This window comes from Phaseolus vulgaris, unplaced genomic scaffold (genome assembly GCF_000499845.2).
Source record: "Phaseolus vulgaris cultivar G19833 unplaced genomic scaffold, P. vulgaris v2.0 scaffold_13, whole genome shotgun sequence".
Taxonomy (NCBI): Eukaryota; Viridiplantae; Streptophyta; class Magnoliopsida; order Fabales; family Fabaceae; genus Phaseolus; species Phaseolus vulgaris.
Genome location: NW_027174082.1, coordinates 965,641 through 1,037,729, shown reverse-complemented (window position 1 = coordinate 1,037,729; position 72,089 = coordinate 965,641). Strand labels below are relative to the sequence as shown.

Genomic DNA, 72,089 nt, shown 5'->3' with positions numbered 1-72,089 from the left:
AGATTTATTTGTCTACTGATTTAAAACCTTTAAAACCATTTGAAAAAGCTTTTCAAAAAACCATTTAACCACATCATGTGCTTGATCTAGACTTGGTTAGGCATCTAGGATAGGTTATACAGTAAAAGGCAATCATACACAGTTGCATGCCTAATTACAAATGAATCTAAAAACCTATTACAATCTTCAAAGCACTCAAGCCATTTTCTTCATCAAACACACATCAAGCCTTGGTAGGGAAGAAGCTTCCTCCAGCTTCAACAGTAACAACCGGTTGTTTCGACTTAACAATCGGTTGTTTTACTGGCTTTCTTGAAAAACTTTTTGAAAACTTATCTTGCTTGTTTTGTAGATTAAAACCTAATCCAGCTCTTCCAAAAACATAGTTTTGAGATGCCAAGACATTCTCAAAGTTGGATTTTCCCTTTGAAAGCTTATCCACAGTACTTACAAGATAATGCACTTTCCTTTCAAGATTTTCATAATTTTCACAAATGAGAGTGTCACACTTGCAAGAAGAGTTTTTGCAAGGAGTTTTCAGATTTTCAAAATCCCTTTTTGATTTTTCCAGCTCTTCTTCAAGTGCCTTAACTCTCTTTTCAAGCCACATGTTAAGCTCTTTCAATCGGTTGTTTGAAAGAACCAATCGATTAGCTTCATCATGTGTTTCTTGAAAAGCTTAAAGCAATTCACTATAATTTTCAACATTTAGAGAAGCACATGAACCAACATCACTTGAGCTGCTTGACTCATCATCTCCTTCAGCAATCAAGCATAAGTTTGCCTTTTCTTCTTTACTTGATGATGGGCTTGATGAGTTATCATTATAAGCTCTTCTTGATTTTCCTTTCTTCTCATGTTTCTTGAAGTTTCTCTTCCTTCTGTTGGGACATTTAGTTTTAACATGACCCTTCTTTTTGGATTCTGAAGTAAAAGATTCAGCAGAAGATTCTTCTTTTTCCATCAATGCACTCCTTGGATTCTTGTGATACTCTTCAAGGGTATTCCACATTTCTTTGGTAGAACTACATTCTGAAACCTTGAGCAATTCATTAGAATCAAGTGCAGATACAATGATGTTCATAGCTATACAATCAAGATGTTCTCTTTCAGAAGAATCATTTTCAGATATAGGCATGAGATAGTTATTTGTAATAACATTCCAGATTTTTCTATCTATAGATTCAACAAAGAATTTCATTCTTATGCACCATAATTCATATTTCATACCACAGAACAAAGGAGGTTTGTTTAAACATGCACCTTCCCCAAAAGAAAACTTTTTAGCCATTTAAAAACAGTTTTAGGATCACACTTGAATAAATTTCAAGAACCAAGCTCTTGATGCCAATTGTTAGAATGTATGGCTTTAAACTAGGGGGGTGAATGGTTTAAAGAGGGTTTTCGCAAACTTTTAAGTCTAGAATGAAATTACTTCGAGAAAACTTGATTAAGAATTCAGTTTGTCGAAAACACAAAGCAATTTAGCACAACACCAGAAAAATAATCAGTTGTTTCGCAGAAACAATCGGTTGTTTATACCAGTTCACAAATATAAAGTGAAATTAAAGAGTTCAAAGGATAGAGAGAATGCACACAAAGGTTTATACTGGTTCACTCTTAACCAAGAGCTACATCCAGTCTTCCCAAAAACCATTGGGGAATCCACTATGCAATCAACCCTAGATTACTTACAACACCACCAAAGAAGTGACCTTGATCCCCTCAAGACACACACTTCCTTTGGCTTAGCACAAACACCAATAAGAATGTTGATCTTGATAACCTCAAGAACACACAACACTTCTCAGCTTCACAAACACAGTTTCTTCAAAGTACAAAAGGATTACACTTGTTACAGAAAAGATCTAAAATCAATACAAGATGAAAAATCCTATATCACACTCTCTTTATCAAAGCAATCTCCAACTCTTTAAAAGCAAAATCAGTCTAAAACTCAAATATGTTTTTCTTTGATTAAATCTCAGTTGTTGTTTGTTACATAATCTGAACAAACTATTTACTGCATTCAAAGACTGGTCAAAGCATTTAAAAATGGAGCGTATTCAGTTATAAAATCATTTAAAGCTCAGTCTACGCACAAAATAGTTTTCTGTTATGGTCCCAAAAAAAACAATCGGTTGAATGCTCAAATCAATCGGTTGTTTTGGTTTGACAACAAGTCAACCATCAAAAACAGTTTTCAACCTTTCTAAAAACACCTAAGTATAAAACAATCGGTTGTTTCGACAAAACAACAAGTTGCTTTTCACTTAGTTTGAAAAACACTTTTCAATTAAAAGGTTTGAGAATGCTTAAGCTTTGGATTCAATCAAGAGTGGATTTAACACAAATATTCTACCTCAGATCCTATCTAAAGACAACTCAATAACATCAAGCACACTTAGCCTTCCATCAACCTTCAAAGGGTTTGGATTCTTCAAAGCTTGAACACACTTGATTCAACGTAAACGTCTCCGTTGCCTTTATACGCCAAGGTCAAGAACAGTAATTGAACCTTTCCCTTGCCTTTATACACCAAGGTCGAGAACAGTAGGGTTCCAAGTAAATGTCTCCCTTGCCTTTATACTCCAAGGTCGAGAACTGATGTGAGTTGAATCAAGCATAAACACTTTTTAGCATATGAACACAACAATATATGTGAAGAAAGACAAAAATTAAGAGTTGAAAACAAGGACAAACAATTAGGAACAAGTGGAGGAACTTAAGGAATCATCATTGAAGTACAAAGCCTTCTAATAGATGAACCAAACTCAAGATTGAGTGTCATTCCACATTGAATCGAAACAACACAAGGAATTGGAGACACAAGTACAAAATCAAATTAAGCTACAAATGCAGAATTGAAAAGGAAACATGAGAACAATCAAGAATAATCGGTGGAAATTGAATAACAACACAAAAGGAACACAAACTACCGATTGGAATTTACTAAACAAGATTCGGAAATGGAAATGGAGATGGAATGAAGAAGGAACTTATTTGGATGAAGACTTGGAGGAGATGGTCACGCCACTTGGAGGTGATGATCCAAGATGAGTGCTAGTTACCGCCACTTGAAGCCCTACAAAGCTCACAAGATAAGACTTAGTGAAGGAGATCAAATCTCTCACAATTCTCTCTCAATTTGAGTAGAGTTTCCTTTCTTCAATTTCTAAATTCTCAATTTACATGAGCATGGCACCTCTATTTATAGTGTAAGGGTGCTGAAATTTAGGTGGGAAAATTCAAATGAAACTCATTTGAAATTGCCACAAAAAACAAGTCACATGGAAGGTGTGACTTCACATGGGAGGTGACATGGTTTCTTTATTTGGCACCTCCTAAAACTATATCTACACCTACTTTTTATGTCACATGAAAGGTGTGACTTTGTTTTGTACATTAGCACCCCTTATTTAATATCTACACCTACCTTTTAAAGTTCTACTAAAAACTACATAAAAGGAAATTACAAATAGAGACATCCAATGATGCTCATCTCTTAAAGCCTTGGCCTTGCTCCTCATGGTTGGGCTTGGGCTTGGACTTCTTGGGCTTGGGCCTCATCTTTTGAAAAGACTAATAAGAAGAACTTTAGATGTTTTGGCCCTTGTCCGTTCCTCCTACTAATGACGTCTTTATTTGCTTATTGAGATGACCCTTCAAGTGTATCATCCTTGGTCATCTTCATGTATTTTTTATTCTCATCAAGAACAGTAGGGTTCCAAGTGAACCTCTCTCTTGCCTTTATACGCCAAGGTCGAAAACAATAGGGTTCCAAGTATGACATCCCCCTTGCCTTTACACGCCAAGGTCGAGAACAGTAAGGTTTCGAGTAAACGTCTTCCCTGCCTTTATGTGTCAGGTCAAGAAGGGTAAAGTTCCTGATAAAACTCCCCCTTTTGGATGAAAATTCCACGGTCGAGAAAAGCAAGGGATGCTAAGTGCAGAAGAAAGTTTGTAAAGGATCCTGCTACTTAGGTAGGGGCGATCATTGGCGCGCTGTTAGATGGCAAAATCGTTTCAAAACATGAGTTAGCCGAAGTCAAACACAATGTTAAGTTTGAAAAGAGTAAGGTGCTCATACATAGAGGTGTCAGATTGGAAAAGGAAGACTTTCATACATAAAGGTATATACAAAATAATTAGATGTTCATTAAGTTACAAAATGAAGACAATGGCGGGAAGGTTCACCACCGCTATTCAGCATCCACCAATTGCCCATCTACAATGGTCTTGTTCAAACCTGTTTGAGAAAGGTCTACCCCAAGATGCATGCAGGGAACCTGGGTCATGGCATCCTGAAATCCCGCTGCATAGGAATCAGCGGCATCGTTGGTGAGCTCGTCTTTGGTCTGTTTGAAGAGTTTATCCTTGCGGGCCAACTCCTCCTTCTATTGAACCATCTCCTCGTCTCTACTGGCTAGCTCCTTCTTCAACCCGTTCACCTCAATGCGGAGGTCGTCGTTCCTAGCGTACAATCTCAAGGTCTCTTGAGATTTCTCAAACAAGAGGCCCTTGGTCTCTCGATCAGCCTTGCGAAGCTCCTCCACCTCTAGGGTAAGTTCGATTACTCGACGTTTGAGCTTAGTGGATTGGAAGACTTCTTGGTTTGTCAGTTTCTTTGCCCTCTGCATCTTGGCAAGAGAAGGTTGTTCGCAATTAGGGTTTCCCCTAGTTGCCTTGACATATGCTCCATCAGGGACTCATCCTCCAAGTTCTCCAGCCTTTCCTTAACTCTGGCAGATCGCAACATTGTTTGCAGGAAGGAGGATAAATCAGTAGAAGAATCCCACTAGCCCCCTCTGAAGCGCTTTCACCTCTGCCCTTTTGCACCACGATGTCGCGGGGAGAGGAAGCGTTGGGGGGACATTCCCAATATGAGGGAGCTCGTCCATCCGAATCTGAGGGCACTGGGATAGCAACATCAACTTTCCTTTTCCTCTTGAAGAAAAGACACGAGCATGTCTCGTCATCCTTAGAGGGAGCAGCTTCAGCCACCCCTTTGAGCTTCTTGTCTTTGGCATAAAGGGCTGAAGCAGCTTTCTTCTGCATGGCCACGACAACCAGGTGTTTCTTCTTCTCAACATGCCTGCATAAGAAGGGAATGTTGGGTCTATTAGTGTCTAAGTTCAAGAGGGGAGGGGTGAATAGAGCTTATAAAATTTTCGCAAGAACACACAATTTTCAGCATATCAGAGGCAAAAGAACATATTGTTTTTACATGAAACAGATTGATTCTTCAGAGCAGTCTAGCACAATTTCAATTTGTTCAAATTAGAATTGTAATCAACAGAGGGTTATAACAGAATCAGATTGGTTATATTTTATGAGTATGAAGAATACAGCTATGCCAAGAAATCAACCAAATTCATTCAACACAAGGTTTTAAAGAGAATGAATCTTTCTCAGGTTTTAATGAGTAGATTATTTGTTCACAAACCAATTAAGACTTCGTATACAACTACCTTGTTTGTGATTAGGGACCTTTAACAGATCAAGAAAAACAGTTTCTATTAAACCCAGAATTAACAGATTCAATTTCAAAAGAACAAATTTAGTTCTTGACAGAATTAAGCAAAACCAGAAATGAGTATTGGGATGATAAGGAAAGGCACGCAAGTTTTTATACTGGTTCACTCATACAGAGCTACATCCAGTCTCACCTTACTCCAAGGTGGAATACACTAAGAAACAGTATCAATCACTTACAACCACACCAGTTCTTGAACACTACAGGAACAACACAACCAATGCTGAAAAACCCTATTTCAGCACACCTTGCACTCCAAGAAACCCTATCAAGGAGTGACTAACACTTACACCTTTACAAACCAGAATAAAGGAAAGATTACACCTGAAAAGAAGATGCAAGAACTCAAAACCAGTAGTTCAATTTGCTGCAGAACTGCACCAGCACCTTCACCAAGATCAAAGGTTTCCTAGAACACGCACACTTGAAAATCCCTTTGGAAAACCTTTCAAAAAATCTTTTCAATCCTTTTTCTCACATAGAAAGTGTTCTATCTCTGTCAAAAACGTAATTGCTCAGCATCCTTTCATGTGAGAGAGGCTTTTCTTTATATAGAAAACAATTTCTAACTTCTTTTAAAAAAACAGTTGAAAAGCTATTATGAAAACAACAGATTCGGTTTTGAACTTAACAGATTTATTTTGTGAAAACTGCCAACTCAGCTAACTGAAATAACTGTCTGAGTTGTACCTTTGGTGCCCTAACTAACTTTCGAAAATCCTTTCAGCAGACCAAAGAATAAACCTGTTCTTTTACAGAGAAACAGACTTATTTTTGTGTAGTATCCTGATTTTAGGAGAAAACACTAAAAAGCTTTTGGAAAAACTTTTAACCACTTCATGTGCTTATTCTAGGCTTGGTTAGGCATCTAGGATAGATCATGTAGCAAAAGGCAACCTTACACATACACAAGCCTACATACAAGACCATCTAAACCTATTACAAACTTCAAAACAAACTAGCTATTTTCTACATCAAACACACACTAACACTAGGTAGAGAAGAGGCTTCATCCATCTTCAACAATCTCCCCCTGTTTGATGGAGACAAATCCCCTTTGCACAGCATAGCTTGATGATCAAAATCTATACTATACTAACTGCCAAAACCTGCACAGTAATTTTTAGACATAAAACCAGAATTGAGCAGTTGTGAGTTTTGTGCTACCTCCATGTAGCTTGAGTCAGAACATCAACTTTTATGAGCTTTCTCTGTGAGCTGTTCTTTTCTTCTCCCCCTTTGGATTCATCAAATAGAATAAAGCATGGGATAAAAACATACCAAAACATAGACATTCATCACAGTTCAAACTATAAAGCCAGTATTGAGTTCTATTACAAACCAAAATAAAACCAACTAAAAAATAATGCAGAATAAAGACAAACAGATTAAACCCAAATTGTTCAACAACATATAAAAGATAAAGACTTAGAAATAGGATCACTTTTTGTTGTAGTAAAGCTCAGCTAGCTGCACTTGAACTCCTTCAAGTTGGTCATCCAAGTGTTGAAACCTGGCGTAAGTCATTTCATAGTGTGCCTTCTGTTCATATGTGAGTGTGTCCAGCCTGCTTAGTACTTGTCTTTCAAACATGGACAGAGGTTCACCTCTATACTCAGGTTCCTCATATGCAACCATTGCATTTTGACTTGTAGCAACAACATCTTCATGTCCAGCAGAGTGCACTGGTGATTCATCCATGTGCTGCACTCCATCAGCATTTTCTTCTTCTTCATTTGTTGGATCAGCTGCTTCATTTTCAGCTCTGTTTGCAGCGTTCCTTCTAAATACCCAGTTGTCATCCTTCTTTTGAAACCCCATCTTCAAGAGAGTAGAGTTGTCTATTTCACTAGCTGCCTTAATGGTGTCATTTCTCTCATTTGTAGTGTCAACTTCAAAATAATCGATTAGCTTTGACACAAAAATAGCATATGGAAAACGATAGTCTGGTAACCTTGTGGATTTGAGCATATGCTCCACCATTGTACTTACCCAATTTACCTTGAGTTGGTTCATGATACAGTACAGCAGAATCAAGTCCTCTTCATGAAGGGTAGCATAATTACTTCCTCTTGGAGTAAGCTGCCAAGCAATTATGTAGGCTAGAAGTCTTGGAATGATTGTGAGATTTCCAGCATGGAATCTAGCTACAAGTTCTGTAGGGTTTCTAACACAACTTCTGTAAAACTGCATCTTGTTGAATCCTTGAATTCCAACAGTGTTCCCTTTGCTAACCTTCATTCCAGAGTACTTGATTCCTCCCACATTGCTCCATATTTCCCTTGTAATTTTCAGCTTCACACCTTTCACATGGGAGACCAAATTTTTGCCATCTTGAACCAAGTTGCTGTAGAATACTTTCACCAAGTCTGGATAGACATTTCCAGTCATCTCTAAGAAGTTCTTCAGCTTTTGATGCTTGAGCAAGGTTTTTACTTCAGTCAGATTTTCTTCTCTTAACCAAGAGAATTCCAGCACTTTGGGCGCATTGACTTGCTTTCTGCTTGTCTCATGGATGAACCTTGTCATTGCTTCAGAATCTCCAGCAAACCATTTCTCCAGAATACCTTGGTTGTTGCTGGATTGCTCTTTGGATTTCTTCTTTCTGTGTGATGAGGATGCCATGCTCAATCTGTTGTTACCTGCACCTGTTTATTAATATACAATTCCAGCTAGAAAAAAAATTGCAGTTCAGATTATTACTCAAAACAAAAACGAAACCTGTAGTGAAGCAGATGTGAACCTGGACAGCTTATAGCACAGATGAGAAGGTGTGAGAGAAAAACTGATTTGTGTTAGGTTTATATAGAGTCTTTAAATCAGATTTCAAAAGATCACAAACTTTAAAAGAAAATCAGTTTAAATCAGATTTCAGAAATTATTGATTATCAGAAAAATCAATTTGATATGCTTCAGATTTTATTCCTGTGGTGCAGCAGATGCAAGTGTTGATTTGCGCAAGAATATGTTGGAACCAGATTTTATTTTGATAAATCAAATCTGTTGCACTTACACATAATCCAATCAGTTAGGATACCCATAAGCTAATTGGCATAGGCCTGCTGGTTAATAACCGTAAAAGCAGTCAAAGATAAAGTGAGAGAGAGAAAAGTAAATCTTTCTCTTTCCTAGTCACAGCTGTGATTCTGAAACAGGGAACAAAACATGTTAAACTATAAAATAACATATTGAAATTTTTACTGCAGAGGACAATTTAAGCTAATGATACCCAATTCATTTAGAAGAAAATAAAACCTGTCTTTAGCAAGAGGTTTAGTGAATAGATCAGCCAATTGAAATTCAGTGCCAATGAATTTTATATCACAAGTTCCATTAGCTATATGTTCTCTTAGAAAGTGATGTCTAATTTCAATATGTTTAGTTCTTGAGTGCATGACAGGATTCTTAGACAGATTTATGGCACTAGTATTATCACAATTTATAGGTATCTTGTTTAACAGAATTCCAAAATCACTTAGCTGCTGCCTTAGCCATAAGGTTTGAGCACAACAACTTCCAGCAGCTATGTATTCTGCCTCTGCTGTAGAGAGAGCAACACAAGCTTGTTTCTTGCAATGCCAAGAGATTAGGCTTGATCCAAGCATGTGACAAGTCCCACTTGTGCTTTTTCTGTCAACCTTGCAACCTGCAAAGTCAGAGTCTAAAAAACCAGTTAAATTTAAAGATACATTGTTAGGATACCATAATCCAACATCCTTAGATCCTTGCAAGTATTTCAGAATTCTCTTTGCTGCATTGTAGTGTGATTCCTTTGGAGCAGATTGATATTTAGCACATAAGCACACAACAAACATAATGTCAGACCTACTGGCAGTTAAGTATAATAAGGAACCAATTAAACCCCTATACTTAGTTTGATCCACTGATTTTCCTGCAGAATCTTGATCCAGCTGGCAGCTTGTTGAAATAGGAGTGCTGATTGCTTTGCATTGATCCATATCAAACCTCTTAAGCAGCTCCTTGCAGTATTTTTCTTGGCTTATGAAAATTCCATCCTTGAGTTGTTTAACTTGTAGTCCAAGGAAGAAATTCATTTCTCCTAACATTGACATCTCAAACTCACTTTTCATTGTTTTCACAAAGTCTTCACACATCTCTTCATTTGTGGATCCAAAGATAATATCATCTACATAGACTTGCACAAGTATAATGTCTTCTCTTTTCTTCTTTATAAAGAGAGTTTTATCATAATTGCCACGGCTATATCCTTGAGAGAGCAGAAATTCACTTAGCCTCTCATACCATTGCCTAGGTGCTTGCTTCAATCCATATAAGGCCTTCTTAAGCATGTACACATGTTTTGGATTTTTTTTATCTTCAAACCCTGGAGGCTGAGATACAAACACCTCTTCATTGATGTAACCATTTAGAAATGCACTCTTGACATCCATTTGAAACAGCTTAAAACCTTGTATGCTGGAAAATGCTAGAAGTAATCTGACAGCTTCAAGACGTGCTACTGGTGCATAAGTTTCACCAAAATCAATTCCCTCTTCTTGGTTATAACCTTTAGCAACCAGCCTTGCTTTATTTCTAGTGATAGCCCCATGTTCATCCATCTTGTTCCTGTACACCCACTTGGTTCCTATGATATTCATCTCATGCTTTCTTGGAACCAAAGTCCACACTTCATTGTATTCAAACTGGTTCAGTTCTTCCTGCATTATTGTTATCCAATTGCTGTCTTGCAGTGCTTCTTCCAGACTTTTAGGCTCAATCTGTGAAACAAAAGCCAGTGTTCTACAAAAATTATTAAATGAATTCCTTGTTGAGACTTCTTTCTCAATTTTACCAATTACATTATATAGTGTAAGATCCCTGGGTGTCTTCCATTCCTTAGGCAATCCTGCATTCACAGTAGATTCTTTGGCAGAATTTTGATTAGTTGCATCGAGTTCAGTAGATTGATTCTTTTGCAAAATGGTTCTTAAATCATCCATACCAGGTTCATCCAGAACAGATTTGGGCACAGAAAAATCTGTTTCATCAAATACAACATGTATAGATTCTTCTACTGCAAGCAATCTTTTGTTATACACTCTATAAGCATGACCATTTATAGCATAACCAATATGTATTCCTTCATCTGATTTAGGATCAAATTTCCCCAGATTGTCTTTACCATTATTTAGAAAAAAGCATTTGCAGCCAAAAACCCTAAGATGACTTATACTAGGCTTCCTACCTTTATACAATTCATAGGGAGTTTTCTTAATAATTGGTCTAATCAATGTTCTGTTAAGCACATAAGAGGCAGTGTATACAGCATCAGCCCAAAAATATTTAGGTAAACCAGATTCATTTAGCATAGTCCTAGCTAACTCTTCTAATGACCTATTCTTTCTTTCAACAACACCCTTTTGTTGGGGTGTCCTAGGAGCAGAATAACTATGTATGATCCCATGTTTTTCACAATATCTATCAAACTTTGCATTTTGAAATTCTCCCCCATGATCACTACGAATCTGTTTTATCCTATTTTCATTTTCATTATGCAGAACCTTAGCAAGTTTCTTAAAGGCTTTATATGCATCATTTTTAGAAGCAAGAAATAAGGTCCATGTATATCTTGAAAAGTCATCAACAATCACCAAAGCATAGTAATTTCCAGCTAAGTTAGCAGTCCTAGATGGCCCAAACAAGTCCATATGCAAAACATATAAAGCTTTATTTGTAGAAACCATATCTTTTGATTTAAAGGTAGTTCTAATCTGTTTACCCTTTACACAAGCATCACACAATCTGTTATTTTGAAATTTTATGTTTGGTAAACCAGAAACAAGTTCCTTACACTTTAGCTTATTCAAGTGATTTGTGTGAATATGAGCTAGCCTCCTATGCCACAACCATGACTCATCACTTTTAGATAACAAACACTCTTTTTCAGAACAACTTTTTATAATATCTAAGAGATAGATGTTGTTTACCCTTTTTCTAGTGAACAACACCTTACCAGAAATTTCATTTGAAATTTTACAAGTGTTGGCTTCGAAATTGACCTTGTATCCCTTGTCACACAGCTGGCTAATGCTTAGAAGACTATGTTTTAGCCCTTCAACATACAGTACATTCTCAATAGTGGTTGAGTCTTTAGTACCAACATCTCCTCTTCCAAGAATTTTTCCTCTATTGTTGTCCCCATATGTGACATGCCCTTTAGCTTTGAGTTTCAGGTTTATGAACTGAGTCACATCACCAGTCATGTGCTTTGAGCAGCCACTGTCCAGGTACCACTGGTTTTTCCTGCTGTTTTTCTGCAACAAAACAGATTTAGCACATATGGTACCCCTTTAGTCTAGGGTCCAGCATGATTAATACCTTTCCTTAGGAAGCCATTTGGCCAATCCTTTAGGAACAAGGTACCTCCTAGCTTTACATGTTCTAGATACATGACCAGACTTCATACAATAAAAACATGTTGCAATATGCATTATTTTTGAACAACTAAAAGACGAAAAACCTGTTTTTGAAGGAACAAAGAAACTGGACAGCTTTTTCACATTACTTTTCATTCCAGGATTATATCCTATACCATTTTTATTGAAAACAACATTCTGTGAACCTAATAAGGTTTCAAGATTTTCTCTTCCTTTAGTGAAATTTGAAAGTGTTTTTAACAAATATTCAACCTGTTTTTCTAGCTTCTTACAATTATCACAGGTTTTAATTGATGCATGCAAACAAGTTAATTCAAGGCTAACCAATTCAGTTTTAGCTTTGTGTAATTCTTCTTCAAGAGCTTAGGTTCAAGTACCCTATTTACTCTATTCAATTTGTTGCACATTATAGCCAACCAGTTTGTTTCATCATGTGTTTCCTTAAAGGCTATTAACAACTGATCATAGTTTTCAGAATCAGTGGAAAAATCACTTACTGAATCAGAGTTGGATCCTTCATCATTCACCATGAAGCACAGATTTGTTTCTTCGCTTTCAATTGAGGAATTACTAGATGAGGATACATCATTTTCTTCCCATGAGATGTATGCTCTTCTACCTTTGCCTTTGTCACTCTTCTTGCTTGCTGATTTTTCTTTATTTTGATTGTTTGGACAATCAGCTTTTATATGACCTGGTTTACCACATCCAAAGCACGTGTAATTGGAAGAATTTCAATCATTAGGTTTGGAGTACCTCTTTCTTTGCTGAGTTCTGTCACGGTTTTTCTTTCTAAGAAACTTGCTGAATTTTCTGGTGAGCAGACTCACGGTCTCATCATGTTCAGGATCAACTTCTTCCTCACTTGTATCATGTTCCATGGTAGTTTTCAGAGCAATTCCTTTGGCCTTCTTCTCCACAGTTTCTTGTTCTTTCAATCTTTTCAGCTCTATTTCATGCTCTATCAGCTTTCCAAAAAGTGCAGCAGTAGACATCTTGGATAAATCTCTGGATTCTGAGATTGATGTTACCTTAGGCTGCCAGCTCCTATCAAGGCATTTTAGCACATTTATGTTAAGCTCTTCCTTGTCAAAGACTTTACCAAGGCCAGTGAGGTGATTTACAATATGTGTAAATCGTTTCTGCACATCTGCAATACTTTCTTCTGATTGCATTCTGAACAGCTCGTACTCCTGAATTAGTGAGTGCTTCCTTGCCCGTTTCACATCATCAGTCCCTTCATGAGTTACCTCTAGTACCTCCCACATCTCCTTAGCTGAGTTACATTGAGAGACTCTAAAGAACTCATCCATATTCAGTGCAGAGGTGATGATATTCCTGGCTAAGGAGTCATATTGAGCCTTCTTCTTCTCGGTTTCACTCCATTCAGACCAAGGCTTCTTTATTGTTTCATCTTTGACAACCTGCATAGGTATAAAAGGTCCACTGACCACTGCATCCCAAATTCCCATGTCAATAGACTCCATAAAGATCTTCATCCTGATTTTCCAGAAAGCATAGTTAACACCACCAAACATAGGAGGTCTATTAATAGACGCACCTTCAGCAAAAGGCATTTTAAACTCAGACATCATGCATACACTTGAGCAAAATACAAGCCCTAGCTCTTGATACCAATTGTTGGGTCTATTAGTGTCTAAGTTCAAGAGGGGAGGGGTGAATTGAGCTTATAAAATTTTCGCAAGAACACACAATTTTCAGTATATCAGAGGCAAAAGAACATATTGTGTTTACATGAAACAGATTGATTCTTCAGAGCAGTCTAGCACAATTTGAATTTTTTCAAATTAGAATTGTAATCAACAGAGGGTTATAACAGAATCAGATTGGTTAGATTTTATGAGTATGAAGAATACAGCTATGCCAAGAAATCAACCAAATTCATTCAACACAAGGTTTTAAAGAGAATGAATCTTTCTCAGGTTTTAATGAGTAGATTATTTGGTCACAAACCAATTAAGACTTCGTATACAACTACCTTGTTTGTGATTAGAGACCTTTAACAGATCAGGAAAAACAGTTTCTATTAAATCCAGAATTAACAGATTCAATTTCAAAAGAACAGATTTAGTTCTTGACAGAATTAAGCAAAACCAGAAATGAGTGTTGGGATGATAAGGAAAGGCACGCAAGTTTTTATACTGGTTCACTCATATAGAGCTACATCCAGTTTCACCTTACTCCAAGGTGGAATCCACTAAGAAACAGTATCAATCACTTACAACCACACCAGTTCTTGAACACTACAGGAACAACACAACCAATGCTGAAAAACCCTATATCAGCACACCTTGCACTCCAAGAAACCCTATCAAGGAGTGACTAACACTTACACCTTTACAAACCAGAATAAAGGAAAGATTACACCTAAAAAGAAGATGCAATAACTCAAAACCAGTAGTTCAATTTGCTGTAGAACTGCACCAGCACCTTCACCAAGATCAAAGGTTTCCTGGAACACGCACACTTGAAAATCCCTTTGGAAAACCTTTCAAAAAATCTTTTCAATCCTTCTTCTCACATAGAAAGTGTTTGATCTCTGTCAAAAACGTAATTTCTCAACATCCTTTCATGTGAGAGAGGCTTTTCTTTATATAGAAAACAATTTCTAACTTCTTTTAAAAAAATAGTTGAAAAATTGTTATGAAAACAACAGATTCAGTTTTGAACTTAATAGATTTATTTTTTGAAAACTGCCAACTCAGCTAACTGAAATAACTGTCTGAGTTGTACCTTTGGTGCCCTAACTAACTTTCGAAAATCCTTTCAGCAGACCAAAGAATAAACCTGTTCTTTTACAGAGAAACAGACTTACTTTTGTGCAGTATCCTGATTTTAGGAGAAAACACTAAAAAGCTTTTGGAAAAACTTTTAACCACTTCATGTGCTTATTCTAGGCTTGGTTAGGCATCTAGGATAGATCATGTAGCAAAAGGCAACCTTACACATACACAAGCCTACATACAAGACCATCTAAACCTATTACAAACTTCAAAACAAACTAGCTATTTTCTACATCAAACACACACTAACACTAGGTAGAGAAGAGGCTTGATCCATCTTCAACAGGGAAAGCATATAAGAATTTAAGTAAACAACACACAGACAAAGTAATGCTAACAGATGTAAGGGGAAGGGGATACCAATGTAAGCCTTAAGAGCTGTAGGGGTGTACTCGTGTTTAATCAGCTCGGCAGAGCTAAACACTACTTAGAGGTTGGAGAGGAAGTTGCACACCTCTCGTTCTCGTGGGGGTAAGTCTTCAAGGCATCTGGGTTTCTTGAGCCCAAGTTTCTATGTCCAGTATAGGGGAAACCCATCCAAAAGGCTTGGATTGTTTTTGTTGCAGCGGATCTTGAAGAACTTACCCTTGAAGCCCTTGTATGATTGTTGGAAGAGGGTCAACAGTACGCTCCCAAAAACCCCATTAAAACCCACCCACAACTTTTGACCTAGGCTTTTGGCTTCGAAGAAATAAAGGAATACGTCGACTGACGGCTGATGGCCGAAGTGGTGACAAAAGATGGAGAATGCCCTAACAAACGCCCAACTATTTGCGTGTAGTTGGGCAGGGGCGAAGTTGATCTCAGTGAGGAGAGCTCGTTCAAAACTGGAAAAGGGTAGGCAAAGGAAGAGTTTCTTAAAAATGGTGGAGTAAATAAAGCAGAACGGTCCCTCGGAGTCCGATGACTCATCACAGCAAACGGGTTCATTTACCCTACAAGGCACAACCCTCACGAATTTGTCGTGCTCTCTACCAAAAATACGAGACTAGTGGGAACTCTCACTCTTCCTATACGACATTATACTTTCGCGGGTGGTAAACTCAGAGGTTTCCTCTAAGAGGTCACTAGAAGCACAAGGGTAAAGGGTTTTGTAATTTGGGGTTGGTTGATCCATCTTACAGAGGAAAGCTAAAATAGAGAAGAAAAACAAAGGCAATACTCAGAAGAAGAAATGTATGCGTTTTGGAAAAACAAAGCAAATAAGCAGAAAAACAGATAACGATGATCGTAGGTACGAGAAATATAAACAGACCCAACACAGTTATAAGCAGATTAAGAGCATCAAAATGATAGGGCAAAGGCAGTTACAGGATAAAAAACGTACCTTGAAATGATTACGCTTCAAGGAGGCGAGTTGTTTGAGGAGAAGAGAGCCGGACGTTCGAAACAGAAATGTTTGAAGAGATATGCAAAGAGGGAATGAAACAGTGAAGGGAGTGTAAAATTGAAAGGTTAACATATAAGGGGAAGCGCAAGCGACAACGCTTCCTAATCGCTGATCTGGCCACGTGTACGCTGGTGAGGGAGTATGGTGAAACGTCACTTCAATGCACTGTGCATGTCTCATACCCACTAGACACGTAGGTCGCCATGGGCGAGCAGTTAGCCTCTTCACTGGAACAAGTTCCAGCTTGAGCCTGGGGGGCTTGTGTACTGTACCAGACTTCGGACATCAGCATCGACATCGGACATCGGCACCTGTGGAGCAGGTCGACTCGGTGGTCTGGTCGCGATAGTGGGCCACGTAAGTGGTCCCCCAGAGATGCGCGTGTTGAAACCTGTATATCTGAAAGGCCTAGTCAGCGAGAAAGTGCATGCATGTGGTGTGTATAGTACATTCGGGTCTAGCACAAACAAATATCCCCTGAAGAAGCCAAGGCCCAAGAGCGTTAGGGTTTTCAGGGGAAAGTTGCATGCATGATACGTAAAGGATTACGACACCTATAAAACATATGGGCCCCATAACGCTGGTACATTAGTTGGTATCCTAGCGGCCATGCTATTAAGATTATGCACTCCAAAGAGGAAGATTTTGTGCAGTTATTGTGCTAAGATTGTGTAACAACGTAACAAAATGTTCTCCCAGTAAACCTAATTTCACTAGATATAAGGCCCTAGTGAGAAGGGGTTGTTACAATGAGGTAACCTAAAAGTAGTCTATAAAAGGGAGTAAGATTCCTAATAAAGGTATACCGTTTCTAAGATTGAAATTACTATCTTATTTACTCATTGTTTCTTAGCCCAATACTGACTTGATCGTCGGAGTGCAATCAACAGGTAAGGTCCCCTCTATTTCAACGAAACCGCTTTCCAACACCCAAGAGTAAACACAGAATCCACCAGAAATAGGAGGAGTCACCACTTGCCTTTGAAGTCAACCAGCGACCAAGTCAACCGACAAGAAGAATATATAATATATAAAATAATATAAGACAATATATGCGTGATAAAAAAATCGACCTATTGGACATATATTTTACGTAAATGGTTTTTTTTTCATCCAGTTTGTTGATCTTATAAATAAATGAGTTAGTAAAAGAAATATTAATATATTAGAAGACAACCGCACTAAAAAAACTCCTGTAAATATATATTAAATTATTAATTAAGTAATTAAAAAACATAATTTTTGTTGTTATAAAAAAGCATTGATAATTAATAATTAAAAGAATAGAAATACCGTATACATAAAAATTATTAATTACCATTTATCATTATAAAGAAAATCCAAAATTTTAAATTGCATTAATTTTCAAGTTTTTAAATTATAATTTTTATTTTCAATGATACATTTTCTTAATTATCATTTTTATTTAACTCATTTAAAATATGAATTTTTTTATTTTAGAGTAACATAAATAATATCTTATATATTATATTATGAATTTTTTTTCTATAAAGTAATAGAAATTAATTACATAATATAAATTATATATATAGATTGTTTTTATTTTAATATTCTTTTACATACTACATTTTGCTAAAAATTTTGTAACACCCTAAAATATATAAATTATTTTAAAATAGAATAAAAGAAAAATAATGTTGTGCATTCTTTTCTCAAGTCCATGTATATTGTAAGTTAAAACATCCAATACCGTGTCATTAGAAGTGGTCACGGTGTGTACAAACTCTCTCATCAGCTTCTCACCTACTGATATCTCAGTGTATGTGACTTAGATCATCAATGAAACTAAATTATCTTTATTAAAACATATGTGACAATACTTAATACTAAACTAAACAACAACTCGTACATTATTCCAAATGTGTGATCTCAATTCCTTCGTCCTCATACAACACATATCATTCACAATACAATTCATACAATTTTTTTTTAAAGCCTTAAGAATGGTTTGTTATCTAAAGTAGAACATACTAAACTTAAAAAATCAATTTATTCCTCCAACCCATCAAAGTTCTTCATGCACCCACATCAAATAGGTGAAATGACCAAATGCCCCCATGTAATTCGTCCTTATTTTGAAAAGTTCTTTCCAAAATATACTCTAGCAAAATTATTCCATAAAATACATTCTAGATATATTTCTCAAAGTTTATTTTGAAAATTCTATTCCGAAAAATATTTTTTGGAATGCATTTCATTAATTTCAAAAAATATATTATGAAAAAAGAATTTCAAAAAAAGTAATCCAAAAATTTATTAAAAAAAAAGTTTTTTTAAAAAAAATTAGTAGGATCTATAAAGAATTTTGATAAAGTGCTGGAAGAAACACCCTTTATTGAAACATGGATAAACCCAACATGTCTCCTTTTTACTCTTCTTGGTCCCTGGAAACAGGTGAGTCAGATCAGATTCCAAAGTCTATTTTATCATAACTAATTTACCTATTAAAAAAGAATTATAGTATCAAAATATAAAATAAAAAACATGAACTCAAGATCATATATAGTTATCCAATCTCTTCTTGTGTAAAGCATTAAATGGCTGCCACATACTACACAACCCCATTTCCCATTAGTCACACCAAGATCACCTTTCAGGTTTATCCTTGATCACCAGGACCACCAAGCCAACCCATATGAGCAAACATCAGCTACTTTTCTCAAACACTGTCCAACAATTCTAGCTCAAATGGAAAGCATATTTTTACCTTCTCTCTCCCTTGCAAAATTTCCTAAGTCTCAAACTTTGTGGAATTCACCACTCTTGCTTCACTCCAAACCTACCTCAGTTGCTTTCAGTTCAGTAACCCATCATCATTTGCCCAAGTGCTTTCTGTTGCAGCCACAAGGTGGTGTTATATCCAAAGCAAAAGAAAAGCAGAACCTGAGAGTTCCACATGCCTCAGAGGCTGCATCCCCAACAACAACACCAACAACAAAGGCCAATGATGGAGAAAGATGGCTTCTTGAACCAGTTGGTCAGTTACATCTTCCTCCTCTATAAAATCCTCTCTAGAAACTAGATCCTTAAAGTAACCCCTCTACAATTTTTCTGCCTTTTATAAACTAAAATCTTGCATAGAAGGTGCTTGGAATTACGCAGATAGGATCATAGGAGAGTGTACTTGAATATGGAAACTTGGTTTTTGTTTTTATTAATTTAAACATTTGTTAGGTAGAGGTGGGGGAATTGTACTAGCCTATATCATGAGATGTTTTTGAAGTATGTAGCCATCTAGGATGCAGCATACACATACCTACCCTTATTGACTGATGAGCAAGCACCTGTTACTAATCCTAAAGGCTTCAACATGGAACAAAGAAATTCGTGTTAGAATTTCATCCTGGGAATTCGTGTTAGAAATTCCTTCACGTTTCTTACAGGTTATTCAATACTAGAGGAGTAATAGAATTTGTAAAAATTATGTTTTAATGGTGACACCCTTCATTTAGATGATTGAGAATCCTAGTGGAAAATTGGGAATTCCTTGCTAGAACAACTTTGAGATTTGCGTACACATTTTGGATAATGCTTGCATTTGAAATTTTGACGACAGATTATATTATTTAGAGGAAATTGGACCGTAACTTTATTCGTTTGGGAGGGTTTTTCTATTTGTTGGTTTTAGTTTATTTAACTCCGGAGAGACTAACATTGTCACATGAGCACTGTTAAAATACAAATGAATGGTTTGAAAATGGTATTTTGTAAGATACATCACAGTCATGCATGATTTTTCTTAAAAACAAATTGAGAAATTAGTTTGGAAAATTTAAGTCACAACTACAGCAAAGCATTTCCCACTAGGTGAAGTTGGCTAAATATTGTGTTCTGTTCTAAACCAAATCTTTAAAGAATCCATTTTATTATAGAGCCTTTTCATCAGTCTAATTTTTGAATTTTTTGTTCCACATCCACCTTTTTCTCTAACTATTGGGCTATCCTCTGTTTGATCACTTGGCTCTGTTGATGTTTTTCTCTCATGTCCACCATCTTCTAAAATGCTAGATACCAATGAAACTTTATCGGTAAATATCAACAATATCTAAATTCTAACTTTCTAAATTTAAATAATAATTAAATATATTTTTATCTTTATGTAAAAGATATTTTTTAAAAACTTAATATTTTCTTAAAACTAATTTAAATAAAAGATATTAAGCAAATATTATAAACATTTCTCCTTGTCTTAACATGTTTATTTGAATTTCAAATTTCATTCTCCTTCTTTTAATGCTTGATTTTTCCCTTTTTTTTCTTGAAATTATTGTCCTTTTCTTTCTTCCATAGTATCTTCATTTGATTTGATATTGTTTAATGTATTTCTTCTTTTATCAATCTTATCTTTTTTTTATTGGATCTTTGATGGATGTTAAAATGTGATTCTTCATCTACTTTCTCTCCTTGGACTTCAAACTTCTTTAAGAGATAACCATCCTCCATTTATTTTGATCCTTGTTTTACATTTTTATCTTCCAGAACAATTTGTTATCCATTTCCAATTCTTACTTTAAAAATAACTGAGTTGTTGAGATGTTTGAAAAGTTCTCGATCACGAGAGTCATCTGGTTTGTACAACTACTATCTATAAGCCAATCTTTTGTAGATTTGTTAATTGTAACACATGATGTTGCAAGAAGTAATTCCTCTTTTAATTCGTCCTCTACAATCTAGACAACTTCTTGGGGATGTTGAAATTTGCTTATCTTTTCTATATGTCCCAATTGACCACTTTTTTGCATTTTACATCTAGGCTCCACCAATACTTGTTGTGTTGGTGATTATTTTTCTTGCAATAGGGACAAGACAAAAAAACATTTCTGTTGTTGTTTTGGTATTTTCTCCTTTTGTGTTCTTCTTGACTTCGAAAGAACATTAGATAGTAAGAAGTAAATACCTTCAACAACACAATCTTCTCTCAATAATTCTCCATTGCTCTTGTGCTTCCATGCCATGCATCACTTTTGTCAAAATAATTGTAGATAGATCGTTTGTGTTTTCCAATGACGTGATAAATGTTTTGTATCTATCCAGTATCATTACCAAAATTTTCTCAGGAGACTTCTTAACCAATCATTTTATTTTGTTATCAATATCCATATTCCTTAATTATCTCAACTCTTTCATCGTTTTTCACCTCAAATTCTCTTATCATATTTAACACTTTCATGCCTTGAATCTTTTTGTTTCCTTCATATTTTCCTTTCAAATAATCCCAATTATTTTCAGAAGACTTTGTGGCCATGATTCTGGTGAGGACCATTTGTGTAACACCAGCAAATAAAAGGCATGACTTTGCATTTGCCTTCTTTGTCTTTTTTTTCCTTTTGTACTTTTGATTTGGGCCATGGTAAGATTTGTAGGCAGCAGATCAACGATGTAAACCTCTTCCACATCTTCTAGCCCTTCTAGTTAAGTTTGCATTCTTACTTTCCATAAATCACAACTTTAGCCACAAAAAAGTTGCATAACAACTTGTGAGAAATTTATTTCTCTTTCCATTCTACGTGTCAGTAAGAACTATGACTCTATAGGGATTTTGGACTTTGGAAATATATTTTAAATATATAAGAGATATATTATATGAAAGAGTTTGTGATTTATTTTATTTATGTACTCTAAATATAGAGTAAAAATGTAACAAAATATCAAATATCAACAATATTTCAATCCTAGCTTCCTAAATCTAAATAATAATAAAATATATTTTTATAATATGTAGAAGATATTTAAAAAAAATAGAAATATTTTCTAAAAACTAATTTAAATAAAAGATATTATTCAATTATTCTCTACATATCTTTCATAAAGTCCTTCATAATCTTATATTTTTCCTTATTGACTATTCAACATTCATCAATGCATTTAGCAACCTTTATTTTATCCTTTTGTATTCTCCAATATTTAATACAATACAGCATCATTAGTCATATGGTTGTTCACTGTCAGTTTATAGTTTTTCGTTATTCCTGTTATTAGACCTTAGTTTGTTATTTTGTTAGAAAACGGTCTTCTATTAGTTGCTTACTGCTCTCTCAGAAAAAAAAAACTCAGAAAGATAAATCCCACCTTTTTTTTTCAGAAAAGAGAATTATGTATTATCACTCACTGAAAGTAAAATTACATGATTATGGATTTGTTTGGATGAATTTCTCCATAAACACTTCTACGGAGAAAAAAAATAAGAAATAAGTTAAAATTAGCTTCTTCATGAGCTAAAATTAATTTATTTATAAGCTAATTTGTAGAAATTCTTCTGTATAATATCTCCTGAATTTGTATTTTTAACTTATATAGCAAATTTCAAATTTTTCTCTTAAATTTCTTGTGAAAAAGCTCATCCAAACAATTCATATATACTAGATGAGAAAGCTTACCAAGATATAATAATAAAAGAGAAACTAAAAACTGTAGTGACTTTGACATGCAGTAAAGTTTTCCTTGTAGCTTAGAAATCACCTCCCTATCATAAATACTACCAACACCTAAGCATTCTTCCATTTCATCCACCAAGCTTGAATCCCATTTTTTCCAGTTTGATCACTTATTTAAGACAGCAGCATTATCATCTTTGCAACCCACCCTTATTACTCCCATGCCAGCCTCTCAACATTCATTATCATAATGCATCATCACTTGTCTTATGGAGTAAACTTTTTCTTTTAGCTTAAGAAGCATCTTTCCATCTCTAATAACGCCCAAACCACCCTTGATTTCATCCACCCAGCCTAAATCCTTTGATTTACATCTCTTACTGCTTTGTCACTCTGTGTGGTAGATCAAAGACACCTAAAATGTGACTTGTAGTATAAAATAATCTGCATTTTTTTTCTCCAAGTCAGTGCTAGCATGTGTCTTGTTGAACATTCATTCTTTATACTCTGGTGCTAGTTTGATTCATGGATGTTTAATATGTCCGAATATTCTAAGCTTCATGACTGCTTGACGGCTAAGAGGTAGTTAAACATGACCCATCTTTTGCCACAGAAAGACTCTTAGGTTGTCTTGTAGTCAATATAACAATCTTTGCTTCTTCTTTGATCATAAACTTTTCAAGAGGTAGTTAAACATTAAATAAGAAATAAATGGTTTAAGTTAAGATTTTGATAGAGCTAGAAGTACAAAATAGGAGTTTGTGAGGTTTAAGCTCAAAGGGCCCTAAGGTCCCATTAGATTATATTAGTTATTTATGGCTCCGGGCAGTGAAGTAGTTTTATGAGTCATCATGTGGTGAAAGATGTTATTTTCTTGACACCAAAACTATTGGAAAGAACCAAAGTCCTACATTGGTAAGAGTAGTGTAAAAAATACAATTATAAATTGGGGACAATCATCACTGTATAAAGTAGTTTTATGAAGTTTTTGTGTTTAAAATCCACTTTTTAAGTTAGTATTACAATCAATTTTAATTCTAAAGGTCACCCACCATGTTATATACTTTATTGGAGATTCCACATCGACTACGAACAAGGCTAATTCATAGTATATAAGTGGGTGCAAACTTCACCTTACAAGCCGGTTTTTGTAAAGTTAAGTTTAAAGTCCACTTCTTAAGATGGTAGCAAAGTCATTTAGAGTCTATCCTAGCGAGAGTTTGTGTTGGACCTATCCTATCACCCGTTATCGGGTCTATATCAGATTATCCATAAATATAATCTAAAACTAGTACATCAGAACCGGGCATGGTGTTGTGGCGATTTTAATGTGGTTAGAAGTGTAAATGAAAGGAGAGGTGTTAGAGAAAGGGGAGACCAATCAAAGGAGATCAGTGGTTTTAATGGCTTCATCAACAGGAATCTATTGATGGAATTGCCGGTGGTGGGTAAGAAGTGTATGTGGTTGTTGGTTTCTGAGGAGTGGCTCCAAAAGTGGTCTATGAGCAAACAGTATGTGCAACCAAGGGAGGTTTCTGATCACTGTGCTATTGTAGTGAAATCCTTGGTCAAGGATTGGAATCCTAAGTCTTTCAGAACTATCGATCTGTGGCTTATGGAGAGGGGTTTTAAAGACCTTGTGAAAGATAAGTGGATGTCGTATGTTGTACATGGGAATGGAATATCTAAACTTAAAGATAAGCTTAAAATGCTTAAATCAGACTTGAAAGTTTGGAACTATGAAGTGTTTGGGCATCTAAACTCGAACAAGGAAAGGATTCTGAAGGAAATAGAGGATCTTGACTGTCAAGATGCAAATGGTGTTCTAGAAGAGAATGCTAGGTCGAAAAGAATGGAACTTATTGGTATGCTAGCGGTGATGAACAAAAAGATAGATTCTCTTATAAGTCAAAAGGCTAGAGCAAACTGGTATAAAGGTTTTTCCATTCTATGCTTAGATGGCGAAGACTTAGAAATTAGGTTAAAGGTGTTGTGGTCGGGGACCAATGGAGCGAGGAACCAAAGCTTGTTCGGAGAGAGGCGAAAAATCTGTTTGAATAAAGATTTGAGGCAGCAAAAGACTTTGGGGTTCGACTTGTTGAGGTGGAGTTTAAATCTCTCTCTGTGGAGGATAATCTAAGTCTTATTGTTGACTTCTCTGAGGAGGAGATACGGGAACCAGTCTGGAAATGCGATGGGAATAAGAGCCCTGGACCGGATGGCTATAATTTCAACTTTATCAAGAATAGTTGGGATGTTATGAAAGGAGAGATTGTAGCAGCGGTGAGGCATTTTCAGGAGTTGGGTAATATACCGAAAGGTTGTAATGCATCCTTTATAGCCTTAGTCCCTAAAGTGAGGGACCCCTTAAGGCTTGACCAATATAGACCTATCTCTCTAGTGGGGGAACTTTACAAAATCATTTCAAAGGTTCTATCTAGTAGAATCAAGTGTGTCTTACCCTCTGTTATTAATGAAAGTCAATAAGCTTTTTTGAAGGATAAAGGAATGTTAGACAGTGTTCTTATGGAAAATGAAGTGGTGGAGGATATCAGGGGGCATGGGAAACATGGGTTGTGTTTGAAGGTTGATTATGTGAAGGCATATGACTCGGTAAGGTGAGAATTCCTTTATCATATGTTGCAGAGGTTGGGCTTCCATAGTAAATGGATTAAATGGGTTAGAGGTTGTTTGGAATCTTCATCAATATCTGTGTTGGTCAATGGTAGTCCTGTGGAGGAATTTAGACCATCAAGAAGGCAGGGTGACTTGCTAGTGCCATTCCTATTTATTATGGTAGTTGAAGGCTTAGTGGGGTTAGTAAGACAAGCTTTAAAAGCTAGTCTGCTTTCAGGTATGAAGATTGGAAGGAATGAGGTAGAGGTGTGTTTGCTACAGTTTGCGGATGATACCTTGTTCATGTGTGAAGATTCTCTTAACAATATGATCATTATTAAAGCTTAGGGGATATGAGATTGCCTTAGGACTGAAGATCAACTTCCATAAGTACTACGCAAAGACTTTTAACTGTAACTTGACGAGGGTTCCTTTTATTTATTTGGGCCTGGAAGTGGGAGGTAATCAAAGGAAGAGGCTCTTATGGGAACCAATTCTAGAAAAATTAAAAGCCAGGCTGAGTGTGTGGAGGGGAATATTTTTGTCTCTGGCAGGTAGAATATGCTTAATTAAGTTGGTCTTTACAACGCTTCCCCTCTTTTACCTATCCTTCTTCAAGATTCTGGATTCAGTTTGCAAAAGCATTATCAGTATACAAAGGAAGTTTCTATGGGGTTGGGGGAAGGAAAACAGACCAATACCGTGGGTGAGTTGGGAGAATTTATGTAAATCGAAATAGGAGGGAGGTTTGGGGTTTTAAGATATTCGAAAGTTTAATATTGACCTGTTAGCTAAGTAGAAATGGCGTCTCATAAGTGAAGAGGAAGGGAAAAGGAAAGATATGTTGGTCTCAAAATATGGAACGGAAGCAGGCAATCCTAGGGTACATGTTAAACACCAATATTGGTGGTGGAGAGACTTGTCAAAGGTTTGCTGTGAGGGAGGAGTAGTAGGATGGTTCCAAGAGGCTTTAAGATGGAAAATAGGAGCGACCAGGATCTAAAAGTGGGAGAGGTAGGGGGTGGGAAGAGTCACTATGGCATTGGCGCCTTAGGTGGAGGCGTGAAAGGTTTGTATTAAGAAGTGAACTTTAAGCCTAACTCAACCTCATAAAACCAGCTTATAAGGTGAGGTTTGCACCCACTTATATACAATGAAATGTCCTCATATCTAGTCGATGTGAGATCTCCAACACACCCCTTCTCGTCGAGAATGACAGCTCGTGCGTGGGACAACATATTATGGGTGGTTCTATAACGATCCAATAGTGGGTGGCCTGATAAGCCCAACAAACATTCGCTAGGATAGGCTTGAAAATGACTCTGATACCATATTAAGAAGTGGACTTTAAGCCTAACTCAACCTCATAAAACCGGCTTAAAAGGTGAGGTTTGCACCCACTTATATACAATGAAATGTCCTCATCTCTAGTCGATGTGGGATCTCCAACAGTTTGAATGGGAATCTCTGTTGGAGGTTGATCTGTTTTCATTCATATCTGGGGCTTCTCTAATAAGGGAGGTGAAAGATTTTCAGAAGTGGGGGAGTGAGGATTCCGGGTTGTTCTCTGTGAAGTTTGCGTTTACTTGCTAAGCATGCCAGTGGACAACACAATGACTTATTCACATGTCTGTGGAAGTGGAAGATCAAAGCTCTACCCAATGTGTTGACCCAACTTGGAGGGTTTTGCTGGACACACTCCCTACTAGAATGTATCTAAGTAGGAGAAGGGTTTTGGTTGAATTTGCATTATGTGGTATGTGCCAAGCTGAGGATGAGTCTAGCCAGCATCTATTTCTAGAGTGCAAGCATGCTCAAAGTGTTTGGTCTTTGTGTTTTAGATGGATAGGTATCCTCGGTGTCCAGCATAATGATCTGAAGTGTCATTTTGAGAGTTTCCATCTTGTTCAGGTTAACAACAAACAAAACTTGATTCAGAAAGGTATATGGGCAGCGTTAGTATGGAGTATCTGGGATCAAAGGAACAATGTTATATTCAAGCAAGGCATAGTTGATGTTGAAGAGATCTTTCAGAAGGCACAACTCAAATCTTGGTTGTGGCTAAAGCACAAGGTACCCTCTTATAACCACTCCTTTGTGGATTGGGTTTTGAATCCCCTCCCTTGCATTAGTAGATTCAGGTAACGTTATGAAAGGGATTTTTAGGTGTTACGGCCAAGGAGAAAGGTGAAGAAGGTGTGCGGGAGCCACTAGTTAGGGGTGAGCCCTTTGTGATTGTTGGGCTCTTTATGGTAGAACTAAACTCTTTGGTACCTCTGGCTCTGCGGGAGGTGTGACCCCTCTAGTTGATGTTTTCCCTTAGTTGGGATTATGCATAATTATTCAGGTCCAGCACTCACGCTACATAAAGATATGTTTTTCTGGTGTGAGATTTGGAATTGAGAGGGAGCAGCAGTGGTGATATCTTTGTTCATGAGGAGTATCCTTACTCTGTTAACCAAGGGGTTTTTTCAGGAACTAGGCAAAATTATGTAGCACTTGAGGAAGTTATGCAGTCTTCATACAGAATATTGTAGTCTTTGTAGCTTTTGCACTGGTATATGCAGATGGTTTTTGCAACAAAGGCTGAATCCTGGCTTGCCTTTGCTATCATGCTTGTTGGTGTTGACGTCAAAGCACTAATGTTTCGTTGTAGATTGGGCAGTGATACCGCAGGGCCATGTATACAAAATCAGTACACATACTAAGCGTGGATAAAGTATAAAGCTAATAAGAAAGAGACAAATTAAGATGGCTTCATGAATTTCTGATCTGTAATACAAGGGAGTCAATGGACCACATCCACTTGCTTGGACAGGGCTAATCTACTAGGAGGTCTAGTCACATTGGCGTGGAGGAATCTTAATCAGATTTGGCAGGGCAGTCTTAAGGTCAAATTGCTCATTCTATGAGAACAAAGTAGCAAGTTCAATACAAAAGTCTAGCCTCGAATAGAAGTACTTAATAAAATGTCAGAATGTGCTGCAGCTACAATCTTAGCTTTTTATGCTTTTTGTGCAGCATATTTGAAGCACAAGCGTTGCACTTTTCCTGCTTAATTGAGCACACTTCATCATGTCGGTGCATCATCTCTGATCTTGTTGGTGCTTAATGTGATCTTTAGTGTGAGGTTGTCACGTCTGGAAGCAATGAGTGTAGCTGCTGGCTGTTGTGGAGGTAGGTTCTGCACAATGTGAAGTATAGGAGAGGCGTATTATTGAAGAGTGGATGCCAACTTTTTCAATGCAAATACTGCTGCCAATAATGTAAATTCTGGTTTGTTGTGTTGTTCCTGTCATAGCATCAATGCTCCTTTGCAGATAAGAGACTTTATTGGTGGAATTGGTTGCGGTGAATTGTTCAAATTCTGAGAACTACTTTTCTCTTCCATCCAGTTTTGATGCTGCCAGAATCATGCATAATTGCTGCATAATGGTTATTTATTTAGTTTGTGTTGCACATTGCTGGAAAGTGCACTTTATATACACATAGTAGCTTTTTAGGATGTGAAACAGAATTGTTCTGCAGGTTTTTTGTGAGCCTTCTCTGTGTATTCAGGTCTTTTTAAGAACCCAAACCCTTAGTTGGTAAGGGGTTCTTGACTCATGTATATGGGTTGGGACACCCCTGAAGTATCCCATTTTTAATTTTATTAATTCTTTCTGATAAAAAAAAATCTAATCTCATGCACAAGTTGGTAGTCTCATTGTAAAGGTGCAAACCTTATCGTACGAGTCAATTGAGTTAGATTTAAAGTTCACTTCCTAAGACATTTTATGTATAAGTAGAGACAACTGAGTTAAAAAGTAAAACTTGTGCATAACATTTCTTGACTGACTAGAAAACTGTGGTCACATAATAGGACCTTTTCAGGTATCCATTTTATGTACTTGTTTTAATATGATTTTCTTTGTCTGAAGATTAACAAGGCTGATTATCACATTGGAAACATAATGAATGTTATTTGATAGGAGATGGTGATACAAGACATATAGGTTACAAGGTTCAGATGCCAGGTGCATATGAAATCGCTTCTGTAAGTAATTTTATCATCAATAATGTTTTGTGCCCGAGTATTCTTCAGAATAACTGGCTTTTGAATTATGTAGAGTGAGGTGACTGTTGGACGTGTACCTGATAAAGCTGATCTAGTAATTCCAGTTGCAACAGGTATAGTCTTCCATTGAGAAATTGCTTTCTATAAACATAAATCCATTTTTAAAAGCTAGAATCATACAAGTCTAAGGATCTGTATTGGATTGGGATTTTAAAACTCTAATTTGATATAAGAAAAGTCTAATGGATTATAATTTATTTTAAAAGGCTTTGATTAAGATTTTATAGTTTGGATTTTAATGGATTTATATGGTAAGAATTTAAAAGATTTGAAAGATTATGGAACATTTTTATAAAACTTGAAGATGGATTCATAAGATTGTAAAGAATTCTACGGCTTTTAAAAGAATATTCGAAATTACAATAGTCATTAAAAAATAATAATAGGGTTGGATAAAGAATAAATCCAATACAACTTTTTCAATCTTTTAATTGTTAATTAGTAATCGATTTTAACTTCATATCTTCCTTAGTTATCTAAAGATAAGTTTTGTTGTTCCTTCCATTGAGTCTCTATAATAGGTAAAAAATTATGTGGTATGTTATATAATAATACTCAATATAGAGATTTGTCTATTCATTTAATTGAAAATTCATTATTCTTTGCTGACAAAGTTATGAAGTACTCTACATAAATATATCGTCTAACAAAGAGAAAAAAAAAGATAATGTGTGATGAGAGAAAGAAAAGTTTGACATTAGCATCAATAAGAACAAAAGTCTTTAGATGAGATTGTTTGATAGTTGTGATGTTTATAAAATTTGATGACCAACATGGAATTAGTGGCCGAGATCTATCTGAGAATAATAATCGAGCAAATCTCGAGAACTTAGAGCTAACTAATTACCTAAGGCACCTAAAATTAATAGAATCAACACATACGAAATATTTGACAAATACAATCACTAACTCAGTTATTTGTACTAATATGGACCCACCAACATGAAAGTCCATGTGACCCTGTAAATACATGGACCAAGGTTAAATAAATGTATGTATTTAAATCGAATATTAAATATTAACTTGAGTGTCAGAGAACTTGTTTATAAGTACTCCCTTTCTTGCACGTTCTAGTCAAGATATGAGACCCCATTGTGACCAAGAATCCAAGATCTAGTAGAGTACGAAAAGAGAACTTTCCGGCTTGTACAAGAATCAATACTCCACTCAGGAGGATGAACAATGTCAACATAAGCCTTAAGAGCGAGATACTATTAACCAATAATTCAGTCACGTGTTTTTTTAAGTGAAACAATGCATTAAGTGTTAGGAATTCGACAACATCCTATGCTCGAAGCTAGAAAACTTGAACCATATCTCATCCCTTTGGCCCTTAGCCCTTTCTCATATATGAAATGAATATCATTGGATCATTTTCACTTGAGGAGGGGCAGTGCAATTCCTACTGGTAGTAGTTGATCATTTCACAAAGTGGATTAAAGCTAGAATGTTAGAGTTTCATTTGGAAAAACATCATATGCCAATATGGTGTCCCCGATACTTTCATCTCTGAAACAAAAGACAGTCCTTTGACAAAAGACTCATTGAATTTTATGAAGGACTCAACATCTGCCATGTAGCCAGCTTGGTGGAGCATCCCCAGACAAATAGATAGGTTGGGGCTGCTAACGAGGTCATTTTAAATGAATTAATAAACATTTAGGTATAACCTAAGGCAAAGGACCGAGGAGTTGTTGGAAACTCTATGGACATATAGGTGCACACACCAGTCGGCCATGCTAGAGATCTCATATGGTCATGTATACGACACCAATGTCATGATCCCAGTCGAATCGGCAAACTCTCATTAAGGAGATAACTCTTCAACCTAAATATACCTACTCGAACCATTAGACAATGCTTGAATCAGGGACGAGGCTTGCAAAATTAGAGCGTCCAAAAGATATAACTCCAAGGTAAAGTCGAGAACCTTCCAATAGGGTGATCTCATATGGAGGATGCATAGTGATACAAGAAAAAGAGAATGAAAGTTTTGGACCAATTGGGAAGGACCCTTCCGAATCCATAGTGAAGTTAAAACCATCATCCATCGACTTAAGCACCTCTCAGGCAAGCCGATATCGAAGACGTGGACTACAACGCACTTGAAATTCTATTTTAGCTGACATTATATTGTAATTAACGAGACACTTAATAAACTCTACATTCATTATTTCACTTGTTATCAATGGTTGAGATACACAAAAACTAAGCATCAACTAAGATGCAAACACTAAGCATCAATTGAGATGAAAAACTAAGCATTAACCGAGATGCAAACATCAATCAAGATCGAGATGTGAAAGCTAAGCATAAACCAAAATGCAAGTATTAACCAAGATGCCAAAACTAAGCATCAATCAAGATGCAAGCATAAATCGAGATGCAAAAACTAAGCATTAATGGAGATGCAAGCATTAATCAAGATGTGAAAATTAATCATCAACCGAGATGAAAAAACTAAGCATCAACCGAGATGACAAGCATCGATCGAGATGTCAAGCATCAACTGAGATGCAAGATGTTCATAGATTATCAACTGAGAATTTCAAAGATATTACCAAGAGGTAAGCAAAATGAAAAAATAATTCTAAATGCAAACAGAAAAGCATAGAAAAATAGAAAGGCAAAGGCATCGACAAGGAATATCATTAAAAAGCAAGTAATATTCATTCTTGTAAATCGAGCAATAAGTCCCAACAAGCACTTTCAAAAAAGTATACAAAAAATTTTGTTCAGCCTATATAGAGACTAACAAAAAAAATCTTTAAACATAGTCAGTTGTCACCAAGACCAACCCTCGCTGGAAATGTCATCCACCGACATGAGTTTACTTTGATGCATATCCTTAAATATATCAAACTTGCCCTCCTTAGTAGAAACTCCATAAAAATATCACCTGTTAAGTGGCTTGGTTAAATAAAGCCTTCTTCATGAACATCGAGTCTTTGTGACTTGTTGTCGGAGTTGCCTCACAACCAACATGAAGTTAGTGCAACTTGAGCCATTATGCCTAAAAATACTATATCGACTAGTCCTCGGACGTCGTTGACCGCTAGTGAAGGTGGGGCCATGTACGCTGGGTCCCACGAGCGGTGTGGGCCGATGTCTCGCAAGACATGTAAGTCAAGGCGCCGAAGAGTGGTCAGGCGTCGATCACCAGGATGTGCTGATGGGTCCTCGACAACAGAGTGAAGGCGATGTGACATCGGACATCGGTGACTTAAACAACAGAGCTTGGCCACGAGAGGTGGATCCCTGACCATGCACCAATTATCAGTTAGGGAAAAGCCTAGGTCACGAGGGGTCCATGTGTGTGGTGTGGATGACACGTCCATGCGTAATACAAGTAAAGAGCCACTGGAAGAGATACGACCCGTGAGGGTCATGTTCAGGGGTGAACTGCATGCATGGCACGTGAACAGCTAGGGCACTCCCAAGACGGATGACCCCAGAGATTAGGTGCACAAGTTGGTACCCGAGTGGTTATCCCGTTAGAGGTTGCACTCCAGTCAGGGAGCCTTACGCGCCAGATCGCCCTAAGAGTAGGTGATAGCGATGCTAAGGCACACCCTTAGTAACCCTAATTGCAGTTAGCGGAAACAACAGAAACCGTAGAGTGTATAAAGAGTAGTATCAAACCTAATAAGGTACACAAGGTTTTTACACAACTTTTAGGCTAAGACACACACAGTTTTACGGAGAAAGCTTTTCAGAAGTTTTGGTGTTTCCTAGCCCAGTACTGACTTGAGCGTCAGATTGCAAACGAGCTCTAGGGCGCCCTTTGTCTTTGCATTTTCAGGTGTTTGATCGAAGAGAGGCACGAACAAAGGCAGAGATAATTGGACGTGTGATCATCGTAGACGTACGAAGACAATCGAAGTCAACCGACATGAACAAATACAAAAACATTTAACAATGTTAAAATCTCATCCAATAACCGCTAACACAAATTTTGAAGAGTTTTCTGCCAAATCACGGAAGGTTCTAAACTTTACACGACATTGTCCCTCAAGTTACGGGCCTAGGTAGGTAGCTGAGACTACCTCGGCATAGTTGAGATAGTGCTCACCCAAGAAGATAAAATTTTCTTGCAACATTTTGCAAACCGAGATGACCTCAACATAAAACAAACAATATTATGAAAATGACTCTAGAAAAGCAAAGCCTTCGAGTATGGGGGACTAGTGCATTACACATGACCGGCACCATCTTGGAATTTGTGATCGAGATCTACTTGAGAATAATAACTGAGCACATCTCAGGAACCTGACTCAAGTAACTACTTAGGGCACCCAAATTAACATAATCGAGGCGTATGAAATGTCTGACTAATACGAGGACTAACTCGGTTATTTGTGTTAATCTAGACCCATAAACATGAAAACCCATGTGATCCTATAAATACATGGACCAAGGTCAGACAAATGTATGTATTTAATAACGTTTATCATTCTAATCATCGAATACCAAATATTAAATACTAAATATTGACTTGAGTGTAAGATGACCTTTTGCATAACTCTTTTTCTTACACGTTCCAACCGAGATCTAAGATCCAAAAGTCGAGACTTCATTATGACCAAGAACCCAAGACCTAACAATATACGTGAACAAAATTCATTGAAATCTTCATTAAAAAGAATCCATTGAAATTTGTACATTATTAGATACAATAAAATTTTATGAAAGTTGTAAAAATTAGGATTTTAAAAGAATATTTTAACCTTACTACATGTACAATACCACAGAGAATATTTTGTTAAGGTATTTCTTCTAGTACCTATATATTTTCTCCTTGTACCTTTAGGGAAAAGTCTAAATTAGATATGAGTTGAAAACATTTTAGATTGTAAAATTTAAAAAAAAAATATATATTTTAGATTGTATAATTTGAAATGTATTACGGATTGTAAAATTCAGAACATATTTTTAAATATAAAATATATTTTAAATTATATAATCTAAAACTTATTATGAATGTCTATAATACGATTTTGGATTGTGTAATACAAAAATCACTCTAGATTAATATATTTCCATTTCCAAATTCCATAATCTAAAAATCTGAAAGTTTTAAACCTTTGCAACACCTTCATGCAGATCTAGGAAGAAACAACAATGAAGTGCGAAAAGTAATTCTTACTTTTTTTAAATTGGGTGACAGAACCTAACCCAAACCCAAACATTTTAGACTTAACCTAAGTCATCACATCCATTCAGCTGCGAAGGCTTTCCTTTTAAAACTATCCCTTCTAAACCAATAACAACATATTCTTACTCTTATTCCTACTTAGTCAATAAAAATTTATTCTTACACTTATTCGTACTCTGTTTGAAGAATATGTTAAAAATCATGATTTTAGTTATATGGTAATACTGAATATAAAATTATTCTTCAATTAATTTAATTGGAAATCCATTGCTCCAACATCGTTGGTGAAGAAAATTGTCAAGTATTTGAGAACTTTATATTAGGAAGTGGAAAACTCAACCTCATCAAACCAGCTCATGGATGGTGAGGTTTCCATTCACTTCCCATATGACATAAAAAAAGAAAAATATGTCAACTTCAAAGAAAAAGTGTCAAGAGTTTTGAAAAAGGTTGTTTGAAGAGTGCGTATTTAAAAATTCTACTGAAAAGTCCCTTGGAATGTATTGAAATTTGTATTGCTTATGAACCATGTTTTGAATTCAAAAGCTGATCTTATATTTGCAGTGTCTGGTGTGCATGCACGTATTAAGAAGAAACAAGGGAATCTTCTTGTCACAGATTTGGACAGCACTAATGGAACATTCATTAATGACAAGCGTCTGAGACCTGGAGTAGCTGCAACTGTATCACCTGGCAATTCTATTACATTTGGTAACTTCTACAAACTTCTAATTCATCATAATTTTAACCATTCAACCCAAAAATTAGTTCAAAATAGTTAACCTTACATCTCTCCTCTAATTGGTTTAGGGCAAATTCTTCCGTCACCTTACAAATTGTGACCTACATCCGATCCTCCTTTGAAATTTCTAAAGTTACCTTTTATTCTAGAATTGAAAATTTGGAATTCAAAAATTACATTTTAGAAAAAAAAATTTGAATGTGTTCTAAAAATGAAATTTTGGAATAGAATTCGAAAATCAAAATTTCATTGTTGAAAAGCAATTCCATAATGCAAAAACTACGTTATGATTTTTTTTTCCAGAAAACTAAATCTGAAAATGTGTCTTTCCAGAATTCAGAAAAATATTTCGAAAATCCAAATCCAAAAACGTGTTTCGAAAAAGAGTTTCAGAAGTATTTTTAATCCATACCTCCCATTTTATTTAAGGGTATTTTTGTTACTTTACATATAAGTCGAATGCAAGTTCAAATTTGATAAAAAAGTAATTGCAAATTTGATTTGATCAGGTGCAAAAAGTAATTGTCATGCTTTTATACATCTTTAGAACATCTTTAGAGTGAAGTTTATAGGACTCTAATATGGCCAAACAAATTGGATATAAGCAGGGATAACCCTTATAATAAGAAAATAGAACAAACATAAACTATTTTTTTTTTGAAATACTTTTGGAAATATAAATCATGAGGTGTATGATGATAAATTCTTTCCAAATAGTTGCCCAGTTTCATAAAAGAAAAAATTATGTTGTTCACTTTTGGTTCTATGATTTCTCTGTAAAAAAAAAAAAATGTTTTCTTGTATACGTGGAGGTCTAAGGAACTTTATAACTTGGAGAGTTTTTTTCTCCACCCCTATTATGGGTTTATGGTTTAGGGTTTCTACATTTGTATCTATTCGAATGCACTTAGATAGCATCTTTGTAGTTGTTGTTTGATGGATGTCTTATGAAGTGCACAAAGTGGTGCGTTGTTTCCAATGGATTTCAAAGTATAAGAACTATCATGTCGTGAAACAATGAAATCAACATGTTTAAAGTAATAAGAAATTCGCTTCGTTCATCTAGAAAATTTAAACTGACTTTTTTTTGTCCACCTTTTGTTTTGACTTTCTCACTTGGTGGACAAAAAAATGTCTTATCTGGATACACAATCTCATGTAATTTGGCTTTGATGTTAACTTTATCAGCAATGTCAACCTCATTGAACCGATTCATGATGACACCCCACTCTTGTTGGATGGACAACTCTACTGAAGTATCACAACTTGAAATATCTAAAAACGTATCCATATGAAATGCATTGATTGCAATGGTATGCTACCTAGCCTAAAAGAAGCCAATTCACAAGCACAAGGAAGCCCATGAGTAGATCTAGTGAAGCACCCACAATGAAATCTATTTAAACCACCATATTTAACTTGATCACTCTCTTCTGCAATATACTGCGAAACATAATTTGATACAAAGTCAAAAAATTTCTTATATCTTGTCACATTAAAGACATAACCCACCACATGCAAACTTTTTTTAAATGAAGATTTAATTGCATTATGTTACAAGATGATCATCTTGTTCATGGAATCCCAACAAAAGAATAAGTCACCCATTGACGTCACACGGGTCCTCTTTAGAATGCAATGTGCAGACTTCGTTCAAGCCTTAACAAATTTTTCTGTGTGGATTTAACCAGGTACTAATCACATATTCAGTAAATATAGGTCATGATGAACAAAAAACATTAAATGCCTCCCCACGATGTTTATAAGACTCTACATTATGACAATCAACAATAGCCCCTAGATTCCATCACTTGATCCCATGTCTCTTTTCGATAACAATCATTTTACATTTTTATTAGTGTGGAAAGCACATAATAAATGAGTAGGTTCGGGAAACATAACATTTATTGAATTCATTTGAGCAATATCTCTATCACTGACCATGACCTTTAGGTATGAATCAACTCTCAAAAGCAAATCTCTAAGTTTCTCAAAGGCCCATACAGTGTTATGTTATCGTTTTGATGCGAGTAACATAAATGCAACACCGAAGGTGAACCCCATTGATGTAACACCAACAACCTCAAGCAAGGGCATCTTATACCTATTAGTTTTTTTCGTATTGTCCATCATCAACACAATGTTAAAGGAATTTAATAACTTCACTAAATAAAGGTGTGTCCAAAATAAATCTTGCACGACATTCATCTCCTCCTCAGACCTAGACCAATGGACATACATATCTCGCTCAAGTAACATCATCAATTGATGCATTTCAGTTTTGTCACCTCATTTTGAATTTCTATACATATATTGTGCATTGTAAACTTGCTTTATGATGGTCCCATTTTTCTTTATATGCTCTTTCATAGTTAGCAAAATATTTCTAGGCTTCACTATATTGTCTATCATGTTCATAAGTATTGACTTCTCAATAGATGTGAACCTACCAACATATGGATGACCAACCAACGTATTTTTCAAGTCATGATTATGAGACTCAAAGTAATTTAAAAGGATAGTCACATTTCCTACTTCCACCCCGAGGAACCTGTAATTTTTTCTTATATTGCCTGTATTTACCTCCTCTCTCACAACCTAATAATACAAATGTCTTCCTTCCTCATTGGCCAGTTGAAGTATTCAACGTTAATATCACAATAACAAAACCAAAATGAAACACAACCTTTCTAACCCACGTCATAACTCATCCCAAGTACGAATTATTTACTAAATATAAACGACCCAAACACACTTTACAAATTTCAATTTTACCTCATCTATAGTAAATGCATTTGTACATTCATATCCTTTCCATATATTGTTTAAGGCTTTGTTGGATATTGACTTCTCAATATTACCATGTTGACCCTCCCACACATCAACATCATCATATAATTATTGTTTGAATCCTTCGCTATTATCCATACTTTTACAAAATTAAACTTTAACCATCAAATTTCAACAAATTATTAAAAACTACCACAAAAATAAACCAATGCATTCCGGATTCACCAATCCCTAAGTCAAAAAATGTTTTTTAGATCCACCAGTCCGTAAGTCAAAAAAATGAATTCCAGATCCACCAATCCATAAGTCAAAAAATGCATTATGGATCCACAAATCCATAAGTCAAAAAATGCATTCCAGATCCACCAATCCATCAATAAAAAACTTCCGAATCTCCCAATCTGTAAGTAAAAAATACTTTTGGATCCACCAATCCGTAAGTCAATAAAATGCTTCCAGAACACCCTTGTATCAGGAAAACAAAAATTTCACTTACAGAGCAACCATTCCATAGATCAAATTTTCACTTGTGGATTGATCCGTCCATAGCAGAATCGCGGATCCCAATTTTTGGGAACCTAAAATCTTCTTAACTACCCACCCTATTCAACGAAACTTAGTTCTTACCTTTAAAAGTCAACAAACATTTCGACAACGCAACCCACACCTCCACCAACACCACCAATTAATGAAGAAGAAGAATGATAGTCACTCAACTTATTCACAGTACCCTTTTAAAAAAAAGGTCAAGGCTAGTTTTGAAATGGCTAGTTTTGAAATTTTTAAAATTGTAGGGACGCAAAAAGAAAAATGTAGGGTACCAAAAAAAACTCCCACTTATGTAGTTAAAGTATCCTATGTAGATTGAATCAGTTGGTATACCCAAATAATTAACTGGTACCGAATTATATAAAAAATTATTATTTTACTTTTAATAAAAGATTTCTTCTACACTTACTTAAGTAAAGAATAATATATATATATATATATATATTATTTATTTTTTGAGATATGTATTCAGAATAAAACTACGATGAAAAATAATTTATCTATTATTTTTTCTTTAATTTTTTGAGATTGAATTAAGATCAAAATTACGATGAAATTTCAAATTGAATTATTTTTTTGAATATGTTGATCTTAATGTTGTGTATGAAGATAGAAAAATGGTTTCAAAGATTAATATTTGTTTTTGTTTTAGGATTTCACATTGATTAGAGAGATAAAAATATTTCATAGTATATAAGTGGGTGTAAACCTCACCTTACAAACTGCTTTTATAAAGTTGAGTTAGGCTTAAAGTCTATTTTTTAATATGATATTTGAATAATTTAGAATCTTTTTTAGTTGGAGTTTGTTGGGTCTCTCGTGTCATTCGCTATCGGACACTCATACTATTTAATTTCACACACAAGTTGACAACCTCGATGTGAGAGAGTTGTGTTGGAGATTTCATCTCGATCAGAGATGACATTTCATAGTATATAAGTGAGAGTAAACTTCACCTTACAAATCAGTTTTATAAGATTGAATTAAACTTAAAAAGTCTACATTTTCGTTAAATCTCAACTAAAACAAGCTTGATCTCCTACACCAAATAATCTTACATCATTTATGAATGAAATTGAGGTAAACACACAATTTAAAGGTCGGAACACAAAATTTTGAAACAATATATTTTGAAATTCTTTATATTTATATGTTGACACCATAGTGCTATAGAATTTTAAAAGAGATTCTAATCACATGTGGAACTTTAGACAGTTGTAGCTTATTCTCTCTTTCATTACAATTGTTCACATGTTTAAAAATGATAAATTGATTATTTTGGTCATCATTTTATTTTTTTATATGAAAGTTTTTAGCTGATTTTTGTCATTAACATTTACAGGAGACACCCATTTAGCTATGTTTCGTGTATCAAAGGTAGAAAATGTGAAGGTTGCTGATACAGTTGGAGAAACTGAAATTGAACTAGACACCGACAACAAAAGTGATGGTACCGAAACAAGTTGAACATTAACTTGTAGTGTTCATGTTTGTATAGTTAAAAAAAACAAATGGTGAAAATTTTGGCTTGGTTAATTAAAACAATTAATGTATAATTCAATCTTTGTTTTTGCAATGTTGATGTATACTTGTTAAAAGGGTTGCTTGTGATTTGGTTTGAATTTAAGCCGAAAAGTCATCCAATTTATCATATTAGAAAATGAGTGCTGAAATATATTATATGTCAATTTTAAAGATTTATAAAATTTTGGTGAACCTCAGAAAAAAAAAGTAACTTTTCATCACCAAATTTTGTCACTAAAATACTTTATTTTTAATTAGAGTTATATTATCTATTGAAATATATAGAATCTCGTAATCATGTTCTTGAGATACCAAACATTTTTTTTTGAATTTATGTCATTTGACCCTATAATATAACTTTTACACGCTTCCACTCTCATGACGTTTTCTTCCTGCAACTTCAGTTTCTTTCATAACTGTTTTAATTTCAAAATTATCCTTATGCAAATATTTTAGGTAAAAGGGTATTGTTGGAGGTGAATGAGGTTCCTGGTGAATTTGTGGTGGTCATTGAGTTGCCGAGTAGGTGTAGTGGTGGTTTGCAGTGAAAGTTGTGATGTTTGTAGATTTCGTTAAGAGTGGCAGTGTTGGTTAGCGGTAGATTATGGTAGTTCGTGGTGATTTTTTGTGTCTTGAGATTTTTTTTTATAGTGGTTGTGAGGAGTTTGTGGTGATGATGAGGTAGCCGATATTATTTAAGGTAAGATATTGGATTTTTTTTTTCATTTAAGAATTGTATAATTCATAGATATTTCGAGTTCTACAATTTGAAATATAAAGTTATATAAGGTAAGATATTGGATTTTTTTTCATTTATGAATTGTATAATTCATAGATATTTTAAATTGTATAATTTGAAATATAAAGTTATATTTTAAATTATGCAATTTTTATATTTCAATTTTGTCTTGATCAGTCCTCGACTATCAGTTTCCGAGGCTGACCTCAAACATCGCACACCGGTGCTTGATAGTTGAAGTGGGCAACGTAAGGGGGACCCCAGACGCACCTATCAGGATTTTGGTCAGTCTTCGGACATCAGTACCATAGATCCCGATGTTGGAGATTGACATCGAACCTCGCCAACAGAGGGAGAGATCGGACATCGACGGTCTGAATGTTGTAGTGGGCCACGTTAGGTGGACCATAGAATTATACTAAGATTAACAGTTAAGACATCAGATATGAGGGAAGCCTAAGTCACGAGGGATCCATGCACGTGGTGTGTATAGTGCATACACGCGCGACACGAGAGTATGATCTAAGGAGGTGCAGAGGCCCATTAGGGTTAGGGTTTCCAAGGGAAGTTGCATGTATGACACATGAATACTTAGGACCCCCGCAAAAATAGATGGCGCCAGAGATTAGGTACACAAGTTGGTACCCAAGCGACCACTCTGTTATTCGTTGCACTCCAGTTAAGGGAAGTTCCATGTGTCAAATATGCTAAGATTATGTAAATAGTGGCGCAAGGATGCTCCCCAATGAACCCTAGACAAGGGTAACAACACAAAGGTAAACCCTAGTTTCAACCTATATAAAGGGTGCCAAGAACCCTAGTAAGGTACACAGTTTCTAAGACTGAAACTACTTTATACAATTGGTGTTTCTTTGCCCCTGTATTGACTTGAGCATCGAAGTGCAAACGACCGTCAAGGCACCCCTTTGTCTTTGCAGGTCAGAGATTTCTTGTTCAAGGAAGTACGATCCTCAGGCAAAGATAGAAGGGCCAAAGGCTGCCGTTAAAGTCAACCGGCGAAGCGAGTCAACCGACAGGAACATTTGGTGCCCTCCATGGGGCCCGTTAAAACAAGTTCCCACTCACAATCGTGTTAAAAGTCTTTACCAACGATATGAGGAGTACGAGGCAAGGATCTATCGTCGCCACAAGTGTTGTGCCCCCTGGAGGGGATAACGTTACCATGCAACAAATCTTGGAGACTATGTGTGCCCTCCAAGCAGAGGTGGCAACATCTAGGGTTGAAATTGCCGCATCACGTGTGGACAACGAAGAACTGCGCAGAGCTAATGAGGAACTACGCTGGGATTTGCAACAAGTAGGGGAGCGCGCAGTGGATGAACGTGCCCCACCTGTACCACTTAGGGCACATCCCATGTCGTTCTCACAGGCGATCATGGATATAGCGTTGCCAACCACGTCTCTGGGCCCGAAGGTCACCTTCACGGGTGCGGAGGACTCAGAGGCTCATCTCACGGTGTTCCATACTCAGATGATGCTCACAGGAGGATCTGACGCCTGCTAGCTACTCATGAGCACGTTGGCAGACGCGGAGTTGGAGTGGTTTGTTGATCTAGAGTGATCACTTGCTTTGAAGAATCCAAATCTCTTGTTGTTGCAAAGGCTGGTGTTGCTGCTATGTCTAGGATAGGATCTGGGTAGATTGATTGTGTAAATCCACTCTTGATTGAATCTTAAAGCTAAAGTATTTTCAAACCTTTTAAGTTGAAAGTGTTTTTCAAACTAAGTGAAAAACAACCTGTTGTTTTGTCGAAACAACCGATTGTTTTACTCTTAGGTGTTTTGGAAAAGGTTGAAAATTGTTTTGGTTGGTTGACTTGCTGTCAAACCAAAACAACCGATTGATTCGCACATTCAACCGGTTGTTTGTTTACAAAACATAACAAAAAACTGTTTTGTGTGTTGACTGAGCTTTAAATGATTTTGTAACTGAATGCACTCCTGTTTTAAATGCTTTGACCATTCTTTGAAAGCAATAAATAGTTTGTTTAACGTTTGTAACAAACAACAACTAAGATTGAATCATAGAAAAACAGATTTGAGTTTTTCATTGATTTTAGTTTTCAAGAGTTAAAGATTGCTTTGAGCTTGCATTGATCAAGAAAGAGTGGAATATGATTTCATTTGTATTGATTTCAGTTCATTCTGTAACAAGTGTAATCCTTTTGTACTTTGAGTAAACTGTGGTGTGGTAGGCCAGGAAGTGTTGTGTGCTCTTGAGGTTGTCAAGATCAACATTCTTGGTGTGTGTGCTGAGCCAAAGGAAGTGTGTTTCTTGAGGGGATCAATGTCACTTCTTTGGTGTTATGTGTAAGTAATCTAGGTTTGGTTACTTAGTGGATTCCCCAGTGGTTTCTAGAAAACTGGATGTAGCTCTTGGTTTAAGAGTGAACCAGTATAAATTGTGTGTGTAATCTCTCTCTCCCTTAAACTCTTTAATTTCAGTTTGTGTTTTTTCAACTGGTATAAACAACCGATTGTTTCTGCGAAACAACCAATTGTTTTTCTGGTGCTGTATTAAATTGCTTTATGTTTTTGGCTAACTGGATTCCAAATCAAGTTTTCTCAAAGGAGTTTCATTCTAGACCGAAAAGTTTGTGAAAACCCCTTTAAACAATTCACCCCCCTCTCATTTAAAGCCATACATTCTAACATGGTTCATCATCCTCCTTGATGGACATATCACTCTTTGACCAATTTGCGACGCTGTTCAGGGAACAATACCTTGTTATGATGTCTTTGACATTAAACAGTACCAGGGGAAGTCCATGAAGGATTACTTGAATAGGTTTGGGGTCCAGGTGGTGAGGTTGAAACCCACAGATGAGGCCATGACGGTGCACGCCTTCGTTAAAGGAATGTTGTTAGGACCTTTCAGTGAATCACTACTAAGGTTCTACCCGAAGACATTCACCGAGATCAAACGTCGAGCTTTGGTGCACATCGCTGCAGACGATCGAGTAACAGAGAAACGTGGTCTTGTCGGTCTTATCCGACCTCGAGCAGCAAGACGACCTCAGCCCATGAGGGTGCACAAGGCAACCACAAAGAAGAAGGGCGCGGGAAAACCCTACGAACAGTCCTAGGCGAGGACGCGCACGTGAAGGGACTTGCCCCCGAAACATAATTTTCGTGTAAAGCTCAAAGAAATGATTGCTATTCCAAACATAGTGGCAAGGCTGAAGGTGCCCACGAAGACCGACAGGAATATAGGGCCCAACAAGAATGCTTGGTTCAAGTTTCACCAAGCACATGGCCACTATATACGCAATTGCTTGGCTCTGGCAAACCAACTGGACGAACTGGTAAAGAGCGACTTCTTAAAGGATTACCTTCAGGAGCAACAGGATGGTTGGTGATCGTAGGAGCAGATTAGGGGCACGAGGTGCCCATTCATGATGAGATCAACACCATCTCTGGAGGATTCTCAAGAGGAGGATGCACCGCCTCCCAACGAAATAAGTACGCGTGAGAGGTGAAGGGGGTAGAGGTACAGGAGGTAGATCAGACTCCTGATGTCAACCTCGTCTTCACCAAGGTCGATCTCTAGGATGTCATACCACATGACAATGACCTGGTGGTGATCTCGATCATTTCAACAGGGTGAAGGGTGCATCGCGTCCTCGTAGACCAAGGAAGTTCGGCCGACGTGATGTTCTGGTCGACTTTCAACAAGTTGTAGTTGTCTCTAGACCAGTTGAGGCCCTATACCGGGTGCCTGTATTGTTTCGCTGGAGAGCAGGTGGAGGTGCGTGGGCACATAGAGTTGAGGATGACTTTCACGGATGGCACAACTTCACGAACTGCCAACATTAGGTATCTTGTTGTTAACGCCCCATCAGCCTACAATGTATTACTAGGTAGACCTGCTTTGAATAGGGTTGGAGAGATTGCCTCTACGAGGCACATGAAGATGAAGTTGCCTTCCCTCGGGGGCATGGTGATCACCATCAAGTTTGACCAGAAAGAGGCAAAAAGGTGTTACAAAAATAGCCTCAAGATTAAGAGACGGGTGTTCGCAGTTACTACCCAATCCCCAAGGGATGAAGGGGTCACTCGGCAGAGATCGCCCAGGAGAGACGACCCGACCCCCCTAAAGGCGTGCTAGGGCGAGAGATCGGTGGGAAGATGTTCAAGCTTGGCAAGTCTTTGAGCCAAGAGGCGCAGGATCAGATCGGCGAGCTCAAATGGAGTGCGGAGGCCAAATAGGAGGTTGCATACTTCCCGCTCCTAGGGAAGAAGGTCCTCAAGACACCTGGGCTTCTGGAGGTTAGGCTTCTCCGCCCAGTAGAGAGGGAACCCATCTAAGAGAGTGGGGTCCCTCCGGTTGCACCGTACCTTGAAAAAGTGCTTCTTGAATCCCTTGTACGATTGCTGGAAGAGCGTTAGTAGCACCCTCCCAGCTACGCCGTTGAAGCTGACCCACAGCTTCTTACCCGGGCTCTTCGCCTCAAAGAAGAAGAAGAACACATCCACCGATGGCGTATGGCCAAGACAGTGGAAGAGGATCGTGAAAGCCCTCATGAACGCTCAACTGTTGGGGTGTAGTTGGGCGGGAGCTTGCTCGAAGGGGGTGAAGGGTAATCGTAGTCCAATTCTCCGAAAGACTGTGGAGTAGATGAAGCAGAAGGGACCTTCAGGGTCTAAGGACTCATTAGCACACACCGGTTCGCATTCCCAACAAGCCACCATCCTCACGAACTTGTCGTGGTCTTTACCAAAGACACATGATTTGTGGCAGGTCTGCTTCTTCCTATAAGCAGCTATACTCGCAAGGGAGGTAAAGCTAGAGGTCTCATTTAAAAGAGCATCAGGTGCCCAGCGGCATAGGGACTTATAGTCAGAGACGAAAGGAGGAGGGTTTGGTGTCAAGGGTGGAGCAGGGTTTGTAGATAAAGCTGAGTTAGAGTTTGAAGTGGAAACCAGAGAAGGTTCTTGTTGGGTCATCTTAAATAAGGAAGCTAAAAAAGAGAAGAAAAAGCGAAATTTTAGAGGAAGAAGATGGCGTGACTCGACAAAACCAGAAAAATAGAGACTCGAAACACAGAAAGTGAAAGGTGCGGAATACCTAAAATGCAGAAAACATAAACAGTCCCAGGAAGTTATAGCATGTTAAGAGCAGCAGAATCATAAAACAAGAGCAATCGTTGAGTAAAAATCATACCTTTGAATGAGTTGAGGTTTGAAGGTTTGAAGTTTCGAGAGGGAGAATGGAGAGTGTTTCGAAGAAATGTTTAAGAGAAGGTTTGTGTAGGTGAAAGTAATGAAACAATGAAGAGAGCGTAAGGGTTTAAAGGTTTGAACAGTTTACGAAGAAGGCAAGCGCCAACAAGCGGTAGCAGTTGATCTTGCCACATGTACGCTGATTTAAAAAGTATGGTGAGACGTCACTTTGGCGTATTGTTCACTTAGTGTCTTCGCTGAAACAAGTTACAACTCGAGACTGGGGCCTTGTGTCCTGACCAGTCCTCGGCCATCAGTTCCTGAGGCTGACCTCAGACATCGTACACCGGTGCCTGATAGTGGAAGTGGGCCACGTAAGGGGGGCCCCAGATGCACCTATCAGGAGATTGGCTAGTCTTCGAACATCAGTACCATAGACCCCGATGTTGGAGATCGACATCGCACCTTACCAACAGAGGGAGAGATCGAACATTGGCAGTCTGAACGTTGTAGTGGGCCACGTAAGGTGGACCATAGAATTATACTAAGATTAACAGTTCAGACATCAGATATGAGAGAAACCTAAGTCACAAGGGATCCATGCGTGTGGTGTGTATAGCGCATACAGGCGCATCACGAGAGAATGATCCTTGGAGGCGCGGAGTCCCATTAGGGTTAGGGTTTCCTAGGGAAGCTGCATGCATGGCACGTGAATACTTAGGGCACCCGCAAAAATAGATGGTGCCAGAGATTAGGTACACAAGTTGGTACCCAGGCGGCCGCTTTGTTATTCGTTGCACTCTAGTTAAGGGAGGTTCCATGTGCCAGATATGCTAAGATTATGTAAATAGCGGCGCAAGGATGCTCCCCAAGGAACCCTAGACAAGGGTAACACTACACAGGTAAACCCTAGTTTTAACCTATATTAAGGGTGCCAAGAACCCTAGCAATGTACACAGTTTCTAAGACTGAAACTACTTTATACACTTGGTGTTTCTTTGCCCCTATACTGACTTGAGCGTCAGAGTGCAAATGGCCGTCAAGGCACCCCTTTGTCTTTGCAGGTGAGAGACTTCTTTATCAAGGAAGTACGATTCTCAGGCGGAAATAGAAGTGCCAAAGGCTGCCATTAAAGTCAACCAACAGGAACAAATATATATAATTTGAAAGCCATTTTTGAAATTTAGAAAAAAAATTTAAATTGTACAATTTAAAATATAATTCTATATTTTGAATTGTAGAGTTCGAAATATAAAACTACAATTTGAATTGTTCGGTTCAAAATATAAAACTACAATTTGAATTGTATATTTCAGAATAAAAATAATTTTTTGAATATGTTCTTGCCGGTTGACTCTAACGGCAGCCTTAGGCCCCACCTGTGTCCTCATTCTCTCGAACTTCATTGGGTTGAAGAACGTTTTACCTGCAGAGACAAAAGGGCGTCCTTACGGCCATTTGCACTCCAACGCTCAAGTCAGTAAGGGCTAAAGAAACAGTAATGTGTGTAAAGCAGTTTCAGTCTTAGAAACGGCGTACCTTGTTAGGGTTCTTATCATCCCCTTTATAGGTTGTATCTAGAGTTACTTATGTGTTGTTCCCACGTGTCTTGGTGGGCTTAGGGTTCCTGGGAGAACGCCCTTGCGCCGCTATTACACAATCTTAACGTAATCTGATGCATAGGACTTCCCTTTACTGGAGTGCATAGACCTAACAACATAGCCTCCAGGGTACCTACTCACGTACCAGCGCTGCGACATTATCTGTTCTGTAGGTGCCCTAAGTATTCATGGGCCATGCATGCAGTTGTTCCTTGGAAACCCTAACCCTAACGGGCCATAGCGCCTCCAAGGAACACTTGCTTGTGTCATAGCCGAACGTACTATACACACCCCATGCATGATCCTCTCGTGACTTAGGTCTTTCTGGTATTTGGGTGTTAACTTTATGTTAACTCATACTATTTGTGGGGCCCAACTTACGTGGCCCACTATTGCTATCAGCCCACCGATGTCCGATGTCCGATGTCTTTCTCTAGTGCCAATGTCCGAGATCTTGGCCAGTACAAAATCCACGTCTTTCGAATGGTAAAATTATCAAAATATCTTTCAAATTGTATAATTCAAAATATAACATTATATTCTTCCTCTAGGATTTGAAATATAAAATTATATTATGAATTATATAATTTAAAAGATTTTAAATTGTCGAGTTAAGAATATAAAATTATATAATTTGAAAAATATTTTTTAGATTTAGAAAAATATTTTAAATTATACAATTTATAATATGAAGCTATAAAAATTTAAGATTAATTTTTAATTTTATTAAAGATAAATTAAATTTTGTATCAAAAGTATGGAGTTAGAGTAAGAAAATAAGAAAATGAAGGAAGAAAACGCCCTCTCATATTGAATGTCTTTCAAAAGTTGTTTCAACAAGTCTTAACCTTACCGTGGATGTATTTATAATGCAAATTATTCATAGTATTTTTCTATCTTATCTATGGCATATGACATAATGTTTTATAATGAATAAATAATGTAAATCTATTGAATCTATTATTTAACATTCTTATTGGATTTGATAATTTTATTTCAAATAGCTTTCTTAGCTTTAAAAAGTATATAAATATTGTCAATAATATATGGTTTTATAGGATTTGATTTGGTTTTATATTTTTATTAACTCCTCTTTTTATAATTTCCTTTATACCTTTAGTTTTAAATTAAACTTAATCTAACAATTTTTTTCATATTAATATAATAGTTTTTAGAGTCAAAATAAAATTTAGGTTTAATTACACATTTTACCATTAAGGTTTCAAACTCTACATATTTTTGTCTTCATAGTTTCAATTCAAAGAATGTTAATTGCAGATTTTACCATCGGACTTTTCATAATATGTACCTTTTACCATTATAGTTTCAATTTGATAAATCTTATCATTAGTATTTTTAAATTAAGCACATTTTACATTTTTTTAAAAAGATTAATCAAATGTATAGCACCATGATTATGTCATATAATGTACTAATAAACATTCCACACTGAAATTAAAAACAAATTAAAAGAAAGATTCTTTTTTTCATTTAAAAGATAACAACGTTGAGTCCTCTTTTCCTTCGTGATTGGAATACATACTTTTCAAATTTTTACTTCATAGCACAATAAAGAATATGGAACATTTACAGCCACATGAACATTGCAATTTAGAACAGTGGAGGAAAAAGAAATAAAAGGAGAGAACAATTTGGTCTTGAAGCAAGGTTTGCAAGACCAATGGAAAAAGCCTCATGGATTGGCATACATAATCTTAGCAAAATGTCTTATAATTTTGATCATAATAAATAATACTAAATTTTGATTATCTATTTTTTTTTTATCTAAGTGTGATGATAAAGCATTCAAACGGTGAAGATTGGTTCTGATAAAATCTAAGTTTAAGTTTTCGTAAACCATTTAGAGGTATTAAATTGTCTAGTGGTTCAAGACTGTCTCATGGGTATCATTGTTTGATGGGTATAGCGTCTATTGAAGAACTATTGTTCTATACCATCTAGCCATTTTGTTTAATTTTTTTGTAATTACACTACAAAATAAATCTGAAATTACATATTGATTATTACATACAGATAAAAATTTGTATGTAAAGTGAACGTTACATACGGATTCTAATCCGTATGTAAGATATTTAAAATTTAATTCAAAAATAGAAATTATTACATACGAATTATATTCGTATGTAAGGTATTTAAAAATTTAATTAAAAAAAACTATTGCATACATACATGATCCGTATGTAATTTATTTCAAATTGAATTAAAAAATAATAAAAAATGTTACATACGGATTATATTCATATGTATTGTATTAAAATTAATTAAAAAAACTGTTACATACGGATTAAATCCGTATGTAACTTATTTCAAATTTAATTAAAAAATAACAAAAAGTGTTACATACTGAATCCGCATGTAATATCCGCACGTAATGTAAATTAAAAAAAAAACTATTACATACAGATAAAATTCGTATGTAACTTATTTCAAATTTAATTAAAAAATAACTAAAATTTTTACATGCGAATTATATCCGTATGTAACTTATTTAAAATTTAATTAAAAATAACAAATAATAATATTAATAGTATTAATAGTATTAATAATACTAATAATATTAATAATACTAATAATAATGATAATAAGTATAACAAAAATCATAATATGACAAAAGAACTTGTCTGGTGTAGTGGTTAAAGTTTCTTTGGTCATTCAAGGGACTTAACTTCAAGTCCCGTCCACTATATATATTCGTAGGTGTGACTCAGTAGTCCAGAAAAACAGACGTTAGATATCGGATTTGTGTATAGGCCAGACCTCGGTCATCGGCCTGAGAGAAAGACATTAGATATCGGTCATTGTTGGACTGATAGTAATGGTGGGCCACGTAAGTTGGGTCCCATAAACAGATGAGTTAACGTGTGTTAACACCCAGATACCAAAAAGACCTAAGTCACGAGAGGATCATGCATGGGATGTGTATGGTACATTCGGGTATGACACAAGCAAGTGTTCCTTAGAGGCGCTAAGGCCTGTTAGGGTTAGGGTTTCCTCGGAAAGACTGCATGTATGGCACGTGAATACTTAGCGCACCCGCAAAACAGATGATGGCCCAAGCACTAGTACGTGAATAGGTACCTTGGCGGCTGCGTTGTTAAGTCTTTGCACTCCCAAAAAGGGAAGTGCTATGTGTCAGATTACGCTAAGATTGTGTGATAGTGGCGCAAGGACAATCTCCCAGGAACCCTAATCCCTCTAAGAGACGTGGGAGCATCGCAGAAGTAACCCTAGTTACAACCTATAAATAGGGTGGTAAGAAACCTAGCAAGGTACGTCATTTCTAAGACTGAAACTGCTTTACACACATTACTGTTTCTTTAGCCTTTACTGACTTGAGCGTCGGAGTGCAAACGACCGTAAGGGCGCGCTTTTGTCTTTACAGGCAAAGCGTTCTTCAACCCAAGGAAGTTCGACTGAAGGAGGAGACAGGCCGGGCCTGAGGCTGCCGTTAGAGTCAACCGACGAGAACAACACTCATAAACTGTTTTAACATTGTTTTTTCAATTTTGCTGGTATAAACAACCGATTGTTTCTTGAAAACATCTGGTTGATTTTATGGAATCAAACTTAAAATAGTTTTTTATTGGGTGAACAAAATTTTCAATTGATTGATTCTTCGTAGTTTTTCACTCCACCTTCAATCATTGCGAAAATCTTTCAAAAATAATTTCCCCCCTCTTGTTTAGCCCTCTAATTCTAACAATTGGCATCAAGAGCTGAGTTCTTGAAAGTTACTTAAGTTTTGGATAGATCATGGCAAACAAAGGTCGCTATAATTTTCGAATCCAAGATTTGACCACATTGACTACAACCTCTTTGTTTGGTAAGCTAAGGGAGCATGGGCTTGAGATGAACCAGCTTAATGACCAAGAAAATGAAGAAAAGCATGTGAAAAGCATTACTTTGAGAGTTGCTGGTCATAGGGATGGTCAAGACTCAAGTGAGTGCAGTGATGGTGAAACTCTCAACTTGCTCACAAGGAAGTTTAGCAAGTTCTTGAACAAGCACAATCGAGACAAGAATCAACCATTAAACAGGTATAATAGTAAGAAAGTGAATAAATTCAATTCTACAAACTATACTTGTTTTGGATGTGGTAAACAAGATCATATGAAGGTCGATTGTCCAAATAATGAGAGCAAGGAGAGGGCGACAAGCAAAAAGATTAAAAAGAAGGGCAAAATAAGAAGATCCTACATTGATGGAAATCAAGCTCAAGTGGACATGGAGGCCAATCAACAAGATCAAGAAGAGGTAGAGGCGCAAATAGAAGACGCCAATGGAGGTCAAAGCCCACCTCAAAGGCTTACAAGAAGCATGTTCAAAGCTTTAGGAGCTAGGGGACAATTATTTTCTCTTTTTGTAATTTCTTTTGTTGAAGGTGCTTATAGGGAAACATTAGAAACCTCTATTGTTATAGCATCTTTTAGGCTTTAGTTAGGAGCTTTATGAGGGGGGGTGCGTTAGTAGATAGGTGTAGGAGTAGAATAGGAGGTGCCAAAGTGAAGGAAGAGGTCACACCTTCCTCATGCATTGTTTTTGGCGCCGATTCTAGAAGCTTTTTAGGAGGGAGTTTTTGAATTTGTGTAGCTTGCATTTCAGCACCTTAGGCTATAAATAGAGGTGCTCCCTTTGTATTTTTCAGATTTGAATTTGGAGTAAAGAAACTATACTCAAATTTTGAGTGAGCATTGGAGAGCTTTTGAGCCTTCTTCTCTAGTCTTATCTTGATGGATCCATGGTGTCCTCAAGTGGCGGCAGCACACTAATCTTGGAGCAGCCATCCTCCAAGTGGCGTGATCAATCACCTACTCTTCCATCTCCATAAGTGTTCTATTCTCTAGCTTTGTTTCTTCTTCATTTTCATGTCTAGCGTAATTGTTCTTGCCTTTTTGTGGTTCGGTTATTTCCATTTTCCAGCAAGTTATTCTTCCTTTGTTTGATTTGGTTCGGTGTGTTTAATTTCCAACACTTTTATTTCAATTTGCTTATCTTTTGTTCCATTCTTTTCGGTTCAAATTGATCATAATTGGAACTTCCATATGAGTTTGGATTTGGTGCTAGTTTTGGTGAGTTCTTGACTTAGAACATTGATCCAATTCTAAGAAAAGTGCCTAACTATTGTCCAACTCAAGTTGATTCCTAAGAAGATCAAGAATCTTTCTCTTCTATGCTATTGGAATCACATCATACATTGCTTGGCAAGATAATGATGATTCATCCTCTAGCTCATCATCGAAGGAAGATGAAGAAGACAATCTATGTTTGATGGCAAAGGAAGAATCAGAAACAAGTAGTGTAAGTTTTAGCACTTCAATTAATTTTGAAAATTATAGCCAACTTCTTGATGCCTTCAAAGAAACTCATGAGGAAGCTAATAGGTTGTCCCTTTTAAATAATCGATTGAAAGGTTTAAACAACTGGTTGGAAAATAGAGTCAAAACCTTGGAAGAAGAGTTGAAAAATTCAAAAACTGATTTTGAAAAATTGGAAATGATTTACCAAAACTCTTATTGCAAGTGTAATTCTAGCTTTTGTGAAAAATGTGAAGTTCTTCAAAAGAAGGTCCATTATCTATTAAAAACTGTGGACAAGTTTTCCAAAGGCAAATCAAATCTTGAAACTGTTCTTGCATCACAAAATTGTGCTTTTGGAAAGGCTGGACTGGAATTTAATCCAAACAGCAAGAACAAATCAATTTCAAAACCTTTTTCCAGTTTGTTTGAAAAACCACCAATTGTTTTTTTTTGAAACAACCGATTGAAACGTGCTTTTATTGCATGAAAAAGGGCTATGCTATTAGATTTTGCAGAGTAAGAAGGTTTTATGTTCCCAAAGGTATTTTGAAATGGGTTCCTATGGTTTCTAAGGTTCCTACTAACATCATTGGACCCACATTTATACGGGGATGAAATCTTGCTTCTTGAATCCTTCTTGTAGGTATCCTTGAAAGCCAAGAATCATATTGGTGTAAAGAATGAAGTCTCAAGAGAAAAGATCTAAAGTCAATTCTTGTGCCTGCTCAATTACATACAGCAGGGTTCTTTAAATGTCAAGTGGCATCCTTGGCTCATGCATAGTGGTTGGTCAAAAGAGAAACTTCAATAATTAAGAAAGTATGTGTATTTTCATTTCTCAACTTATGTGTGTGCCTCATATGATCAAATGAACATTCAAATGTTTTTCTTGTCTAAATCTATTTAGGAATATCTTTGTGCAAAGGTATGAGTAATTTACATAATGCATTCCTCATCATTGTGAAAATTTATTGCTTTGAAAAACATTCACTTGTTGTCACAGAAAAACAACCAATTGTTTTCACGAAACAACCAATTGTTTTCACGAAACAACCAATTGTTTTACCCCTGACACCTCAGAATAAAGTTATCATGGCTGCTTCCTCTTAATCAGATTATAATGGAATATATTATGGTCATAAAGGAATGTATTCTATGGTTTCCTTGAAAATTTAAGTGCTTTTTAAGTATGGTCAAATCAAAATAAAGGGGATGTAAAAGCTATATTTGTTTAGGTCTGACGCACTGCATATTCCAACTGTAACATATTCTTTTTTCTTTGGAAAAACAACTCACTAAAAGACAATTTATCTTGATTAGCTTTTTCTGCTTATATATATGTGTGGTTTCAACTGAATATTTCACAAAAACAACCCACCTTTTTATGCTACCTCACTTAAAACTTGTTGTTTCCACTACTTCTTCTCAAAATTCATCTCTGCATCATGGCCTCATCATCTCCATCATAAAAAAGGATGAAAACGCGTGATGTAAAAAGGGTTGGACACCTTGAGACATAGTTTTTGGGTGATGATGAGAAGATTGGAAAGTTCTTGCATGAATCAAGTAGAAAATCCATCAACAACCCAAAGTTGATATCCTTCAACTGGCTAAAAGGGAAGAACCTCAATGATTTGAGGAATGCTTTGAAAGAACAACAGTTGATAAGGTTTATTGAAATGTCATGGAACACATATCCAAATCTTGTAAAGGTCTTCTACACAAATATTTACATTGATGGTGAGAACTTGTGCTCACATGTAAAAGGGGTTGATATGGAGATCACTCTAGATGTATGGACTGTCGTCACGGGGTTGAAGTATGTTGGGCTCAGAATCAACAAAGGAAACATTTGTGTGGTGGAGGACTTCAACAAGATGTAGTATTATAGAAACTGCCTAAAAAATCCTCACTTAAAAGTGGAGGGTTCTTTGTGGGAAATTTAAAGGTGAATGAGAGAATCATTGCTTTCATAGTATCTTGGATGATGACTCCAAGGGGGAGCAATCACTCGGTCCTCATTGAAGTAGATTTTGCTCTCATTTACTGCATTGCTAAGAAGATCAAGGTTAATTGGTTTCATATTTTCAAAGATCACATGCAAAAGTCAATCAGGTTAAGTGACTATCATTTTCCTTATGTTGTTCTTATTTCAAAATTTCTGCAATATTTTGAAATTGACCTTGAAGAAGAATTTTCTGAGGTTATGAAGCCATCTCATGAAGTTAATAATGGATCTCTTAGCAAAATGGGATTCATTAAGGTTGGCGGAAAGTAGGTAAGTAAAGATGGAGAACAAGTTGGTCCTTCGTGTGGAAATCAAGCTGAAGCAGATGAGGAAGATCAAGCTGCCCTAGATACTGGAATGGATGATCAAGGCAATGAGATTCCAACTGAACATGCTTCGAGTGAGGCCTATAGAGTTGGGTCCAAGTATTAGAAATATGGATGATTATGTTGCTTCTATTTCACCTTTTGAGAGGTTGATGATTAATCGCTTGGATAGTATGGCCTATGATCAAAGGAACCATTACAAGTTTAGTGTTTCCAGGTTTCAGAATCTTGGTAAACAAATTAAAGTTGTGCAGAACCAGCTCTTCGAGCTCCAGTATGGCAAGGAAGATTAAAGGGTTTAATGCATCAATTTATAATTACGTTGAAGCTGATGAACTGGTTTTTTCCCTACTTCTGATGTTTCTTTTTAATTATGTTTTTATCCATTCTCTTAGCCTATTTGTGAAATTGTGGTTTTGAGTTGTAATTCTGCTACTCTATGGTGCTATATTTTATCCTGCTGCTGATAGAGCTATGTACACTGCCACATTTTTTTGCTACCACACAAACTGATTTTTCTAGTTTTCTTCATATGTGGTTATGTGTTGTAATTCTGCTACTCTATGGTGCTATATTTGATCTTGTTGTTGCTGATAGAGCTATATACACTCTGCCACATTTTTCTAATGCCACACACAGTAATTTTTCTAGTTTTCTGCATATGTGGTTCTGTGTTGTAATTCTGCTACTCTATGGTGCTATATTTTATCGTGTTGATGTTGATAGAGCTATGTACACACCACTGCCACATTTTTCTGCTACCACACACATTGATTTTTCTTGTTTTCTACATATGCATGTGTAGATCTATGTTTGTCTTCTCAACTCTATGTTATCCTATTGTTATATATGTTTTGTATGCTATACAATTTTGTTTTGCAGGATCTTTCAAGTTTAAAAACTACAACACAAGCAAACTAGGGATTTGTCTTCATCAAATAGGGGGAGATTGTTGAACAAGATACTTTGATGTCACCAAATCTATAAGAAAAGCTTGAAGACCTTGTTGTTGGGTGTGTGTGTGGTGTCTTGTAGTTTTTAACTTGTTAATTCACTCCTTAAGATGATCCAAGTACAATTGAATCTTTATCTTTTTGAAAATATGGGTTTTCTAAAAGGTTATGAAATTTCAACCTGTTGAAATTTTGAATCAACCTGTTGTTTGGCACTTAATGGTTTTTCAATTGGTTTGGAAAAGCTTAGCTTTGTTTTGGTTTTGCTGTCAAACAGAATCCATTGGTTGTTTCGATAAATCAAATGGTTGTTTTTGTAAAACCTTAACATAATTATATTAAGAGGTTTTAATATGTTTTAAATGATTCCAATAGCTTTTGGATTTTGATTTAACTACTTTGACCACTTGATTGAGGTCATATAAATGTTGTTTTACGCTCCTTTTCATTAACTAAGAAAGCGAGTTTATCAAAAACAATTTTCAAGATTTCAAAAGCTTTGGATCATCTCAAGTGTGTGGAATAGGATTGAGTTGTGTACTTCTGAACTTTAATCTTTGATAGGAACTTTATTTGTAATTTTCTTGGAATTAAATGTGGGCACCTAAAACACCAACCTAGGTAATCTTAGAGTTTATAAAAACCTCTAAATTTACCAAGGTCGGTCTAGAAAGCCCATGGAGGGGATGAGCATACAAACTAGACACACCCCTCCCCATGTGCTCATTTAGGCGCCACTTTTGGGAGGAAATTCATTTGAATTTCCCTCCACTTTATTTTGAATTTCCAGCCCTCTAAACACTATAAATAAGAGGGCTTGGATAATGTATTTGCAAGATTAATATGATAGTGAATTGCTGCCAAATTTGAGCAAATTTCACTTCTTGTAAAAAACGTCTCAAGGTTAGACTATTGATCTTCAAAATTCCACACTACCAAAGAGAGATGGCCTCACCACTCTCATTTCCTACCTAGCATGCACCTCCAAGGCCACCAAACCTCCTAGGATGGCCTTGACCGTAGACCTCCATTGGGCTTCTGCCATTTCCACCAACAAAAACTCCAAGGATGAAGGCACTCTTCCATCATTTGGTATCTAGAGCCATGGTCTTCAAGAGATAAGTGCATTATCTTGTTTTTAATTGTTTGTTCATTTCAATTCCATGTTGTTCTTCAAGTGTTCTTGATTGTCTTGTTGTTTTGAGTCTTGATTTTGTTTTAGATGTTGTTTTGGTTCAATCCAATCGGTGAAATCATGTTCAAATTGATCTTGAGCTTCTATATTGCAAATTTTATGTAGGATTCATTTGTGTTGTGGTAAACTATTTTGTTTTTGTAGGATTTGAGTATTTCTTTGTGATTCAATTGATGCAAAATGTTTTGGTTCTTGAGTCATTTGATATTATGAATCTATACATGTTATGTCAAGTGATGTACCCAGTATAAACGGTTTGTGCATTTCTCTCTTCCTTAATCTCTTAAATTTCAGTTGTTGTTATTTTTACTGGTATAAACAACCGATTGTTTCTACAAAACAACCGATTGTTTTTCTGGTGCTTTACTATTTTGAGCTTTGTTCTTGGGAAACTAAATTCCTAAATCTGTTTTCTTGCAAAGAATTTCATTCTATCTTAAAAAGTTTGCAAAAGCCCCCTTTAAACCATTCACCCCCTCTAGTTTAAAGCCATACATTCTAACAATTGGCATCAAGAGCTTCGTACTTGAAAAATACTCAAGTTGGTCCAAAAATCTTTTTCAATGGTTGGAAAACTATCTTTTGAGGAAGGTGCATCAATTAACAAACCACCTTTGTTCTGTGGTTTGAATTATAAGTATTGGGAGGCTAGAATGAAAATCTTTGTTGAATCCTGATCCTGCCTGTTGACCAAAACGTTGGAACCTGCCTCGTCAAAGGATCGACTCGTGCACCGCTTCGAACCTCCGTCCTTCTTCAAGATCCACCTCAAGAACCTGCAAAAGAACAGAGCGGCGCCGCTGCGGCCGATCGCACTCCAACGCCCAAGTCAGTGACCGAACCACCAAATACTAAGAGCAAGAACACTCAAGAAAATCTCAAGGAACCGTGCAATGTTCTCTCTCACAGTAAGCTTTAGAACTCGCAAGTGTAAAGAGTATAATCTGAACGTGCGTACCTCAGAAAGTTCGTTGAGAACTCTTATATACCTGGTTACTTTCTCTCTCCTGGCAGTTACAGACCTGGACACGTGGCTCGCATCCGGTCGTACACGTGCCATCATCTGGAGCCTCCTTGACTTGGGCGCTGCTTCTGACTCTCTTTTTGGCTAAGTTATTTATGCATGGTACTGCCCAGTGCATAGCTAACTTGGGAGTGCGATCTCTACTGGAACTGGCGAGTTAGGGTGCCTTCGTATACCTTCCCTGTGGTCTCGCCGGCCGCCTTCATAATCTGCTTCACCTTCATCTCCGGCGATGTGTTTGCTCTGGCGATCTCCAATCGTTTGGTCGCCTGAGTTTACATCTGGCGACTTCACCATCTACTGGGCGGTCGCCTGGTATGCTGAAGACCGGAACACGCCAATCTTAACAACTGGCGACTTCACGAGCCCCCCGACTTCCTCCTCTTCTGCCAATCTGGCGCCTTGTCAACACGCCTACACTGTAGCTTGGTGCCACGTCATCACTTCCGACTATCAGGACGGTACAAATCCATTGATCAAGGAATTTGGGATTCAATTGAAAATGACCCTTTCATTCCAAAGCTTAAAAATAATGGATCTTTTATTAAAAAAACTTGGTCCCAATGGACCAATGAAGAATGTAAGATGGCCAAGCTTGATTGTATTGCCCAGAACATAATAGCTTCTACAGTGGATCCTAATGAATTTTTCAGGATATCAGAATGCAAATCTGCTAAAGACATGTGGGACACACTCAAAGCTACTCATGGAACCATCACTGAATCAAAGGAAGTAAAGACAAGAAGTCAAGCAAGAAGAAAAAGGAGGCAAAATCGAAAAAGCCTCAACCTCTGCTTCATGGCTAGAAAGGAAGATGATTCAAGTAGTGTAAGTTCCTCTAATTCTTCAAATACTGAAAATTACAGCCAAATGCTTCAAGCTTTTCAAGAAACACATGAAGAAGCTAATTGATTGGCCCTCTTGAACAACCGATTAAAGGGAATGAACAACTAGCTTGAAAACAGAGTCAAAACACTGGAAGAAGAATTGGAAAATTCAAAAACAGATTTTGAAAACCTTGAAATAGTTTACAAAAACTCTTCTTGCAAGTGTGAGACTCTTATTTGTGAAAATTGTGAAAATCTTGAAAAGAAAGTTCATTATCTTGTTAAAACTGTGGATAAGCTTTCAAAAGGTCAATCCAACTTTGAGAATGTCTAGGCATCTCAAAATTGTGTTTTTGGAAAAGCAGGATTAGGTTTTAATCCACAAAACAAGCAAGACAAATTTTCAAAGTCATTTTCAAAACTGCCAGAAAAACAACCAATTGATCTGTCGAAACAACCGGTTGTTACATGCTTTTATTGCATGAAAAAAGGTCATTCTGTCAGATTCTCTAAAATAAGAAAATATGTTGTTCCTAGAGGTTTCATGAAGTGGATTCCCAAATGTTGTGAAGCTTCAAATGTTGTGAAGCTTCAAATGATGAATGTAAACCAAATGGACCCACATTCATAAGGGGACCAAATCTTTGTACTTGAAAATCTACTATGTAGGAAACCTTGAAGGAGAGCATGCAACAATGGTATCTGGACAGTGGCTGCTCAAAGCACATGACCGAGGATAAATCAAAGTTTCTAAGCATCTCCTTTAAACAAGAAGGCCATGTAACTTATGGAGACAACAACAAGGGAAGAATTCTTGGAAGAGGATCCAGAGGAGACAAAGATATCTTGATCATCCATGATGTTCTTTATGTAGAAGGCTTAAAGCACAACTTGCTAAGCATTAGCCAACTATGTGACAAAGGATATCAAGTGATCTTCAAGATAAACTCATGTGAAATCTGTCTTCCCAACTCAAAAGAGGTAATGTTGATTGGTAAGAGAATCAATAATGTTTATCTCTTGGATATCTCTTCTCCTTGTTCTATTGGTTGTCTTCTTTCTCAGCATGATGAGTCTTGGCTATGGCATAGAAGAATTGCTCACATTCACATGAATCACTTAAACAAATTAAGTTCAAAAGATCTTGTAATTGGGCTGCCCAAACTCAAGTTTGAGAAGGACCACATTTGTGAAGCATGTCAAAAGGGGAAACAAGTTAAAAACTCTTTCAAAATAAAAAATGTTGTTTCTTCTTTAAAACCCCTTGAGCTACTTCACATGGATCTTTTTGGACCTTCAATAACCATGAGTCTTGGTGGCAACTATTATGCTCTTGTTATTGTGGATGACTTTTCTAGGTTCACTTGGACTCTCTTCTTGGAATCAAAAAGTGATGCCTTCTCTGCCTTCAAGAAGCTTGCTAGAAGGTTGCAAAACACAAAGAACAACAACATTGGCTCAATAAGGAGTGATCATGGAGGGGAATTTCAAAATGAGAAATTCAGCAAATTCTGTGAAAAGATGGGAATTCTGCACAATTTCTTAGCTCCAAGAACTCCACAATAGAATGGTGTAGTGGAAAGGAAGAACAGATCCCTTGAAGAATTAGCAAGAACAATGTTAAGTGAGTCTTCTCTACCTAAGTATTTTTGGGCTGATGCTGTTAGCACCTCTTACTATGTGATAAATAGAGTGCTAATAAGGCCAATCTTGAAGAAGACTCCCTATGAACTCTTCAATGGAAGGAAACCAAACATCAATCACCTCAGAGTATTCGGTTGCAGCTGTTTTGTTCTAAACAATGAAAAGGAAAACCTAGGGAAATTTGATGAAAAAGCTGATCATGGAATCTTTATTGGTTATTCCCTAAATAGTAATGCATATAGGATCTACAACAAGAGGCTAATGACTATAGAAGAGTCTGTTCACGTGGTCTTTGATGAAGTGGATCGCAAAAGCTTTCAAATCTCAAAGAACAGTGTTGAAGAGGATGAGCAGAACATCAATTTGGAAAAGTTGGACTACTGTGCAGAAAAACAACCGGTTGAATGCTCGAAACAACCGATTGAAATTCTGCAGCAGAGTGAGTTACCCAAAGAATGGAGGATTCCTAGAAATCTATCAGTGGAGAACATCATTGGGCAGATAAAGGAGGGTGTTTCTACACATAGCTTTATCTCAAACTTCTGCAGGCACACTGCTTTTGTCGGTCAAATTGAACCTAAGTCAATTGAAGAAGCTCTCAAGGATGAAAAGTGGATTGAAGTTATGCATGAAGAGCTGAATCAGTTTGCTAGAAATGAGGTATGGTTTCTTGTCCCTAAAACAGCTGAGATGAACATCATTGGATCAAAATGGGTCTTCAGAAACAAACTGGATGAGGATGGAATGATCACAAGGAACAAGGCAAGGCTAGTTGCCAAAAGCTACAATCAAGAGGAGGGAATTGACTATGGGGAAACCTTTGCTCCTGTTGAGAGATTGGAAGCTGTGAGGTTGTTGCTGGTTTTTGCTTGTATGAGTGGATTTAAACTCTTTCAAATGGATCTAAAGAGTGTTTTTCTCAATGGCTACATCAATGAGGAAGTATATGTGGATCAACCATCGGGCTTTGAAGATCATCAACACCAACACCCTAATCATGTCTTCAACCTGAAAAAGGATTTATATGGGCTTAAGCAAGCTCCATGGCAGTGGTATGAAAGGCTTAGCAAGTTCCTTTTGTCACATGGTTATGAAAGAGGGATGATTGACAAGACTCTTTTCATCAAGAAGTCAAATTCTGAAATTATCCTTGTGCAAATCTATGTTGATGACATCATCTTTAGTGCTACACAAGATAGTTTGTGTGAAGAATTTGTGGCAGCTATGAAATGTGAGTTTGAAATGTCTATGATGGGAGAACTTTCTTTCTTTCTTGGATTGCAGGTCAAGCAAACAAAGGATGGAACCTTCCTATGCCAATCAAAGTATTGTAAAGGGATTCTCAAGAAGTTTGAAATGGAAAGTTGCAAGGAAGCAAGCACACCTATGCCCTTAAGTTGCTATATGGATGCAAATGCTGCTGGAAAAGGGATAGATCAAACAAAATATAGAGGGTTAATTGGTTCCTTGCTCTATCTCACAGTAAATAGACCGAACATAATGTTTGCGGTATGTCTTTGTGCAAGATATCAAGCAAATCCAAAGGAATGCCACTTCAAAGCTGCAAAGAGGATTCTGAAATATCTCAAAGGAACAACAAATGTTGGTTTATGGTATCCTTCTCACTCTTCTATACATATAATTGGCTATTCAGATTCTGATTTTGCACAAGTGGTACTTGCCATCTTCTTGGTTCAAGTCTCATCTCATGGCATAGTAAGAAGCAAGCTTGTGTAGCTCTCTCTACTGCAGAGGCTGAATACATTGTTGTTGGAAGCTGTTGTGCACAAATTCTTTGGCTTAAACAACAACTTGCAGATTTTGGATTGAAGATTAGCAAGGTTCCCTTGATGTGTGACAACACAAGTGCCATAAATCTTACCAAAAATCAGATTCAACACTCAAGATTTAAGCACATTGAGATTCGCCATCATTTCATAAGGGATCATGTGAACAATGGAGACTGTGAAATGAAGTTCATTGAGACAAAACTGCAACTGACTAATATTTTCACAAAACCACTACCAAAAGAAAGGTTCTTCTTTTTTAGAAATGAGTTAGGCATTCTTGACTCTCAAAATCTCTCCTAAATCTGTTTATAATTGTTACAGTTTATTTGTGAAGTCAAATAGGGGGAGAATTGATTGGTTCTTATGTGTATTTCTCTGAAAAAGTGTTTTAAATCTGCTAAAAACTCTGATATCATAACTGTTTTTGCTTCTGCTGACAGAAACAACCGATTGTTTGTCTGGTATATTGCTTTTTAAAATGTGAAAAACTAACTTGCTGCTGTAGGAAACACTGGATTGTATATGAGTTGTTTTTGCATGAACTGCTTTAGATTCAATCAAGTCCAACACAAGCAACCAGGTTGAATCTAAAGCTTATATTTGTAATCCACTCTTTGTTGAATCTAAAGCTTAAATGTTTTCAAATCTTTAGTTTAAAGTGTAAAGAAACTGCATGACATCGTGAAGGGGAAATCGTTTATGCAGAGAGCAATGCTTGGTGAGTGTGCCTAGTCCAGCCACACCTCGCGTTCTCCTGGGAGTGTGCGATTCACCCAGATGGAAGAAAAGCGCTAAGTTACTCCGCAAGGGAATAACTTAGGCGCACAAAGAGATGCGCTAGAGCCCTTCAGGTAGTTGCACGTGTACGGTTAGATGTGAGTTGCATGCATCCACGTGTCACCATCTGAGAGAGGCGCGGCCAAGATAAAAGTGCACTCCGCGTCGTGAAAGGTACACACCCACGTTTTTACTCATTTTGGTACGTTTTCGCACAATAGCATAACAAAATTCTGACACACGCAGAGGATAGCGTAACAGAATTCTGTTAGGCACAGACAAAGAGAGAGAGAAAAAAGAGAATCAGAGAGAGATGCAGTGACATTTTTGTTGGTGGTTCTGTGACCTAACTTGAGCGTCGGAGTGCAAACGGCCGCTAGAGGCGCCGTCTGTGTGTTTTGCAGGTTGCGTTTGAAGTTCCCGGAGAAGGTTCTAAGAGCATTATTGCGGATAGCACAGTTGCATAGGCGGGGTAAGGAAGCGACAAAGCAATTCCTCCACACTTGAGTTGACGACAGGATCATTTGGCGCCCACCGTGGGGCCCTGTGAATCGTGGTCCCATCCACACCAAAGTTTCTGAAGTTTCTCAAAGTTTTTGCTGAGAAAATGAGGAGAACCAGACAAACATCACCTGCGCCATCTGCTGAGGAAGAAGCTGTGACAATGGCGTAGGTCCTGGAGATGATGCGTGCGCTGCAGGAAAATGTCGCAGCGTCGAGAGCTGAACAAGAGAAGATGTAGGCGGAGTTGGCTGCATCGCAGAGCAGGAATGATGAGCTGAATCGCGTTAATGAGGAGCTGAGAAGGACGTTACAGGCGCAGAAGGAACGCGCAGTTGAAGAAAGGATGTCGATGCCACCATCGCCTCCGAGAGCGTTCCCTATGCCATTCTCCCCTGAAATCATGAAAACCGTGGTGCCTCCCAACCTGGTGGGAGTGAAGGCGTCGTTCACGGGGGTAGAAGTTCCAGAAGCGCATCTGACGGCGTTCCACACTCAGATGATGCTGTCGGGGGGCTCAGATGCCTTGCTGCAAGATGTTCATGAGTACACTGAGTGGAATCGCCATGGAATGGTTCGTGAGTCTGCCAGAGGATCATATCACGTCCTTCCATCAGTTTTCGAAGCTTTTCACTGAGCAGTACATCGTTAACAGAGCACCTTCAGTGGTGTCGTACGATCTGTTCGATGTACGCCAATATCAAGGTGAGTCGTTGAAAGACTACCTCAACCGCTTCGGAGCACAAGTGGTTAGATTGCCCAACAAGGACGAGGATATGCCGGTGCATGCGTTTAAGAAGGGAGTGCTGCCTGGTCCCTTCAGTGAGTCGCTCATCAGGAGCCATCCCAACACCTTTGCGGAGATCCGGCGACACGCGGTGGCGCACGTAGTGGCAGAGACAGAGGTTTCTGAGAAAAGAGGAAGTGCTGCACCACGAAGCCGCGTTGAGGACAGGGGAAGCAACAGCAGCAAGCGAGGGTGCATGAGGCAAAGGAGGGAAAGAAGGTGCAGGGGAAACCTCATCCTTATGCACCCAGGAAGGACCAGGGCAGGGGGCGTGCAAGGGAGAATAATGCACCTCCAAGATACGATTTCATGGTAGAGTTTGCGGATCTGATCGCCCTTCCTGCCATAGCTGCAAGACTCCGAGTACCAGAGAAGACAGATAAGGTACTTGGGAGGAAGAAGAACGAGTGGTGTGAGTTTCACCAAGCCTTTGGCCACACACTCCACTCCTGCTTGGCGTTGGGACACCAGCTGGCGGAGTTGGTAAAGTTTGGGTTCCTGGCATATTACCTGCGGGAGGCGCAAGGTGATCGCGCATCGGGGGCCCAGGCAGGAGAACAGCAGCATGAAATCCCTGTGCACGGGGAGGTGCGAACGATTGCGGGAGGCTTCTCCGATGGGGGGTGCACCGCATCACAAAGAAGAAGGTATGCTCGATCGGTTATGGCCGTGGACTCGGTAGACGAGGGCCATTTCCCCGAGGTAGACATCACTTTCAAGAAAGCTGATCTACAGGACGTTGTACCGCACGACAACGATCCTATGGTCATCTCCCTCATCACAGCAGGAAGGCGAGTGCACAGAGTGCTCGTAGGCCAAGGGAGCTCGGCAAACGTCATGTTCTGGCCGAGAGTGCAGGTGAACAGATAAGGGGGCACTCTTTTCCCTAAGGAGGGTTTTTAACGAGGCCACCCAATGAAAAGATTATCAGCATATCAAGTGTGCGAGAGTTTTCAAGTTAAAATCCTCCTCGCCCTAGGTGCGAGTGCAGGTGATCGGTTAGGCCTTATTCGCCCTAGGCGCGAGTATGGGCGCTAATCTAAGTCCTCCTCACCCCAGGCGTGAGTGCAGGCGACTAGGGTTTGAAAAGCCAGGGGTGCTAGTAAGACCAAGAGAGGGAAAGGAAGGATTTCGACAAACGTCCTTACCCACTTGGCATATACGTGTACGGTTAGATGTGAGTTGCATGCCTCCACGTGTCACCATCTGAGAGAGGCGCGGCCAAGATAAAAGTGCACTCCGCGTCGTGAAAGGTACACACCCACGTTTTTACTCATTTTGGTACATTTTCGCACAATAGCGTAACAGAATTCTGACACACGCAGAGGATAGCGTAACAGAATTCTGTTAGGCACAGACAAAGAGAGAGAGAAAAAAAAGAATCAGAGAGAGATGCAGTGACATTTTTGTTGGTGGTTCTGTGACCTAACTTGAGCGTCGGAGTGCAAACGGCCGCTAGAGGCGCCGTCTGTGTGTTTTGCAGGTTGCGTTTGAAGTTCCCGGAGAAGGTTCTAAGAGCATTCTTGCGGGTAGCACAGTTGCATAGGCGGGGTAAGGAAGCGACAAAGCAATTCCTCCACGCTTGAGTTGACGACAGGATCAATTAATATTATTATTAATATTATTATTAATATTATTAATATTATTAATATTATATTCATATTATTAATATTATATTTATATTATTAATATTAATATTGTTAATATTGTTAATATTGTTAATAATAATAAGTATAATAAAAATCATAATAATACTAAAGCATTTGTTTGGTGTAGTGGTTAAATTTTCTTTGGGTTATCTGAAGGAACCTGGCTTCGAATTGAAGGTCGACCAAAACATCACGTTGGCTGAACTTCCCTGGTCCATGAGGACGTGGTGCACCCTCCTTCCTGCTGTCACTATCGAAATCACCACCGGATCATTGAAATGCAGAACGACGTCCTGGCAGTCGGCCTTGGTGAAGACGAGGTCGACATCGGGAGTCTGATATGCCTCCTGTACCTCTATTGCCATCACCTCTCGTGTATACTTCTTTTGTTGGGAGGCGGTGCATCATCCTCCTGGGAACCCTACAGAGATGGTGTTGATCTCACCATGAATGGGCCTTCTTCTTTGTCGTCGCCTCATGCACTCTCATGGGCTGAGATCGACCAGTCACTTGAGGTCGGACAGGGCCAACACTACTGCGTTTTTCTGTGACCCTATCTTCTGCGACAATGTGCGTCATAGCCTGACGCCTGATCTCGCAGAACATCTTCGGACAACATCTAATCAATGAGTCGCTGAAGGACCCTAGTAGCATTCCTTTGGTGAAGGGGTGCACCGTCATGGCTTTATCCTTGGTGTTTAGCCTCACCACTTAGACCCCAAACCTATTTAAGAACTCTTTCAAGGACTCTCCCTGGTATTACTTTATGTCAAAGACATCATAAGAGATCGGAGGGGGAGCCCTATTGACAAGGTACTGTTCTCTGAACAACGTTGAGAATTGGTCGAACAAAGTGATGTGTCCGTTAGGAAGACTAACGAACCAGTCCAACGCTGCGTCTGCCAACGTGCTCATGAATAGCTTGCAGTACACAACATTTGAACCTCCTGAAAGCATCATCTGGGTGTGGAACGCTATGAGGCGAGCCTCTGGGTCCTTTATACCAGTGAAAGTGACCTTCGGGCACATGGAAGTGGCTAGTATCACAACGTCCATAATTGTCTGAGAGAACGACATGGGGTGTGCCCTAGGTGGTATGGGTGGGGCACGCTCATCCACTGCGCGCTCCCCCGCCTGTTGCAAACTTCTGCGCAGTTCCTCATTGGTTTTGTGCAACTCTTCATTGCTTGCTTGTGACACAACTAGGTCAACCTGGAAACGATCTTGGTCGACCCTAGACGTTGTTACCGCCTGCTGAAGGGCACGTATGCTCTGCATCATTTGTTGTAAGGTAGCGTTCTCCTCTCCTTCGGTCGCGGTTGATCCTTGCCTCGTACTCCTCATATTGCTGGTAAGATCTTAATATGATTGTGAGCGGGACCTAGTTTTATCGGGCCCCACGGTGGGCGCTAAATGTTTTCGTCAGTTGACTTGATTACCGATTGACTCAAATGGTAGTCTCTGTCCCGACTGTCTCCACCTGAGAATCGAACTTCCTTGGGTTGAAGAACTTCTCACCTGCAAAGACAAAAAAGGGCACCTTGGCGGCTGTTTGCACTCCGACGCTCAAGTCAGTACTGGGGCCAAGAAACAATAAGTGAATAAAGTAGTTTCAGTCTTAGAAACGATGTACTTTGCTAGGGTTCTTACCATCCTTTATATAGGTTGTAACTAGGGTTACTTCTGTTCTGTTACCCATATCTAGGTTTCCTTGGAGAATGTCCTTGCGCCGCTATCACACAATCTTATCATAATTTGGTGCATAAGACTTCCCTTTTTTGGAGTGCAAAGACTTAACAGCGTAGCCGCCACGCTACATATTTACGTACCAATGCTTGCGATATCATCTGTTCTATGGGTGCCTTAAGTATTCACATACCATGCATGCAGTCTCTCCCTGGAAACCCTAACCCTAACGAGCCTTAGTGCCTCGAAGGAACACTTGCTTGTGTCGTACCCAAATGTACCATACACACTCCATGCATGATCCTCTCGTGACTTAGGTCTTCTCTTATATTTGGGTGTTTAACTGGTATCTGATATGATTTCTGGGGCCCACCTTACGTGGCCCACCATTACTATCAGACACTGATGTCCGATGATTGATGTTTTTCTCTAGCGTCGATATCTGAGGTCTTTCTCTGGTGTTGATGACCGAGGACTGGTCGGTACTGTTCGCTAAACAATTAAGTTACAATAAGGAAGGAGCTACTCATGGGCGTCGACCAGCTGCGCATCAACGATTCTCTTGGTCAGACTTGTTTGGGATAGGTCCACCCTAGGGGGCACACATTCAACCTGGGCCATGGCATCCTCAAACCCAACGTCGTAAGCCCCAGTAGCATCGCTGTCAAGCTCCTCCTTGATCTGGCTGAAGAATTTGTCCTTGCGGACTAGCTTTCCCTCCAGTTGGCCAAGACCCACCTCCTGCTGGGTCGCCCTTTCTTCCAGCCTGGCCATTTTAGCTTGAGACTCCTCAACTTTCTCCTGCAAGTCGATAACCTCGTTTCGGAGAGGCAGAATCTTTGCATGAGCACTCAGGGCCTCCGGAGACTTCTTGAATAAGAGCCTTTCGGTCTCCTTGTTAGTTTGGCGAAGGTCTGCCAACTCCATATGCAATGCGGTTTCACGCTGAGTGAGCTTTTTGATTTGGAGCGCGTCTTGACTTGCCGCCTCCCTCAGCTTCAACATCTCAGCCCTCAGTTCCTGCACTTGGGTCAAGGTGCGGCTGGATGCGATGAGGTGGCCCCAAGACCTCTGGAGGCATGCCCTCGCAGGGGCTTCTCGCCCTGGCTCTCCATTTCCCCGTCTTGGAAGGATTGAATAACCTTCTGGAGAAAGGTGGGTAGCTCAGCAGCGGGAGGCACGACAAAATCGCCTCTAAGGGAACTCTCTCCCCCATCTTCGTGTACCACCAAGTCACGAGGAGAAGAGGCACTTGGGGGGTTCTCTCAGAAGGAGGCGCGACCATCTAAGGCTGATTGGGCTGAGACCGCGGCATCAACACCTATTTTCCTCTTGAAGACGAGGCCATAGTAGGTGTCCTCATCCTCAAAGGCAGCAGCTTCAACCACACCCTTTTGCCTAAGGTCCGCAGGGGCTGGAATAGAAGGGTTTGGAGCAGGGATAGGCACAAGAGGAGCATTAGCAGGGGCCACAACTTTGGCATCAGATAGGCCAACACCAACTTTGAGTTTGGATGCTGCCTCAGCTAGCGTCGTCCTCTTCTCCGTGATTAGCACCATGCTTGCACAAGAAAACTACAATGTATAAGAAGTAAACCAACACAGTATGCAAGCAGACAAGAAAGAGCAGAGTCAAACAAGATACCAATGTAGCCCTTGAGGGCCTTGGGGCTGAACTTAAGCTTGAGAAGCCCCACCGTGTTAAACGGTGTGTGAATACCATAAAGGAGGTTGCACACCTCCTACTCTTGAGAAGGTAGGTCCTCGAGACACCTAGGCTTTTAGAGATTGGGCTTCTCCACCCAGTAAAGATGAAACTCGTCCAAGAGGGTGGGGTCCCTCCTGTTACAACGAACTTTGAAGGACTGCTGGAAGAGCGTCAACAACACCCTCCCAGCAATGCCGTTGAAACTAACCCACAACTTTTGGCCCCGGCTCTTCGCTTCGAAGAAATATAGGAACACATCCACTAATGACGTATGGCCAAGACAATGGCGAAGGCCCTCACGAAAGCTCAGCTATTTGGGTGCAGTTGGGCGGGAGCAACATTCACCTCAGTAAGGAGGGCTCGCTCGAAAGGGGTGAAAGGGAGGCGCAGGCCAAGTCTTTGAAAGACTGTGGAGTAGATGAAGCAAAAAGGTCCCTCAGGTTTCGACGACTTGTCAGAACACACAGGCTCACCTACTCTACAGGGCACAATCCTCACGTACTTATCGTGGTCTTTGCCGAAAACATGAGACTTATGACAAGGTCTGCTTCTTCCTATAGGCAATTATGCTTACGAGGGAAGTAAAGTTGAAGGTTTCCTTTAGAAGGGCATCAGGTGCCCAACAATACAAAGACCCATAGTTAGAGGTAGAAGGAGTTGGGATTGGTGTCGAGGGTGGAGTTGAGGTTGGAGATGAAGTTGGGGTAGAGTTTGGAGTTGAGGCCGAAGAAGGATTCCGTTGAGCCATCTTAAATAAGAAAGCTAGAAAACAAAAAAATGAAGAAAAAACGAAACTTTAGAGGAAGAAGATGGCGCGACTCTGAAAACCAGAAAAATAGAGAATACCCGAATGAAGAACAAAAAATGTAAAATGCAGAAATATAAATAGTCCCAAAACAATTATAGCATGTTATGAACATCAAAATCATAAAGCAAGGGCAATTAGGAGTAAAAATCATACCTTTGAATAAGTTAGGGTTCGAAGGTAGAGGTGTTCAAAGATGAAGAAAGAGTGTTTTGAGAATATGAAATGCTTGAGAAATGCTTAGTAATGAAACAGTGAAGAAGCGTAAGGGTTTTGAAAGGTTTAACATATACGAAGAAGCGCAAGCGGCAACGGGTCTTAGCCGTTGATCTTGCCACGTGTACGCTGTTTAAAAAAGTATGGTGAGACGTCACTTCGGTGCACTGTTCACATCCTGTAACCCCCAGTGCCACGTAGGTCGCCGCGAGCGATCACTTAAAGCCTATTCGCTAAAACAAGTTACAACTCGAGACTGGGGATTTTGTGTACAAGCCAGACCTTGGTCATGGGCCTGAGAGAAAGATATTGAACATCAGTGGACTGATAACAATAGTGGGCCACATATGCTGGGCCCCACAAATAGTATGAGTTAACACCCAGATACCGAAAAAGACCTAAGTCACGAGAGGATCATGCATGAGGTGTGTATGGTACATTCGGGTACTGATGGAAGAGTGCCTTAATTCTTGGATAATTGTTGGTGGAATCTGCAGAAGCTTAATGAAGGTTCACGGTCAAGGCTCTCCTAGGAGATGTGGCTGCCTTGGAGGTGCATGTTAGGTATGAAATGAGAGTGGTGATGCCATCTCTATTTGGTAGAGTGAAAGTTTGAAGATCAATTGTCTAACCTTGAGAGGTAGGAGACAAGTAGTGAGATTGGTACAAAATTGGCAGCATTTCACTATTAGATTAATATTCCAAATACATGAGCCAAACCCTCTTTAGAGGGTTGGAAATTCAAAAGAAAGTGGAGGGAAATTCAAATGAGAAGCATTTGAATTTGGAGCCAATTCTTAGTCACAAGGGAAGTGTGACTTGGTTTCTTTTTTTGGCACCTCCTAAATCTACACCTACACCTTCTTTTTATGTCACATGGAAGGTGTGACTTATCTTTATACATTTGCACCTCTCATATCTATATCTACACCTCCCTTTATGTTCTACTAACAACTACTCAAAAGTAATTTACAAAAAAAAGACACCCAATGATGCTTAGTTGGCCCAGATCTTCTATTTGTTGGGCTTAAGCTGAAGCTTGAACTTGTATTTGGACTTGGGCTTGGGCTTCTTCTATCACGGGCTTGGGCCTCTTCCATCAGGTACGGTAGAAGAAAGTGTTCCTTGGAGACGCTAAGACCTGTTAGGGTTAGGGTTTCCAAGGAAAGACTACATGCATGACACGTGAATACTTAGGGCACCTACAGAACAGATGATGCCGCAACGATGGTACGTGAGTAGGTACCTTGGCGGCTACGTTGTTAGGTCAATGCACTCCAGGAAAGGGAAGTTCTATGCGCCAGATTACGCTGAGATTGTGTGATAGCGACGCAAT

General features: G+C 38.0%; 1 protein-coding gene across 2 annotated transcripts; it reads left to right on the top strand.

Moving 5' to 3' along the window:
* Positions 1-18,621: 18,621 nt before the first annotated feature.
* On the top strand, positions 18,622-40,090 carry LOC137816901 (zeaxanthin epoxidase, chloroplastic). 2 transcript variants are annotated; one of them, XM_068620071.1, is made up of 5 exons: positions 18,622-19,126; positions 29,111-29,175; positions 29,249-29,309; positions 34,976-35,122; positions 39,835-40,090. In XM_068620071.1, exons 1-5 carry the CDS (start codon positions 18,838-18,840, stop codon positions 39,957-39,959), a joined length of 687 nt encoding a protein of 228 aa, XP_068476172.1. In that variant the 5' UTR covers positions 18,622-18,837; the 3' UTR covers positions 39,960-40,090. The 2 variants fall into 2 exon arrangements, with proteins under 2 accessions (XP_068476172.1, XP_068476173.1); XM_068620072.1 differs by lacking the exon at positions 39,835-40,090 and adding an exon at positions 36,342-36,636 and having other exon boundaries at positions 18,688-19,126.
* Positions 40,091-72,089: the final 31,999 nt, after the last annotated feature.

What these genes read in the sequence shown, in the direction of transcription:
- LOC137816901 (XM_068620071.1), top strand. Translation starts at nt 18,838, where the DNA reads ATGGAAAGCATATTTTTACCTTCTCTCTCCCTTGCAAAATTTCCTAAG. An exon ending in AGTAATTCCAGTTGCAACAG is followed by an intron (nt 29,310 to 34,975) that starts GTATAGTCTTCC and finishes TTATATTTGCAG; the next exon opens with TGTCTGGTGTGCATGCACGT. An exon ending in TGGCAATTCTATTACATTTG is followed by an intron (nt 35,123 to 39,834) that starts GTAACTTCTACA and finishes TAACATTTACAG; the next exon opens with GAGACACCCATTTAGCTATG.